Consider the following 72,089-nt stretch of genomic DNA (forward strand, 5'->3'; position numbering starts at 1 on the left):
GCTTGGTTGACCTTAGTGGTGACTCTGGCTGGGACGGTGCTAGCAGATGTAGAACTACGGTAGGATTGGATGAGCACCGGACAGTGGTCAGAGGAACTCTTCGGAAGACCATGTTTTGGTCATCTTATTCTCAAACACCCTGAAGTGCGAGAATGTAAAGAGAGGGATCGAATCTTGCGGGTAAAGTGTACAAACCTCTGCAGAGGGTTAAAACCTAATCGATTAGCCGTGTCCCCGGTTACGAACAATTTGAGCCTCTGGACTTGGATCTATCTCGGAACTCTCAACACCAGACTGATAAATTAATTGTGCGCAACTTATGATGATTTGGGCTATGAGACATCGGTTGGCGGAACCATGTCATGATAGAAAACTCTGTAGTACAGACCACGGGTAATTCCTTTGATGTAGGGAAAATAAAACCAGCTTCTATGCAAACAAAACTCAGATACAGAGCCAAAAATCCATATTGCATATAGTATAGTTTATCATCTGTTTTTCTTATAGTGATCTTGCCGGTACATTCAATATACTGACCTACACCGCTGCATCGTCTCATGTTGCAGATATGTTTCTTTCGACGAGTAAGAGTTGCGTCATAGGGTTACGGTCTACACTCAACCTGCTGATGGCGTTGATGGGACTCCACATCCGATTGTTTGTTTCCTCTGAGACTTATGAGGTATATATCAGTTTTACGTTATTTATACATGTGATTGCACTTTGATATATACATTGATGTACTGTGTGTGCCAGCATACCGATCCAGGGATGGCACAGATACACAGAGGCTTGACCGTCTGAGGTCGGGTCGCTACAAGTCATCACCCTCTTATTAAAAAACACTAGCTGGAGAGCACAGCCGTCATTTGCATTCATCACTGTTAATTTATATTGGGTATGACTATGATTGGATCTCTTTTACCATGAATTACAATGTCTAGTCAGTCCTTGATCTTTAAAGGTGCTCTACATTTATGTTTTGCGGTCTCAGAAAGGGCTAGCGAGATACCATCTTGTTATATCATATTATGATTGTTTTGAGAAAGTGTTGTCATCTGAGATTTATTATTATGACTTGCTAGTTGATCATGCTATTGATATGAGTAATTGTGAAACCTGAGAATTATTGCAAATGTGGTTAGTCATGATCTATGCTGAAAACTTGAATGCTGGCTTGACATAGTTACAACAACAAGAGCAAACATCGTTTGTAAAAGTTTTTCTTTCTTTCTTTCAGTTTGTCAACTGAATTGCTTGAGGACAAGCAAAGGTTTAAGCTTGGGGGAGTTGATATGTCTTCGTCGTATCTACTTTTCCAAACACTTTTTCCCTTGTTTTGGACTCTACCTTGTATGATTTGAATGGAACTAACCCGGACTGACGATGTTTTCAGCAGAATTACCATGGTGTTGTTTTATGTGCAGAAAACAAATATTCTCGGAATGACCTGAAACTCCATGGAACATCTTAGAAAAAACAATAAAAAATCCTCGCCAAAGATGAAGACCAGGGGGCCCACACCCTTCTCACGAGGGTGGGCCCCCCTAGGGCGCACCCCCTACCTCGTGGGCCCCCCGTTGCGTCTCCGACTCCAACTCCACCTCCATATATTGAGTTTCGATGAGAAAAAAATCAGAGAGAAGAAATCATCGCGTTTTACGATACGGAGCTGCCGCCAAGACCTAAAACCTCTCGGGAGGGCTGATCTGGACTCCGTTCGGGGCTCTAGAGAGGGGGATTCGTCGCCGTCGTCATCATCAACCATCCTCCATCACCAATTTCATGATGCTCACCGCCGTGCGTGAGTAATTCCATCATAGGCTTGCTGGACGGTGATGGGTTGGATGAGATTAATCATGTAATCGAGTTAGTTTTGTTAGGGTTTGATCCCTAGTACCCATTATGTTCTGAGATTGATGTTGCTATGACTTTGCTATGCTTAATGCTTGTCACTAGGTCCCGAGTGCCATGATTTCAGATCTGAACCTATTATGTTTTCATGAATATATGTGAGTTCTTGATCCTATCTTGCAAGTCTATAGTCACCTACTATGTGTTATGATCCGGCAACCCCGAAGTGACAATAATCGGGACCACTCCCGGTGATGACCATAGTTTGAGGAGTTCATGTATTCACTATGTGCTAATGCTTTGTTCCGGTTCTGTATTAAAAGGAGGCCTTAATATCCCTTAGTTTCCAATAGGACCCCGCTGCCACGGGAGGGTAGGACAAAAGATGTCATGCAAGTTCTTTTCCATAAGCACGTATGACTATATACGGAATACATGCCTACATTACATTGATGAATTGGAGCTAGTTCTATGTCACCCTATGTTATGAGTATTACATGATGAACCGCATCCGGCATATTTATCCATCACTGATCCGGTGCCTACGAGTTTTCCATATACTTGTTCTCGCTTATTTACTTTTCCGCTGCTATTGTTACAATCACTACAAAATACCAAAAACATTACTTTTGCTGTCTTTACTTTTGTTGCCGCTACCACCAGTATCATATTACTTTGCTACTAAACACTTTGCTGCAGATACTAAGCTTCCAGGTGTGGTTGAATTAACAACTCAGCTGCTAATACTTCAGAATATTCTTTGGCTCCCCTTGTGTCGAATCAATGAATTTGGGTTGAATACTCTACCCGCAAAAGCTGTTGCGATCCCCTATACTTGTGGGTTATCAAGAATAATTTCTGGCGCCATTGTCGGGGATCATAGCTCTATTCTTTGAGTCACTTGGGATTTATATCAGCTGGACACTATGAAGAACTTGAGAGATCCAAAAACTAAGATCTATCCCACAACTACGAGGGGAGGTAAGGAACTGCCATCTAGCTCTGCACTTGATTCACCTTCTGTTATGAGTAAGTTTGCGACACCTACATCTGCTTCGGCTATTCATTCTAATATGTTGCATGTTATTGATGATGCCACTTCTGCTATGCATGATACTTATGATGAAACTGCTCCTATGCCTGATACTACTGTGCCCCTTAGTGAATTTCTTGATGAACAAATTGCTAGGACTAGAGAAAAAGAAATTATTGAATCTGAATACGATGATGATAGTGATGATGAAAATATGCATGTTATTCCTGAGGGCTATCTTTTTGATACGGAATCTTCTGCCACTATTTTTGCTTGCAAAGATAGATATGAGCTTAAGAGATTATTAATTAAATGGAACAAAGAATCACTTAGAGATAAAATGAGACCTGACCCTGCTTTTGCTACTTCACCTATATGTGTTCCAGATAAATATTATGAATTCTCTGTTGATCCTGATATAATTACTTTGGTTGAATCTGATCCGTTTTATGGCTATGAATCTGAAACTGTTGTGGCACATCTTACTAAGTTAAATGATATAGCTGCCCTGTTCACTAATGATGAGAGATCGTGTTACTTTTATATACTCAAAATATTTCCGTTCTCATTAAAGGGTGATGCTAAGATATGGTTTAATTCTCTTGATCCTGGTTGTGTGCGTAGTCCCCAGGATATGATTTATTACTTCTCTGCTAAATATTTCCCTGCTCACAAGAAACAAGCTGCTTTGAGGGAAATATACAACTTTGTGCAAATTAAAGAAGAGAGTCTCCCACAAGCTTGGGGGAGGCTTCTCAAGTTACTTAATGCTTTGCCTGATCATGCTCTTAAGAAACCTGAAATACTTGATATCTTTTATAATGGACTAACCGATGCTTCCATAGATTACCTGGATAGTTGTGCTGGTTCTCTTTTTAGGGAAAGAACACCGGATGAAGCTGAAATTCTGTTGAATAATATGTTGACAAATGAAAGTAATTGGGCACCTCCTGAGCCAGCTCCTGAGCTATCTCCTGCTCCAATTACTGAGCCTATTCCTAAACCAACTCCGAAGAAGAGAGGTGTTTTATTTCTCAGTCCCGAAGAAATGCAAGAGGCAAATAAATCTATGAAAGGAAAAGGTATTAAAGCTAAAGATGTTAAGAATTTACCTCCTATTAAAGAAATACATGGTCTTAATATACCGCCTGTTGAAGAAACATATGATCTTAATTGTTTATTTACTGAAGAACCTCCTGATCCCGATATTCCGAGACAGGTAGTAAAGGTAAATTGTCTTTATAGATATGATAAAGCTGAAGTCCCTCCAACTAAAATTGCTAGTCAATGCTTGGATGAGTTTGATAACTTTATGTATAAGCAAGACGACTTCAATGCTTATTTTGGTAGAAAATTAAAAGAAAATGCTTATATGATTAGACGCTTGGGTGATTATATGGCTGATATTAAAGGTGAACTTAAAATTGTTAGCAAACATGCTTCTACGGTTACCACTCAAGTAGAACAAGTACTTAAGGCTCAAAAAGAAGTGCTTGATGAAATGAATAGTAAGAAAAATGATTATGCTGTTAGAGTGGCTACTAGAAATGGTAGAATGACTCAGGAACCTTTGTATCCTGAAGGCCACCCTAAGAGAATCGAGCAAGATTATCAAAGAAATAATATTGATGTTCCTAGTTCTTCTAAAAAGAAGAAGAAAAATGATTGAACTATGCAAACTTCTAGTGAACTATTGCTGAACCACCTGATAATCCAAATGATATATCTATGTATGATGCTGAAACACAATCTGGTAATGAACATGAACCTAGTAAAAATATTAATGATGATGTTCATGATGATGCTCAACCTAGTAATGATAATGATGTAGAAATTGAGCCTGTTGTTGATCTTGATAACCCACAATCAAAGAATCAACGTTATAATAAAAGAGACTTTGTTGCCAGGAAACATGGTAAAGAAAGGGAACCTTGGGTTCAAAAACCCATGCCTTTTCCTCCGAAACCATCCAAGAAAAAGGATGATGAGGATTTTGAGTGCTTTGCTGAAATGATTAGGCCTATGTTTTTGCGTATGAGATTAACTGATGTGCTCAAAACAAATCCTTATGCTAAATATATGAAGGATATCATTAATAATAAAATAAAGATACCGGAAGCTGAGATTTCCACCATGCTTGCTAATTACACTTTCAAGGGTGGAATACCAAAGAAACTTGGAGACCCCGGAGTACCTGCTATACCTTGCTCCATTAAAAGAATTTATATTAAAACTGCTTTATGTGATCTTGGAGCCGGTGTTAGTGTTATGCCTCTCTCTTTATATCGTAGACTTGACTTGAATAAGTTGACACCTACTGAAATATCTTTGCAAATGGCTGATAAATCAACTGCTATACCTGTCGGTATTTGTGAGGATGTGCCCGTTGTGGTTGCAAACGTTACTATTTTAATGGACTTTGTTATTCTTGATATTCCCGAGGATGATAGTATGTCTATTATTTTTGGAAGACCTTTTCTTAATACTGCAGGGGCTGTTATTGATTGCAACAAAGGCAATGTCACTTTTCATGTTAATGGTAATGAACATACGGTACACTTTTCGAGGAAACAACCTCAAGTTCATAGTATCAACTCTATTTGAAAAATTCCATCGATTATATTTGGAGGTTTTGAATTTCCTCTTCCTACAGTCAAGAAGAAATATGATATACTTATTATAGGGGATGTGCATATCCCCGTTGAGGTAACTTAGTGTTATTCGAAATTTCTCCGGTTTCATGATTATCGGAATGAGTTTGTTAACAAGACTTGATCAACCTTGTTAGTGGATTCTTTTTGATGAGCATGAGATGGATGAAACTAGAAGCACAACCTTCTGTACCCCACTTTTACTTTCTGGTATTTATATTAAATAAAGTAAAAATTGTATTTTTTGTCTGTTTCCTGACTTATCTGTGCAATATAAAAATATCCCGAAAATAAAAGTCCTCAGAATGCCATGCCAATTTAATATGATTTTTTCGGGAATATTTGAGGATTTACTGTGCAAAAATTACCAGGTGAGGAGCTTCCACCTGGCCACGAGGGTGGTGGGCACCCCCCTATAGGGCGCGCCCAATGCCTCGTGGGCCCACGGTGGCCCTCCTCCACTTATCCCAGCACCCATCTTCTTCCTCTATCTCACACAAACCCGAAAACCCAACTCAAGCACGAGTTCCAGCCACTTTTGCTGTGATTTTCGATCTCCTTGCTCAAAGCACCTCTCTCAAAACTGCTTGGGGAGATTGTTCCTTGGTATGTGACTCCTCCATTGGTCCAATTAGTTTTTGTTCTAGTGCTTTATTCTTTGCAAATTTGTGCTGCATAGGTGACCATGTTCTTGAGCTTGCATGTCAAATTTATATGGTTCCAAGTAGTTCTAATGATCAATATAGGCTCTAGGTACTTGTAGGAGTAGTTGCTATCAATATTATTGAGTTTGGTTTACTTTTATTTTGAAGTTACTAAAAATTTCAGAATTTTACAGAGAAAAACAATATGTTTAGGAAGATGTTCCAAGGTGGTTCCTCTAAGAAGCAAGGACCCAGGATTGCTATGCGCGATGCTGACGAGGATCCACCAAGAGACGCTCCAGTACGGCCTTGCGAATGGTCATCGGAAAATTTTATAGACCGTGCGGGAATTAAAGAAGAATTCAAAGCATATTTTCGCAATGCCGGTCTTGAAGATTTTGAGGCTAACAAATGCCCCCAGTATCATGATCTCACAAGTTCATTTGTGAGGAGGTTTGAGTATTCATCTTCGCGTAATTCTCCCTCAGTCATGTTTGATCTTTATGACAAATCTTATACCATGGACCTAGAGGATTTCACTTCTGCTTGCGAACTTCCATCATGGGGCAGTATTAGGGATCCCCCTAAATCTGAATTTAGAAACTTTCTTGCTAGTATAACTGTGGGGGAATCCAAAGACATAACGCAGGCTACCATAGGGAGCATTCACTTTCCTGCTATACATTATTTTGCTCTCTTCATCGGTAGATGCATAAATGCTAAGGATGAAGCATGTCACATGTGTGTCCCTGATCTTAGCATTCTTAGGAGTGCTGTGTTAGGAGACCAATCTTATCATATGGGAGCCATTGTAGCTCGTAGGTTGCATCATAATAGACATAATGGAGAATTCTTTGGAGGAATTTATGCAACTCGCTTAGCTTATTTTCTTGAAATAGACATTCATGAGGGTGATATGGAGTTGCCTCTTGCACATTTAGATTATAACTCTATGGCTTCGCACCAGTTTGTCGAGAGGCCTAAATCACCTCTCTTATATCGCTTAATTTTTGATAAATGACGTGCTTTCCGTATTACTCTCCCTGCTCCTGCCCTCTTTGATTCACAGACAAAAGGAAGATATGTTATTACCAGAGAGGAGGCAGAAGAGTACGAGAGGAGAGCGGAGGCAGCCAAACTCCATGCTGCAGCTCAGCAGGCGATAACCGCTGCAGATCAGTATGATCCCAACTATCCTTCCTCATCACAGTACGACCCCAACAATTATTATTATGGATATCCGCCAGGCCAGCCGTGGCCATAGACCAACTTAGGCCAAAAGCCTAAGCTTGGGGGAGTACGTATTTCTCACCGACATTACATTTATGCTCACACACACTCATTGCTAAATGTCAGTGCTCATACTTTTTCACTGTAATATCCATGCTAGTTTAATGCATGTTCATGACTGTTGTCGCTCTCTAGCTGGTCGCTCCCAGTCTTTTGCTAGCCTTCACCTGTACTAAGCGGGAATACTGCTTGTGCATCCAATCCCTTAAACCCCAAAGTTATTCCACATGAGTCCACTATACCTACCTATATACGGTATCTTCCTGCCGTTCCAAGTAAATTTATATGTGCCAAACTCTAAACCTTCAAATAATTATCCTGTTTTGTATGCTCGAATAGCTCATGTATCAACAAAGGCTGTCCTTATCTTCCGTGTTAGGCTGGTTATTCTCAAGAGGAGTGGACTCCGCTCCTCACTCACGAGAAAATGGCTGGTCACCGGGATGCCCAGTCCCATGCTTTATGCAAACTAAATCAAAATTAATTGCAAAAAAACTCCCCCTGGGACCTGATGTATGTTGGAGGCACTCGTTGTTTTGAGCAAGCCATGGATTGATGCTTGTTGGTGGAGGGGGAGTATAAACTTTACCATTCTGTTTGGGAACCGCCTATAATGTGTTTAGCATGAAAGATATCGCCATCTCTTAGTTGTTACGTTGACAATGAAAGTATACCGCTCAAAATACAATTTATCTCTATTTCAAAACTGAGCTCTGGCACCTCTACAAATACCTGCTTCCCTCTGCGAAGGGCCTATCCATTTACTTTTATGTTGAGTCATCACCCTCTTATTAAAAAGCACTAGCTGGAGAGCACATCCGTCATTTTTGCATTCATCACTATTAATTTATATTGGGTATGACTATGATTGGATCTCTTTTACCATGAATTACAATGTCTAGTCAGTCCTTGATATTTAAAGGTGCTCTGCATTTATGTTTTGCGGTCTCAGAAAGGGCTAGCGAGATACCATCTTGTTATATCATATTATGATTGTTTTGAGAAAGGGTTGTCATCCGAGATTTATTATTATGACTTGCTAGTTGATTATGCTATTGATATGAGTAATTGTGAGACCTGAGAATTATTGCAAATGTGGTTAGTCATGATCTATGCTGAAAACGTGAATGCTGGCTTGACATAGTTACAACAACAAGAGCAAACAGCGTTTGTAAAAGTTTTTCTTTCTTTCTTTCAGTTTGTGAACTGAATTGCTTGAGGACAAGCATGGGTTTAAGCTTGGGGGAGTTGGTACGTCTCCGTCATATCTACTTTTCCAAACACTTTTTCCCTTGTTTTGGACTCTAACTTGTATGATTTGAATGGAACTAACCTGGACTGGCGCTGTTTTCAGCAGAATTACCATGGTGTTGTTTTATGTGCAGAAAACAAATATTCTCAGAATGATCTGAAACTCCACGGAACATCTTAGAAAAAACAATAAAAAAACCTCACCAAAGATGAAGACCAGGGGGCCCACACCCTTCTCACGAGGGTGGGGGGCGCCCCCCTAGGGCGCGCCCCCTACCTCGTGGGCCCCCTGTTGCGTCACCGACTCCAACTCCACCTCCATATATTGAGTTTCGATGATAAAAAATCAGAGAGAAGAAATCATCGCATTTTATGGTACGGAGCCGCCGCCAAGCCCTAAAACCTCTCGGGAGGGCTGATCTGGCGTCCGTTCGGGGCTCCGGAGAGGGGATTCATCGTCGTCGTCATCATCAACCATTCTCCATCACCAATTTCATGATGCTCACCGCCGTGCGTGAGTAATTCCATCGTAGGCTTGCTGGACGGTGATGGGTTGGATGAGATTTATCATGTAATCGAGTTAGTTTTGTTAGGGTTTGATCCCTAGTATCCATTATGTTCTGAGATTGATGTTGCTATGACTTTGCTATGCTTAATGCTTGTCACTAGGGCCCGAGTGCCATGATTTCAGATCTGAACCTATTATGTTTTCATGAATATATGTGAGTTATTGATCCTATCTTGCAAGTCTATAGTCACCTACTATGTGTTATGATCCGGCAACCCCGAAGTGACAATAATCAGACCACTCCCAGTGATGACCATAGTTGAGGAGTTCATGTATTCACTATGTGCTAATGCTTTGTTCCGGTTCTCTATTAAAAGGAGGCCTTAATATACCTTAGTTTCCAATAGGACCCTGCTGCCACGGGAGGGTAGGACAAAAGATGTCATGCAAGATCTTTTCCATAAGATCGTATGACTATATACGGAATACATGCCTACATTACATTGATGAATTGGAGCTAGTTCTATGTCACCCTATGTTATGACTATTACATGATGAACCGCATCCGGCATAATTATCCATCACTGATCCGGTGCCTACGAGTTTTCCATATACTGGTTCTCGCTTATTTACTTTTTCGCTGCTACTATTACAATCACTACAAAATACCAAAAACGTTACTTTTGCTGTCTTTACTTTTGTTGCCGCTACCACCAGTATCATATTACTTTGCTACTAAACACTTTGCTGCAGATACTAAGTTTCCAGGTGTGGTTGAATTGACAACTCAGCTGCTAATACTTGAGAATATTCTTTGGCTCCCCTTGTGTCGAATCAATAAATTTGGGTTGAATACTCTACCCTCGAAAGCTGTTGCGATCCCCTATACTTGTGGGTTATCATGGTACGGTAATTCTGTTCTGGATGTCATGTTACTTGACCATGACGAACCTACGAACTATGAGGACGCGATGATGAGCCTAGATTCCGTGAAATGGCTTGAGGCCATGAAATCTGAGATGGATCCATGTATGAGAACAAAGTATGGACTTTGATTGACTTGCCCGATGATCGGTGAGTCATTAAGAATAAATGAATCTTCAAGAGGAAGACGGACGCTGATAGTAGTGTTACTATCTACAAAGCTCGAATTGTCGCAAAATGTTTTCGACAAGTTCAAGGTGTTAACTATGATGAGATTTTATCACTCGTATCGATGCTTAAAAGTCTGTCCGGATCATGTTAGCAGTTGCCGCACTTTATGCAATCTGACAAATGGATGTCAAAAATGTATTCCTTCATGGATTTCTTAAAAGAAGAGTTGTATATGATGCAACCAGAAGGTTTTGTCGATCCTAAAGGTCCTAACAAAGTGAGCAAGCTCCAGCGATCCATCTATGGACTGGTGCAAGCATCTTAGAAGTTGGAATATATGCTTTGATAAAGTGAGCAAAGCATATGGTTTTATACAGACTTGAGTGAAGCCTGTATTTACAAGAAAGTGAGTGGGAGCACTACAACATTTCTGATAAGTATATGTGAATGACATATTGTTGATCGGAAATAATGTAGAATTTTCTGGAAAGCATAAAGGAGTGTTTGAAAAGAGTTTTTCAAAGAATGACCTCGATGAAGCTGCTTACACATTGAGCATCAAGATCTATAGAGATAGATCAAGACGCTTGATAAGTTTTTTCAATGAGTACATACCTTGACAAGATTTTGAAGTAGTTCAAAATGGAACAGTCAAAGAAGGAGTTCTTTCCTGTGTTGCAAGGTGTGAAGTTGAGTAAAAACTCAAAACCCGACCACAGCAGAAAATAGAAAGAGAATGAAAAGTCATTCCCTATGCGTCAGTCATAGGTTCTATAAAGTATGTTATGCTGTTTACCTGTCCTATTGTATACCTTAGCATCTTTCTGGCAAGGGAGTACAATAGTGATCTAGGAGTTGATCACTGGACAACGGTCAAAATTATCCTTAGAGGACTAAGGAAATATTTCTCGGTTATGGAGGTGATAAAAGAGTTCGTCGTAAAGAGTTACATTGATGCAAGCTTTTTACATCGATCTAGATGACTCTAATTCTTGATATGGATACATATTGAAAGTGGGAGCAATTAGCTAGAGTAGCTCTGTGCAGAGCATTGTAGACATAGAAATTTGTGAAATACATACGGATCTGAATGTTGCATACCCGTAGGCTAAACTTCTCTCACAAGAAAAACATGATATCTGTTTGGGTGTTAATCACATAGTGGTGTGAACTAGATTATTGACTCTAGTAAACCCTTTGGGTATTAGTCACATGGAGATGTGAACTAATCACATAAAGACGTGAATTAGATTATTGACTCTAGTGCAAGTGGGAGACTGAAGGAAATATGCCCTAGAGGCAATAATAAAGTTATTATTTATTTCCTTATATCATGATAAATGTTTATTATTTCGTGTCTGGTATGCTATGATCAACTTTCTAATTTGACTAGGATCCGTGACCATGATCCAGTTTTTCTTCTTCATTTCTTTTAAATGCGAGAGGGACTAATTGTGGCGTTTTTGTTAAACCAAACTGTAGTTCATCATAGGGATTCAGCTTGTACTCAGACAACAAACTGATCCAATTTTTTTCCAGTAATATAAGTGATGGACAGTGCCTTCGTTACTGACACGACATAAGAAGTGAAACCTGCAAAAATAGCCATCATAGAGTGTCGTGGGTTTGTCACGACAGATGTCCTCGTGAAAGGACTTAGTTGTGGAACCATCGCGACGGGTTAGCTTAAAGGGGTTAAACCGGACAAGGGGACACGGGAGTTTATACTAGTTCGGCCCCTTCGATGAAGGTAAAAGCCTACGTCTAGTTGTGATTGGTATTGCTAGGGTTTCGAAGGCCAGGGAGCGAATCTGCTTTGTCTGGCTTTCGAGTTGTTGTTCTCCGTCCCTAAACTGCAGTCGGGTCTTCCCTTTATATACATAGGTTGACGCCCGACGTGCTACAGAGTCCCGAAGCCGGTTTATAAATGTAACTGGTTCGGTCTCTCTCTTTCTATCTTACTATACAAGTTACATGACTGGGCCGGTTTACATTTACATATTGTACTCACCTCTGGGCCCTTCGTAAAGCGCTAGCATCTTTACACCTTCATGGGCTTCTAATCTTCAAAGAGTCAACCCGGCTACCCAAGGACGGTTTACCTCCAGTAGTAATATCCCCAACATTAGACCCCATATTGGTTTGAACTTGTTCATGTCAATCTTCCACACTTTAGAAAAAATCTTCTCTCTTGTCTTCGTTTTTGATCTTGTAAACCGCCGTGACGTCATACTTCAAAATTACGATAAACCGTCCTGACATCATCCATCCGTTGATATCAGAGATTTCCTTCATTTAATATATATCCAGCTATTGAAGCGGCACCTTTATTAACTTATCCATTTTTTGGACTCCTCGATTCCCACACTTGCCATTTTTCACTTCACCTTATAAATAGGACCGAGGGGTCATTTTCACCGTTCCCCCCGTGCCTCTTCGCATCGTCTTCCTCGCGCCGCTCAACCTCTGGAACTTCGCCGCCACCGTCGACCATCGTTTCTGCTCCAACCTCGGCCGCTGCATCGCCCTGAACGCACCAGAGAATTGCGGCGCCCTTCCGCTTCTTCAATAGCTCCGGTAAGCTCTGCTTTTTTCACCATAGATCTGTTCTATGGTTTCGATATTCCTCGCAGTTCTTCCGAAGTTCATCAGTGTTGTTCTTCCATGTTCTTCCTTTAATAGATGGACACTTCATGCTTGATACATCTCTTACTGTAGCTTACCTACCATGATCAGCACAAATCTTTATGTGCAAACAACTGATCTGTCTATCAAAAATTGCTTCAGTTCTGTACCCCTTCAAGATCCAATTATTTTTGCTTTTCTTTCTTATCTCTAGATCCGAAAGTATTATACATCACTGTGAGATCTGTTTCTCCTCACGCCAATATAAGCGATTTGACATTGGATAAATAGTCTATGCCATTAGCCCTCTGATAAACCGAAAGAGCATGTTACCTTCACAAATATACTCCGGTTTAACAGTGTCGGATCAATCCTGCGGTAGTATTATCTTCTTTCTCATTATACTAGTCTCCGGGTTGTACCATTTATTATATCAGTACGTTTCTTATTCCCTTGTCTCTTGTGCATGATCATGCATAATTTATAAACTGGCCTTTTATTTTCAGTTTGTTCGCTTTGCAATGGCCAAACAATTCACTGCCTACAACTGGGCTTGTTCCTGGGTTACTGAAGCTCAACTGGATGAAATGGTTAGCATCGGCTCTTTGCCTAAGAAAACTGAGATCAAATGGCGAGCCCCAGGAACTGAGAATCCTCCAACCCCAAGAAAAGGTGAAGTGGTAATCTTTGTTGACCATATAAGCCGTGGTTTCAAACCGCCAGGGTCGAAATTTTATCGAGATGTGCTTGCCAGCTTCCAACTGCATCCACAAGAAATTGGTCCCAATTCTGTCTCCAACTTATGCAATTTCCAAGTCTTCTGTGAAGCCTATTTACAGGAAGAACCAACTGCCGAATTGTTCTGGGATTTCTTTCACTTAAACCGGCGCACAGAGTTTGTGAATGGCCCAAATATAGAGCTTGGTGGTGTTTCGATTCAAAAGCGGAAAGAAGTGGAATTTCCTCATGCCAAACACCATAGCCACCCAAAGGAATGGAACCAGACATGGTTCTATTGCAAAGACACTTCGCTTGAGGATGAGAATCCCCTCCCCGGCTTCCGAGATCATAGATTATCCAATACTCACCCAATGCCACAATGCCTGAGCTCCTCAGAAAGGGCAAAATATGCTCCTCAAATCGCCAAGCTCCGAACCTTTATGGCAAACGGTTTAACAGGTGTGGATTTTGTACGCTGTTGGATATCCTGGAGTATCTTGCTGCTAAGCCGGCGCCCCGGTTTAATGTGCGAATATACAGGTGAGGTTGACGATCCTCAACGCCACTGCAACATCCAATTATATGAGGAAGAAGTTACTGAAGGTGTAAATAAGATTCTGAATGAATCGGAACTGGTCTGTTGTCAAACCGGCCTGAGTCCCTTCTACACCAAGAACAAACCGCCTGCTGTAAGCATTACACTTCCTCTTCATCTCTAATATCTTTGACTTATACAAGTTGTAATCCTTCTTCTTTATATGTATAGGGTGATGACCCCTTCTGGAAACGGAAATCCATCGAGAAAGCGGCAAAGCCAACTGGAGACAAAGTGGCCAAGCCAACCTGCCCGAAGACCAAAGTCGTAAAACGGATATCAAAGCGGAAACCGGCTGACCGGATTAATATGGAGCTTGATGATGATACTGATGACCCAAAAGCTGAGGTAGAACTTGACTCACTTGGCTCTCTTTTTATGCATGTTGTTAACAATGATCTTCCTCGGGAGGAGGCCGAAGCTAGTCAGGCTGAGGACGTAGAGGTAATTACCCTTTCCTCCGGTTTAGACTCTATGCCAATAGAAAAACCTTGCCAAACAATCCGGAAAGTAAGCTTTTCTCATCCTCTTGCTCACTTGGATCCAACATTTATTTTGAAGACTCAACAGCATGAGGCTCGCCGGACAACTCGGCAAAGTGGCCAACAGGTCACCTCTACCGGTTTACCTGATACTCCGGTTCGGAAGCCTCAGTCTGAGGTCTCTCCTACTTCTGACCATTCTTACCCCAAGGCAGGTTATTTCAGACAGCCTCTTAATCCGTCCGATTCAAATTATCAGGTGACACCTCCTTCTTCTTCTGGTGAATCGACAGCAACTCAACTCCCCCCTTTGAAAACTGTGGCTGGGTGAGTTACAAAAAACCTTTCCTTTCGATGTGCCCTATATCTTTTGAACAGGATGTTAACCCTTTTTATTCTGTTTGTAGGGCCAAAGCTAGACCTAGCAAGAAAGCTCGGGTCACCAATCCGCCAGAAGACCCTGTTGCCGAAGAAGAAGAACCAATAGTTGAACTAGTGCAACCAGGTGAACCGGAAGGCCTCCATCCTGAAACAACTTTTGATGATCTGCCCCTTGACGGCCAGCATACTAACGGACCCACAGATGTTGAGCCTGCCACCCCTGATGCTGAACCGGCAGAGCCAAACCAAGCTAATCCAATGAAAGACACTGAAATTCCATCATCATCCACCCAAAATCTTGAAGGCCAAAGCGATGATGTTATTATTACCGGAGCCGGCCACAGTTCTCCTGGTCATCCCATCATTTTGGCTCAGCATAGTGCCAAAGAAGAGCAAATAGCCAGGGATAAAGGTAAATGGAGCAGCGACTTATCAAACTATGCTCATCTTAACGCTGATGAGCTTCATTCCGGCTTCTTGAACCGTCTGCACTCAAATCAGGATTATGAAGCCGGTTTGGTGAATTTGATGAAAGAACGATATGAGGTAAATTCTTCTCCCTTGCACATTGATTTATAGCTGAAATACTATTCCAAGTAGCACTTTAAGCATCCCATCATTAATCTTTGCCAAGGCGTGTCTTCAATCATAGATAAAACTCATGTTTGAAAAATGAGATAACATTGTGTAGCATAGCCCCCAAAGGCCGGTTTAACTTGTTAAGTTAATCCGGTTTTCAATCCATACCGCCAGTTAAGAACAAACGTACATTAGCCCCCAAGTGTCAAGGATAATGCTTGCATTGTTCTGGAGACTTGCATAGAAGGTAGTATCTGAGAGAAAATAAGCATTAGCCCCCAAGTATGAAGTGGATAACTTGTTATATGCTTTATACTTAGTGCATATATATGTTTTTTTGTTGAAGATACCTTCAATGTTGCAGGCTGAACTGAGAAGCAAAGATGCCAAAAACTATGACTTGCAAGAAAATGTGAAGTCACAACAAGCCGAAGCTGCAAAAGCCAAAGAGGAGCTGACCCAGGCCCTGGCCGGAATGGAAAAATCGAAAGAATACTTCAATCAAGAGCGTGTTGCATGGGAAACCGAAAAAGCCGGTTTGACCAAAAGAGCCGTAGATGCCAAGGAAGCCCTGAAACCGGTGGCTAAAGAACTAGCCGGTTTGAAGCGCCAAATCAACGCTATGACCTCTGCTATCTTTGGTAAGTATCTGCTTATGTATGTTGCATCGGGCAATGGATCTTAAAACTGACCACGATGTTGACAAAATCTTTGGCAGGAACTCGGATCACTCATCTTGGTGCAGATATGCGAATGAAGCTCAAAGCGGCATACACATTGGTTGAAGCAGCTATACTCTGGATCTCAGCGAGCCATTAGTATAGCAGCCTATAACAAACCGGCGCCAACGTTGATTAAGGAAACCCTTGAGAAGCTGGGCATGTTACCGGCGCGTATTGCCGAGTTGAAGAGAGCCGCTGCAAGAGCCGGAGCATTAACTGCCCTTATTTGAGCCAAGGCCTGGATTCCAGATCTTGAAGCGGAGGATATCATTAAAGGGTATCCAGGCGTTAAAGAAGACGGTTCAAACTTTGACAATGATGATCTTCGGTGGTTGACCAAACAAATGCGGCCAGCGGCCAGCAAATTAGCTGAAGACATCGATTTATCCCATTTTCAACCATTTTATGATGCAGAAGGGAAAAGACAGCCGGCCGAGATCCATGAAGTCGAAGAACTTGTGCCTCCGATTTGTAAGCACACTTATACCCCTGATATTAACCCTTCTGATCTTATCCATGAAGAAGTAGTATTCCGAGTTTTAACCGGAATCGATTGGTCAACGGCTGATTTCCAGCGGCTGGGGAGGGATGAAGAAGTGCGTGCACCAACTGATCCGCAACCGTCAAACTGTCATGAGGAAGATTCTTGATCCGGCCGCTGGTTTATATGGCTACTGTGAAAAACAATAACACTGTTGAGCCGCTTTAAAGCTTCATGTAATAGGATAGCTGAAACTTTGTTTATCTGCCATGCCATCGATCATGCTTCGTAGCCCTTTGTGACAATCTGTGCCGCCCTTCAGGATATATTTTATGCATAATCTATGATGACTTGCCTTCCTAGGTACAAAAAACTTAAAAGTGTCTAGCGGTTTACCGCTAAACATGTCATAATATCGAAGAAGTATATAGTACTTGAGCTGAATGATCAAGTGTTTGTACAAAAAATAATGTACAGAACATACCTCCTTGAGTGAGCGAACGTGCATACATCAAAGGTGTTTAACACCAACCCGATACATTTGATAATCTCATCTTTCGTAATGCCGGTCTATCTATTAAACCGTACCGGTATACCTACCGGATTTTTGTCATAATACTGGTGATCTAGGCAAACCATACCGGGTCAGTGACCACCGGTTTATAACTGATCATAATCCAACAGTTGGTGGTTGGAAAGCAAGCCGGATCAAGGATGCCGGTTTAACAAAAAATACTTATAATTGTCAACAAACAAAATTCAAATAGGAAAATATGCGAGGCTTTTTACGAGCTGCCATGCTCCAAGTCGAGGCTTTTCATGGGCTGCCAGGCCTCTAAGTTAAACCATTTAACAAAGCCTTTTAAGATGGGCCTCTAATTAACCAATCACTATTTTAACTATGACAAGTTCAAGGTCTGTAAAAGATTGACTTGTCAAGCGTTCGATGGGTCATGCCAGGATTACCTGGATAGGAGTGGCTTACTTGATGAAGGCAGGTTAACCCGGGGTTTTAGGTGAATACACCAGGCTTCCAAGCCGTGGCTTGATAGCCAATTACGAGGGTCCTTTCAAACTCTTTGTTGCTTTGCAAAAAAGAGCCCCCAAGTAACTTTGTGAGCGATGCTCAGCGTGTGCCTATGTTTGAGTTTGTACAGTGCACAATACTCTCTTTGGCTCCACAAATTTTTCCTTGCATGGCTGAAATGCCTATCAAGAGGTGTAGTTGTGGTTCAAACATGGCCAAGCCCCCTAGTGATTTTCTTTATCTTTATGCAGTTTCTAAATCCGGTTTAACAAAGACTCCGCTTTGACCGTTAACTTGTAAAAGCACACACATGAAGAAAGAACAGATACCCCGCTTATAACGGAGGCTCTGGTTTATTATATGGTATATACACTGTCATAAATATGTACAGGTGAAAAAGCCTATGGCTTCAAGTATAGTAAGGCCGAAGGAGAGCTATGTTCCATGGCCGCTTTGTCTCCTCCTCCGATTGACGTGAGTCTTCATGCTCTCGAACATCAATGAGGTAGTAGGATCCGTTGTGCAGATTTTTGCTGACCATAAAGGGTCCTTCCCAAGGGGGGGATAACTTATGCATATCAGTCTGATCCTGGATGAGCCGGAGCACCAAATCACCTTCTGGAAAGGTTCTAGTTTTAACTCGACGGCTGTGATAACGCAGAAGATCTTGTTGATAAAATCGCTGAACGCGCTGCTGCAAGATCCCGCTCTTCATCCAACAGGTCAAGAGAATCCTGACGTGCCTTCTCATTATCAGCTTCAACATAAGCTGCCACACGGGGCGAATCGTGACGGATGTCACTAGGAAGAACCGCCTCTGCTCCATAAACCATGAAGAAAGGCGTGTAACCTGTAGACCTATTTGGTGTGGTATTGATGCTCCATAACATAGAAGGTAACTCCTCGACCCAACAACCCGGCATTCGCTTTAAGGGAACCATAAGCCTTGGTTTGATACCCCGCAGAATTTCTTGATTTGCCCTTTCCGCTTGACCATTAGATTGGGGGTGAGCCACTGATGCTAGATCAAGCCGGATGTGCTTGCTCACGTTGACAGAATTCTTCCATCTCTCCTTTTGACAAGCTAGTGCCATTATCTGTTATAATGCTATGTGGAAAGCCAAACCAGAATATCACCTTTTTGATGAATTGGACCGTTGTGGCTACATCACACTTGCTGACTGGCTCTGCCTCTACCCATTTAGTGAATTTATCAACTACTACTAACAGATGGGTCTTCTTGTCCTTGGAGCGCTTGAAGGGTCCAACCATATCTAGCCCCCAAGTGGCAAACGGCCATGTAATTGGAATCATCCGCAACTCTTGAGCCGGAACGTGTGCACAGCGGGCAAACTTCTGACATCCATCACATCTTTTGACCAAATCCTCCGCATCAGCATGCGCCGTCAACCAGTAAAAACTGTGGCGAAAAGCTTTAGCAACCAACGACTTTTAACCGGCGTGATGACCGCAATCCCCTTCATGAATTTCTCGCAAAATATCACAACCTTCTTGAGGAGAAACGCATCGTTGAATCGCTCCTGAAACACTGTAACAATGTAACTCCCCATTGAGTATGGTCATGGACTTGGAACGCCGGATTATCTGTCGGGCCAATGTTTCCTCAGCTGGTAACTCGCCCCGGTTCATGTAATACAGATATGGGATCGTCCAATCCGGTATGGCATGCAAAGCAGCCACCAATTGAGCCTCCGGATCAGGAACAACCAAATCATCTTCAGTTGGTATTTTGACTGACGGATTGTGCAACACATTAACAAAGACATTGGGAGGAACCGGTTTACATTGGGAACCAAGACGACTTAAAGCGTCCGCCGCTTCATTCTTCCGCCGGTCTATATGGTCCACCTGATAACCTTTAAAGTGACCAGCCACTATGTCCACCTCTCGCCGATATGCAGCCATGAGCGGGTCCTTAGAATCCCAAGTGCCAGATACTTGCTGAGCCACTAGATCTGAATTGCCGAAGCACTTAACCCGGCTCAAATTCATCTCTTTAGCCATCCGAAGACCATGGAGTAAAGCCTCATATTCAGTTGCATTGTTAGTACAAGGGAACATTAAACGGAGGACATAACAAAACTTATCACCTCGTGGGGAGGTTAATACGACTCCAGCCCCCGAACCCTCTAGCTGTCTGGACCCATCAAAATGAATAGTCCAATATGTATTATCTGGTTTCTCCTCAGGTGCCTGTAGCTCCGTCCAATTGTTGATGAAATCTATGAGTGCCTGGGACTTGAACGCCGTGCGGGTATATATCTGAGCCCGTGGGGTCCAAGCTCAATGGCCCACTTGGCAATCCGGCCGGTTGCCTCTTTGGTTTGAATGATGTCACCCAGAGGAGCTGAACTGACTACTGTGATAGGATGGCCCTGAAAATAGTGTTTGAGCTTCCCGCTTGCCATAAACACCCCATACACCAGTTTCTGCCAATGCGGATACCTCTGCTTTGATTCAATGAGCACCTCACTGATAATAATAAACCGGCCGTTGAACCAGATACTCTTTGCCAGGCTCTTTGCTCTCTACCACAATGGCTATGCTGACAGCCCGGGCATTAGCAGCCACATATAATAATAAGGGCTCTTTATCAATCGGTGCTGCCAGTACGGGCGGTTCCACGAGCTGTTTCTTCAAATCGTTAAACGCCTTATCAGCTGCTTCACTCCAGACAAAGTTATCCGTTTTCTTGAGCATCTGATATAAGGGAATGGCCTTCTCTCCAAGGCGGCTGATAAACCGGCTCAAGGCTGTAATTCGGCCGGCCAGACGTTGCACATCGTTAATACACGCCAGTTTAGCCAAGGACGTAATTGCTGCAATCTTTTCCGGATTAGCCTCAATGCCTCTGTTTGAAACCAGAAAGCCTAAGAGCTTGCCTGCTGGGACACTGAAAACACACTTCTTCGGATTGAGCATCATCTTGTAGACCCGGAGATTGTCAAAAGTTTCCCGTAGATCATCTATCAATGTCTCCTCCTTTCTGGATTTGAGCACAATATCATCTACGTACGCATGGACATTGCGCCCAGTTTGTTTATGAAGGCAATTCGGAACACATCGCTGGTAAGTTGCCTGGGCACTCTTGAGTCCAAAGGGCGTGGAAACATAGTAGAAGGCTCCAAATGGAGTTATAAAGGCTGTCTTCTCCTGGTCCTTAACTGCCATTTTGATCTGATGATAACCAGAGTAAGCATCCAAAAAGCACAAACGGTCACAACCCGTCGTAGCATCAATTATCTGATCAATGCGAGGGAGAGCAAAGGGGTCTGCAGGGCAAGCCTTGTTTAAATCTGTGTACTCCACACACATGCGCCAAGTGCCGTTTTTCTTAAGAACCAGCACCGGATTAGCTAACCACTCTGGATGAAAAACTTCAACAATAAAACCTGCAGCCAACAAACGGGCGACCTCTTCACCTATAGCCTTGCGCCTTTCCTCGTTGAATTGGCGGAGGAACTGTCAGACCGGTTTGAATTTCATATCAATGTTGAGTGTGTGCTCAGCGAGTTCTCTCGGTACACCTGGCATGTCAGAAGGTTTCCATGCAAAGATGTCCCGATTCTCACTGATGAACTCGATGAGCACGCTTTCCTATTTGGAATCCAGGTTAGCGCTGATGCTGAACTGTTTGGATGAATCGCCAGGGACAAAGTCAACCATCTTGGTATTTGTAGCTGATTTGAACTTCAATGCTGGATCATCTTCCGTGGTTGGCTTTTTTAAGGAAGTCATGTCTGCCGAATCAACTTGCTCCTTATAGAATGTTAACTCCTCCGTGGCACAAACCGACTCAGCATAAGCCGCATCGCCTTCTTCACACTCCAAAGCAATCTTTCTACTTCCATGTACTGTGATAGTCCCCTTATGACCTGGCATTTTAAGCTGCAGATAAACATAACATGGCCTTGCCATAAACTTAGCATAAACCGGCCACCCAAACAGAGCGTGATACGGACTTTTGATCTTCACCACCTCAAATGTCACTGTTTCTGACCTTGAATCGTAGTCATCTCCAAAAGCTACCTCCAAAGCTATCTTACCAACAGGATATGCAGACTTACCAGGCACCACACCATGAAATACCGTGTTCGACGGTTTAAGATTCTTATCTGTCAACCCCATACGGCGGAATGTATCATAATACAAAATATTGATACTACTTCCCCCATCCATGAGCACTTTAGTGAACTTGTATCCCCCAACTTGAGGGGCTACCACCAAGGCCAAATGACCTGGATTATCAACCCGGGGCGGGTGGTCCTCTCTGCTCCACAAAATAGGTTGCTCTGACCAGCGTAAATACTGAGGTACTGCCGGCTCAACAGAGTTGACTACCCTTTTTGTGAAGCTTCTAATCACGTTTGCACAAACTAGTAGTGAAGACATGATATTGCCCGTTGTTCAGCTGTTTGGGATTGCTCTGATAACCTGACTGCTGCTGCTGCTGCTGATTCCCCTGATGGTTGTAACCTCCCTGGTTGCCTTGGTGTCCTTGATTGACGTGTCCGGTTTGATTGCCTGGAAACCCTGAACCGGAACCACCGCCTCCGTAACCCAGCCCGTGGAAACCTCCTCCTGAACTGCCGGGCGGGCCGTTGTCATATTGGAACATATTGGAATTCTTGAAATCTCGCATGATATAACAATCTTTCCAGAGATGTGATGCCAGTTTCTCCTTTGATCCATGCTTTGGACAGGGCTGATTTAACAAACGCTCCAAATTATTGCCTGGACCTCCACCCCTCTGGGGCTGCTTGCCTTTACGGCACTGGCCATTCTCCTGCATGTTGGTATTTGCGACAAAGTCCAAACCACGGTCGGCCTTGCGCTTACCAGCGTTTCCATGGCCTGCCGGATTGTGTTGTTGGCCTTTGGCATTGCCGGTCTTCTTATCCTTCTCTGGTTTGTCCTCCTCTGAATCCGGATCCTTGGTATTATCTGAATCGGCGTATTTAACCAAAGCAGCCATGAGTGTTGACATGTTGTTGCAGTGACGTTTGAGCCTTCCCAACTTCTCTTTCAACGGTTTGAAACCGCAATTACCCTCTAATGTTAACACCGCGGTGTCTGTGTTGATACGATCTGACGAATGCAAAATCATCGAGACCCGTTTGACCCAATGGGTCGTGGACTCCCCTTCCTCTTGGACACAAGCGGCCAGATCTACAATTGACATTGGCTGCTTACACGTATCCTTGAAGTTCTGGATAAACCGGTGCTTCCATTCGGTCCATGATCCAATAGAGTTGATCGGCAAGCTCTTCAACCAAGTGCGAGCTGTTCCTTCCAACATCATGGTGAAATATTTAGCACACACTGCCTCATCCACATCTAACATCTCCATTGCCATCTCATAGCTCTCCACCCACGCCTCTGGCTGCAAATCAGCGGTATAATTTGGTACCTTACAAGGTCCCTTGAAATCCTTGGGTAGTCGCACATTATGCAAAGCAAGAGATAAACACGGTACCCCTAAGGACTGAACATCGCCCCTGGCTCCATGGAGGCAGTGGGGTGAACCGGAGTATGCTGTCGTGCCTCGTGTCTAGATGTCAACTCGGCCTCTCGACGTGCGTGGCCATGATCCACAACATCTTGCGCATTAGCACCTCCCCCAGCCGGGTTGTTCCCTTGTGGCGAATTTAGGCGGCGTGCACTACTGGACATGGCCGGTTCGTCTTCCACGTGTCTGTTATAACTCCAGCTTGGGCGGGGAGTCGAGTGAATCCTCTCACGAGTGTGTGAATATGCTTGCTGTTGATTTAGTGCTGTCTGAAGGAGATCACTGGCCCGACGTGCTTCCACTGCCACTGGTGACTCGCCGTCAGTTGGGAGGGCCGCCAGGCGTGACGCAGCGGCCACAATGTTGTGCAATGGGTTGGAATAATGCCCGGGCGGCGTTGATGGTACAACGTTGTTCCGGCGAGGCAGGTCCGTCGTGCGCGGCTAAACTGGCGCTCCTGCTCCCGGCGCCCCCGCCTAGTTTAGTGTGGGTTGGTTGCCAGCTCCTGCACCTGGCGTGTTGAAAAGATTCTGTGGCTCATAAACCGACGGGAGACATGATCGATACCTTCTTCTCATGACTTCCTCCGAAGCATTCTGATCCAGTCTAATCCGGTAAGCCTGTGCTTCCAACTCGGCCCGCTCCGTAGCCATCCTGACGCTCTCTGCTGCCAGGTCTGCTTTGGCCTAGGCTATCTGATCTTTCACCTTTGCAATCTCCGCATCGTGCTAATCCCTGGCTGCTGCGTCTACCTCCACGGACATCAATGTTGCCAGAGCGTCGAACAAATCAGATAAGACTTGGGCCGGAGGTGGCGCCGAGCTTCCTGCCCCTGCTGGCATGGCCGTTGTTGAACCGGAGAGCAATGCTGCGGCGGTAGATGAATGAGGCGCCGATTGTGTGCCGGACATGAAGATGGCGGCCCGGTTTGGCAGACCAGGGGAATCCAGAATACTGTTGCCCTCGGATCCTCCCTCAATCCGGCCGTCCTGCAACTGTTAAAGTGATTCGGTTTCTCCAGAAGACTCGTCATCCGAGCAGACTGCGGTTTCTCCTTCGGACACAGGTCTGTCCTCGTGCCCTGATCCATGGATGACACCTACGAAAACATGCCTTGCCTCGGGCTGAACCAGCGAAGGACTTGCACGCCGAGCCGTTTCGATGATGTCGGTGCAGATGTCCGGCTCGGGGGCCGGTTCGCCTATCTTGCCGATGAAGGCTTGAATCCCACCAAAGGGAACCCGGTACCCGTATTCGACTGAATCGGCCTCAGCACCCCATCGTTGTCGATGTAGAGCTTGCCGCGGCGACTCTTCGTCATCCGGCCCATAGCATATCCCTTAAGTCCATGAAAGCTGCCCTTCAAGAACTCAAAACCATCATGCGATAGCCCCAAGGTGGGCGCCAACTGTCGTGGGTTTGTCACGGCAGATGTCCTCGTGAAAGGACTTAGTTGTGGAACCATCGCGATGGGTTAGCTTAAAGGGGTTAAACCGGACAAGGGGACACGGGAGTTTATACTAGTTCGGCCCCTTCGATGAAGGTAAAAGCCTACGTCTAGTTGTGATTGGTATTGCTAGGGTTTCGTAGGCCAGGGAGCGAATCCGCTTTGTCTGGCTTTCGAGTTGTTGTTCTCCATCCCTAAACCGCGGTCGGGTCGTCCCTTTATATACATAGGTTGACGCTCGTCGGGCTACAGAGTCCCGAAGCCGGTTTATAAACGTATCCGGTTCGGTCTCTCTCTTTCTACCTTACTATACGAGTTACATGACTGGGCCGGTTTACATTTACATATTGTACTCGCGTCTGGGTCCTTCGTAAAGCGCTAGCATCTTTACACCTTCATGGGCTTCTAATCTTCAAAGAGTCAACCCGGCTACCCAAGGCCGGTTTACCTCCAGTAGTAATATCCCCAACATAGAGCAAACCAAACGGTTTATTCTGTGATGAATGTCACATGGCAAAACCTGCATCGTAAAATTGGAGGAAAAGAAAGAAAACATGGCATTAAATGAATAAGATTTAGACAGTAAATCAATAAGATTTACTTGATGTGACATGAGTGAATCCTTACCAGGAAATCACTATGTTGAAGTACTAAACAGAAGATTCATCGTTCAACTACGCATGGCATGCAGGGGCGCCGCCTACTCCCACAAGCAGGACAGTCCAAAGGTCATGAAAAATCGTATGGACCGAACATCCATGGGGCTAGAAATCCTGGTGGGTGCGATAAACCCTGCAATGCATACAGATATTGGAGTGTAACCATAATTGATAGACCATCCTCACAAAAAATATGATATGGATACTTCAAAATATACAGACTGAATTGGGTGGACAGACATTAACATAGACCGTTCTCAGGACTGACCACACACCGAAAGCGGCAGTACTAATAAACAATACATGGTTCACAAACACAAATCAAGTCCTGAACAATAGTACTTACTACAGACAAGCAAAGTTGCACTAAGTAAACTCTGCAGACTATTTTTTGCCACCGACCTATGGGATGAACCCCGCATAACTGACTAGGCCATGGACTTCGTGTGAGATGTCTACATGCACCATCACCATCTTGTCAACCTTGGAGAACCTAACAGAGTGGTCTTTCCACTCATAAACATGATGATGAAGATAGGCCGCATCATATTTGTTGGGAAGCTTTACAAGAACCACACCCTTCATAATCGAAGGCATAGCCAGGAAATTGTTGTGGTCAAGTACTGCCTCGAGAACACGCCTGATAACAATGCTACAGGAAAACACTAGTTCAGGACATGTGGCGACAAGGACACAACAGCTGGATAGTTTAGGAGTTGAACTCATCCTCAGGTCTTCTAGTTCACACGGCATGACTTTGAGAACTTCATCTCCACCGTGGACCTGGTTCTAATTCAAACAGAAACCATATTTTATTACTACCTCTGTTCAGAAATATAAGATGATTTTCGATATTATACTCCATATATGACTACATATACGTATAGAAATGAGTGAACGAATACACTAGAACATGTCTTCAAAGGCATGAGAGCAGAGGGATTACATGCAATATCCATAACACAAGTTACTGAGGCAAATATACCCTCTTAAAAGGTAGCATTGATGTTCATAAAGTACTCCCTCCGTCCCAAAATTCTTGTCTTAGATTTTTCTAGATACGGATGTATCAAGTCACATTTTAGTATTAGATACATCTGTATCTAGACAAATCTAAGACAAGAAATTTGGGACAGAGGGAGTAGTTGAAAGTAATCTAAAAGAAATCAGTGTCAACCTCTCGCATGTTTTGGTCAAAAGAGGAATTTAGAACCGTCATTTGGAACACAAAAATCACATGCAAGATCACCCAGAAAGTTGTACTACTAGTACTAGTACTGCGTGTTAGATGAAAAAACATGATCAAGATCGAGAATAAGATCGTCAAGAAGAGATATTAACTGGACTTGCTTAAGGAGGGATCCCGGAGAGGGGGGCTTGGACAGGGCGATGGCTTTGAGCTTGTCTGCGGTAGTCTCGGCGGGGTGCTTGCGCTTCTTCGTACCATGAGCCTCGACGGTTTTGGTCGGAGCCATATACATCACTTCGGCCGGTGCTCCGACGTCCATCAAGAAACTGTCAAATAGAAATAAAAGAAAAGAAACCATAATCACAAACCCAAAAGAAGAAAAGAGAGGGAGTTATAGGATCAGAGTCTGGGTTTCAAGACCGGGCCTTGGCCAGAATCAACACCATTGATGCGCTCACCTTTCCTTCTTTGGGAGAGAAGAACGATGGCAGAAGCAGGTCGGGGTTTTCTTGAAGAAATGAGGAAAAAGATGAGGAAGAAGCGAGGGTTGGGTAGAGAGGAAGCTGATAGAGAAGAGTGAAATGATGGTTGCTTCGTCTGTCCAACTTACTACTGGAAAGGAGGGGGTTTTGTGATTTGACGGCTCATTGGGCATTACTGCGGCGCTTCGATCGGGGTAGTCTACTGTCACTCTACTATGGAGTAATTTAGTGCATGGCTGGTGGACCCCGATGCTGCTTGTCCCACACGTCCGTGAAAGTGAGTAATTTAGTGCATGGCTGGAGGAGGATCCGCATGGTAGAGCGTGTCCACTGTTTTTCAGAAGAAAAAAATGATTACAGCAAGTGTTTCCACTCTTACGATGGAGGAGTGCGAAACACGGCAGCCACTTGAACATACATAGTGCTCCTACTACTAGGCACGTGCAGTGGTTCATACGTCAGTACTACACAATCTTGTTGCTAGTGTAGTAAGATATGACGATAACAAATGATGTTGTGCGCATGTCAACTACTCCTATATGTAACATAGTACCGCTTTTTCGACTGTCCGGTCGAGAATGGATGGTAAGATCAATGTTAACAGAACTAGGTCCATAGCGCATGGAGAGTACGGTGCTACAGTACTCCACAAAACATGAACCACATGAAGCACGAATAGTGTTAGGAAGGGTGTATGAAGGGTGCACGGGATGGGAGCAAAAGTTCCCTTCTCGACCCACTTTTGGGTGTTTGGCAGAGTGCATGAAGGGTGCATGAGTCCACACTAGTAGGTTGACAAAAATACACAAAGAGGAAACAACTATATTGAGATGAGAATGCAACCAAACACACCCACACGCTTTGTGCTATAGTGACTGATCTGCACCGTCTGAGTTTGATCCAACGGTCATGTTGCGCCGAGACATGGACATGCCCATGCAGAGGGCGCCTAAACACCACCAAAGTCCCTCTGCTTCTCGAGGCGCATGACGTTTGTGATGCAGGGTGCAACCGCCCGCAGAGCCCGCTCCCAGTCGATGGGAGCCAGCTCGTCAAAGACGGCGTCCAATGGCACGAATGGATTCCGGTGACGGAGCCCTGAAAGGATTCGCCCGGCAACGGCGACGGCAGCCCGCAACCCCTCCTTGTCCAGCTCAGCCCCCACCATCGCGCGGAGACGGCTCAGCTCCTCGGAGATATAGGTGAAGAAGGAGACCAGGTTAGGAAGCCACAGCTCGTTGAAGTCGACCGGGTGGTCGAACAGGTTTAGCCTGACGGCTGGCATCGTCGCGCTGGCACAACGGTAGGCATCGCGCAGCTGCAACACGTGCGTGGAACTTGGTTCACCAAGTGGCTGAGGCGATCCTGGACCTCGTCACGACCGGCCCGCTCGCGCTCCAGCCGGCTCCCCTGATGGCCTATCGTATCTCCCACTTTCTGCAGCAACGCCGCCGATGCCTCGAGCATCTTTGTGGTGGATGCTTGCCGCTTTTGAAGCTTCATGAACTCCCGCACATAACGGAGGAGCATGGCACTCCTCTCCTCCTTGAGCTCACGGAGCTCCACGTCCTTGGCCCTGAGCTCCGCATCCTTGGCATGGAGCTCCTCTGTCAGGAGCCTCACCTCGGACTCCGTGATCTGCTGCGGCGCCATGGCACCAGGTAGAAGCAATGGGGAGAGGAAGCAAAGGGGGCGAAACGGCTGAAAGGCAATGCAATCTACGGGAAGGTGGAGGGAGCGGGGAATCTTTTGGTTTTCACCACGGTAAAACACCAGTCGACGACTTCTCACATCAGGGAGCGGTGGGTACAGGCGGAGTCATCGTGACTAATTGCTGCCGCGCCTGCTCCCGTCAATCAAAAAATTAAAAATCCTGTCGCGCCTACTCCCGTCAATCAAAAATTTAAAAATCCTGCCGCACCCAAACACCAGAGCAACGCCACGGTGGATATTTTAATTTACCTGCCGACAAGTAGATAAAAAAAGGGTTGGAAAAACAAATGTGGCGGCGGCCTAGCTAATCGGTCGAACTAGCCCAACTAGCTAGCCACCGTGCTTCACTGATGTACTCGGCGGGAAAGGTGGTCTTTCGTGATTTGATGACTCATTTACTTCCTTCGGTGCTACGACCGAGGAGGATCCAGAAAACGCGCGGTATGGTGTCCCACGTCAGGAATAACATATGCGTGCACCACCCGGGAGGACCCCGAAACCACGCGATAGGGTGTGCCACGTCTTGGCACGGAGGAAAAATGTGCGTGTAAAAATATATTGTATCAGACGTAGCAGAGTACCTATGGTTCGACCTTGGGACTCAGCCAGTCGGTTGAAAACACCCCACTAGCCACACAGCTTCATCATGCAAACGTGGCACGGAGGATAGATGTGGTTAGCTCCATCTCGACCAGCCACAACGTCTCTTTTTCTAGGCGATTCTTCTATTTTCCAAGTTTTTTTAGTTGTAATAACACCACAGCAAGCTAGCGCCGCTCTTCATGTGTGCCTGTGGAAAGGTTAGACGATGGACAGAAGAGAGATTGAGATCGCAGACCTGGGACCCACCAATAAGTGAGATAACGGTCATGCATGTGTTGACGGGGCACTCCCTCTACTCTACTCAATGCAAGTACTGTATAAAATCAAGTTATGGGACAAAGGCAACAACCGTTCATTTTTTCAGGCTATCGACTTATGCTTTGTAGTCCAGGTTGCCAGTTCGAATCTCATCTTTCAGATTTCTTGGTTTTAGGTCCACATTTGATTAATGACAAGTGGGACCCCCGTGTGTTGTTCCGATATTTCAGTGTAGGATGGTTTTTTTGAATAAACACTTTGCGCGGTTAGACAAGTAACAGCACGAGTTACACGTTTTTTGCAAGTTTACGAACAAAAATGATAGCGGCATAGAATATCACATCCACCCCGCAGCTTAGATACTATGGTGATACGAGTTTTTACACCATTGGAAGTGAGATCCAATGGCTTGGGAGTAGTCTTTGTAATTATGTGCAATTTCCAAACTCTCCAAAGGTTTTTTTGCAAATAAAACATTCAGGCCTCGTGTGTGCCGCTGCATCTTCGATCCAACGGCTCCCCGGTGCTCATATTAGGTGCTCCCCGTAGCTTAATTACCCACTACGGTGATTGGAGTAGTTCTGGGCCGAATGCTACGAAAATATAATCTAAACCGACCGGAATAAATGCCTACACAAATTAATCCAAGGTTGGAGTGCCCCTTGCAATGTAAATAGCTCCGGCATTGCAAGGGATGGAGAGGTAGTAGCTTCAACGCGTGGAAGATACGGTGTGAGAAAGCGAGGTCAATCGAGAGACATATAGATAGAGAGACAAAGTGAGTGTGGTCCAACATTCATTGAACAAATATATATGCTCTGGAGAGATATTGTCCGATTGAGCTTTTTGGCAAGGGTGAGGGCTGTAAGATAGAGCTTGAGAGATGATCCAGTCACAGACGTGTAGATATATTTTGTGCGCGAGAGGAAGCAAGGTCAACCGATCACATAGGGTCGCCGTGCGATCGAAAGAGCGAGACGGGTTGGAGAGAGTGACCTAGATAGACGATGTGCGTGAGAGAGTATACAATGTGAATAGGTCGAATTGGGCTCAACATGGTGATATATCGTTTTAGTCCGAGAAAGAGCGAGGTCAGTCGAGACATACGGAGAGAGAGAGAGAGAGAGAGAGAGGTTGAGTGAGCGTGGCCCACCATGAGGTCGAAAGAGTGGTGGCGGCTTGGATGGACTGACCTAGATAGACAATCTGCGTGAGAGAGTATAGAGTGTGTCGATCGAGGCCCGAACAGGGAGATATATCATTTGTGTGTGAAAGAAAACGAGGTTAAACGAGATTCAGATAAAGAGAGCGAGATTGAGCGAGTGTGGCCCGCCGTGTGGAAGAAAGAGTGAGACATTCTCGAGGGAGTAACCTAGATATACAACGTGCGTGCGTGTGCATGCACGAGAGGTTGGGGGCTAGATAGGCAATGCATGTATTTAGCGTGAGAGGGTGAGAGGGAGAGGGTGGAGAGAGAGAGAGAGAGAGCTCGGCATGGGGTGCAATGGCGGGTGTGTGAGGTAAATACATTTGGTAACTGTCGTGGTTTTGTCACGGCAGATGTCCTCGTGAAAGGAGTTAGTCGTGGAGCCATCACAACGGGTTAGCTTGAATGGTTTAAAGCGGACACAGGGACGCAAGAGAGTTTATACTAGTTTGGCCCCTTTGATGAAGGTAAAAGCCTACGTCTAGTTGTGATGGAATTGATGGGGTTTCGATGACTAGCGAGCAAACAAGCTTCGCCTAAGTCTCTAGTTGTTGTTCGTTGTTCTTGAACCGCCGCCGGGTCGTCCCCTTATATACATGGGTGATGCCCATCGGTTTACAGAGTCCCAACACCGGCTCATATACGTGTTCGGTTTGGTCTCTACTTATTCCTAACTTACAATACAAGTTTTCATACCGACGCCGGTTTACGGCTACAGGCCTTAAACCGATCATGGGCTTTAAGCCCTCATCTACCTTCATGGGCTTTAACATACTTAACTACTGATGAAGTTAACCCGGCCCAGATAGGCCGGTTTATGCCCAGTAGTAATATCCCCAACAATAACAGAGTGGAAAAAGGGGTTGTGTAGTTGAGAGACTAAGAGATCGAAACATGGAGAGAAAGAATGAACGTGTGTTGAAAACCATAGCTTCCTAAGGTGGTTAGGAGAGGAAGATTGACCGATACAAGAAGTATGTAGGGTTTTTTTGCGCGGGGGGGGGGGCCTAAAAACAACATTTGAATGTACATAGTATGAGACTTAATATGGTGTGGCCATCAAACCTGTACGAAATACATATAGTTGTGCCGGACTCGTCTAACCGTGTCTGTGGTCTTGACGACCTATCGAATACTTTAGTTGGTGAGGCCGTTTTAGTGTGCGGCTGCCCAGGCAGCCGCACCCTCCTCGGCGCGCAGGGATCGCTCAATGTTTCCATTTACTGTAATGATGCTACGTGGACCGGGCATCTTAAGCATGAGGGAAGCGTAATGCGGTATTGCATTAAAGCGAGCAAAAGCTTCGCGTCCAAGTAGTGCTTGATAGCCACTTTGGAACGGAGCAATGTTGAAGGTTAAATTTTCACTATGGAAGTTATCGGGGAAGTCGAATATAACTTCTAGTAGCAGGGAGCCCGTGCAATGAGCCCCTGGGCCTGGCGTTACTCCTTTAATGGTAGTATTGCTAAGGCAAATTTTCGTTGGGTCTATCCCCATTTTGCGGATTGTGTCCTGATATATCAGGTTTAGACTGCTGCCACCGTCCATCAGGACTCGTGTGAAGTGGTATCCATCAGTTATTGGGTCTAATACCAAGGCAGCCCATCCTGCACACCGGATACTTGCTGAGTAATCCCGATGGTCAAAACTGATCGGCTGAGACGACGAGTGGCAGGACTCCGCGGTGATAGGCCCTTGGGCATCTTTATCTGGGAGTGCCACTTTGTTTCTCCCCTTGATCACGTGTAACATGTTTACTATTTTGACTTCTAGTGGAAATTTCTTTTGTTCCCTAGTGTCTTGCTTGAGAGGCTCATCCTCGTCTTCGCTTGGTGTGTCCTCCCCCTTGTGTACGGCGTTGAGCTTGCCGGACTGCTTGAAGACCCAACATTCTTTGTGGGTATGATTAGCGGGTTTACCAGGGGTGCTATGGATTTGACATATTTGGTCCAAAATTTTGTTGAGGCTGGACAGTTCATCTCTGGCGCCTTTAGAGGGCGGCTTTTGCTGACCTGGCCGAGAGCTTCTGAATGCGGCGTTTACCGCCGTGCTCTTCGGGTTGTCTTCTTTATTCCGGCGCTTATTATTTTTGCTGCGTCGTGATTTCCCGTTTTCATCTCTAACTTCGGATGTACTTGGGTCGCTGGTGCTGCATCTGGCTAGCCAGCTGTCCTCACCCATGCAAAAGCGGGTCATGAGGCTTGTTAATGCTGCCATTGTTCTCAGCTTTTTTGGCCGAGGTGTCTGGCAAGCCATTCGTCGTGGAAGCTATGCTTAAAAGATGCCAAGGCCTCGGCGTCCGGATAGTCAACTATTTGGTTCTTTTTAGTAAGAAACCTGTTCCAAAGCTTTTGGGCTGACTCTCCGGGCTGTTGAGTTATATGACTCAAATCGTCCGCATCTAGAGGTCGGACATAAGTCCCTTGAAAATTTGCCTGAAAAGCGTCTTCGAGCTCTTCCCAGTTTCCAATGGAGTTTTCGGGGAGGCTTTTAAGCCAGTGCCGAGCTGGCCCTTTGAGCTTGAGGGGTAAGTACTTGATGGCGTGAAGATCATCTCCTCGAGCCATATGGATATGGAGGATATAGTCCTCAATCCAGACCCCAGGGTCTGTTGTTCCGTCGTATGCCTCTATGTTTACGGGTTTGAATCCCTCTGGAAATTCATGGTCCAGCACCTCATCGGTGAAACATAGGGGGTGTGCGGCACCCTTGTATCTGGGTGTACCACGTTGTTCGAATGTTTGTTGTGTTGCATCATATGCTGGAGCGCGCTTGCGTGGTCCATAGATGGATCTGTTTGCGCCGTCCTTTTGATGCGATCCCTCGCGTGGATCGCGTATTGGCTTATGTGTGGTGTGGTTTGCCGCTCTATGTTGGCCGTGAGTACATCTATCCGGCCAGATGGACGTTTTGATTTTTGGTTGCGGGGGATCTAAGGCCTCCTCATCGAATTCAGGTAGCAACTTCCGCTTCGGGTAGCTCTTGGTGGGGCGATTACCGCCGTACTTCGCTGCTACGTTGGGTACTTTGCTCCATCTGATTCCGAGTGTGTCTTGTGCAGCTTTGAGTCTTTGCTTCTGCTTGTTTAGACTCCTCACGCTGGCAACAAGCCTTTGACGGGCATTGTGTTGCTCTGGGTGTCTGTCTGGTGTGAGGTCGTCTAGACTATTATCTTTGACATAGTCAGGTTGTTCAGTTTGATTCTCCGTGTTGCCTTGGTCCGGCGATGGTTCACCATGCTCTAACGCTGGGTCTATATGATCGTTGTTTCTGTCGAGGCGGGATTTGGAGCGGCGCTTACGCCGCCGCTTTGACTGCTTCTCGAGGGGACAAACCTTCGTTGCGTCCTTCCGTTCCTCGTCGTCGTTTTCTTTTGGTGTGTTCACCATGTATACGTCATGTGATGAAGTGGGCGTCCAGTGCCCTATGGGCAGTGGTTCCTGTTCGTCTCCTGCATCGTCATCCATACCGTCAATGTCTTCGGAGTCGAGGTCAAGCATGTCGGATAAGTCATCGACAGTGGCTACTAAGTGGGTGGTGGGTGGGCGACGAATTTCTTCGTCATCCGTATCCCAATCCTGCCGGACATAGTTCGGCCAGGATCCTCCTAACAAGGAGAGAGACCTTAATGTGTTCAGTATGTCGCCAAGGGGCGAGCGCTGAAAAATATCCGTGGAGGTAAAATCCATGATCGGCGCCCAATCGGATTCAATAGGCTCGGGCGCAGGTGGTTCGGAGTCCGTGGCCGGAGAAGAATCCGGCAGTTTAGCAACACAGCTCTCATGGAGGGTAAGGTCGATGTTCGGCTCGATCGCCGCTGGGGGTAAGGCCTCTGTGGCGGGGTCCATCCACCCGTCCATGGAAGGCGCAATTGGCTCCGAATTGAGGGTCGGATCGGCTGCCGATGCGATCTCCTGAACGCTGTCTGATGGTAGAGCTAAATCGTACTCATCATGACCGCGTGATGCACAAGGCAGAGGCTCGAATCCGTCGAAGATCAAGTCTCCACGGATATCGGCAATGTAGTTTAAGCTTCCGAACCTGACCTGATGGCTAGGGGCATAGCTTTCAATCTGCTCCAGATGGCCAAGCGAATTGGCCCGCAGTGCAAAGCCGCCGAATACAAAAATTTGTCCGGGGAGAAAAATCTCACCCTGGACTGCATCGCTATCAATGATAGAAGGGGCCATCAAGCCTAACGGCGACGACACAGAGGAACTCTCAATGAAAGCACCAATGTTGGTGTCAAAACCGGCGGATCTCGGGTAGGGGGTCCCGAACTGTGCGTCTAGGCGGATGGTAATAGGAGGCATGGGACACGAAGTTTTACCCAGGTTCGGTCCCTCTTGATGGAGGTAAAACCCTACGTCCTGCTTGATTAATATTGATGATATGGGTAGTACAAGAGTAGATCTACCACGAGATCAGAGAGGCTAAACCCTAGAAGCTAGCCTATAGTATGATTGTATGTTGTCCTACGGACTAAAACCCTCCGGTTTATATTGACACCGGAGAGGGCTAGGGTTACACAAGGTCGGTTACAAAGGAGGAGATATGCATATCCGTATTGCCTAGCTTGCCTTCCACGCCAAGTAGAGTACCATCCGGACACGAGACGAAGTCTTCAATCTTGTATCTTCATAGTCTAACAATCCAGCCAAAGAATATAGTACGGCTATCCGGAGACCCCCTAATCCAGGACTCCCTCAGGGTGCCAGGCGAATATGTCCCAATTCTTGCACAGGAACTCTCGTAGTGCAGCGTCCACAGCGGGGTTTAACTGTGCCCCGATGGAGGCTGTTTCTGTAGGGTCCGTTGGGTGGACTTGGAATTTGACTATTTCATCTGCTGGTTTAAAAGAGGTGGACTTGGATCTCTTGTCAAGTATCACGTCGTCGTCCCTCTCCACTGTGGAGCGTAGCGCAGTTAATTCCTCGGCTGAAAGGGCTTCGGATAATGCCTCGAGGGCCAATGCAGCTGTTTTGTTTTCGGCACGGAGTGCTGTGTCCGGATCACTAGCGAGAGTGATGATTCTGTTTGGCCCGGGCATTTTGAGCTTCATGTACCCATAATGGGGTATGGCTTCGAAGATCGTGAACGCCTCCCGCCCTAAAAGGGTGTGGTATCCACTACTGAACGGGGCCACTTGGAATGTAATTTCTTCGGACCTATAGTTCTCGGCGTGCCGAATACCACATCTAGTGTGATTTTCCCAGCACAACGTGCTTCCCGACTAGGGATGATTCCTCTGAAGATTGTGCTGCTTTGCTCAATGCGGTTCCAGTCTATTTCCATTTTCCGAAGAGTTTCCTCATAAATGAGGTTTAATCCACTGCTGTCGTCCATGAGTACTGTGGTGAGTCGAAAGCCGTCCACAATTGGACTGAGGTCCAGTGCAGCTGGTGCTCGGGCTGTTCGGAATTTAGGTTCGTCACTGGCATTGAAGGTAATAGCCGTGTCACTCCATGGATTTATTGCTACCACATGGCAGATTTCGGCAATGCTGCGGAGTGTTCGCTTGCGCCTATTATTTGAAGCGAAGGTCTCAAAGACTGTTAATACCGTATTGTTATCCACGGGATGGTGCTCTATGGTGTTTGGGGGTGAGAAGATCCTCACCACTTTTGGCCACCTACCGGAGTATCCAACATGCTCTAAGGCTGTGTGTTGGTATGGTATCCACTGTACTATGAATTTTGCAGGGTCCGTTAAGCCATCCCTCCAATACGGTTCCATGCCCTGTAGACGGTTTTTGTTTCTTTGTAACTAGCTCGGGTGTCTTATGATAGTGCACCCTTTTTACTTCGGACTGGGTGTAAATTCCGAGCCGGATTATCCCAAAATTCCGTTTCGGTTTTCCTGGCGCTTTCCATCGCACAGTACTTTCATACTATGGACGCCAAGTCAGCGAAGCGTGATATGTCACGGCGACTCAAGGCGTTAAGGATTGCCATGTCCGTGCAATTGTTGCATAAAAATGAGACGACGTCTTCCTCGCGACAGTCCTTAACCTTGTTCATCACAAAGAGGAATCTGGCCCAATAATGATGTACTTTTTCATGGGGCTCTTGCCTGATGTGGGAAAGATCATTTATGTCTGGGTGGGTGGATGGATTTGAGTCCGAACCCCTACCCGATCTAAGACCCAGGGGCCGAGGAGTTTCCAATCTTGGAAGTTCGGGTTCCGGAGTGTTGCCCGATAAGTCTGGCCCGCTGCCTGATTCTAGGTTCAGGGCTTGGGTGATGGCCTCCCGTAAGCGGGTATCCAGCTCGGAGAGCTCAGGAATCCGGACAGAGTTAGTCCTCAAAATGGAGGAAGAATCGCCGCATTGTTCCTCCACTACCGCAATATGATGGGTGACCAGTGGAGAGTTAATCTCCCTTTGATTGGGTTTAAGCCCAATCCAACCATAGTCTGTAGCGACTCCCAAGGCGGTGATACGATCCAAGAGCTCATTTAGGGAAGAGAGCTCCATTGGATCCATCTGCTCGGCGAATTCCGAGCTGACGTGGAGGCTGTTTTTGATGACCCAAGAGGTCATCGTCGGTGCAGCGGCCGAACGGGCGGTCATGATGAAACTGCCAAGCCGGAGAGTTTGGCCGACAGCCAGGGCTCCCCCGGCGGTAATGTTGTTTTTAACAACAAGACGAGGCATCCTTCCTTACGGCGAAGACACAGTGGAACTCTCAATGAAAGCACCAATGTCGGTGTCAAAACCGGTGGATCTCGGGTAGGGGGTCCTGAACTGTGTGTCTAAGGCGGATGGTAACAGGAGGTAGGGGACACGATGTTTTACCCAGGTTCGGGCCCTCTTGATGGAGGTAAAACCCTACGTCCTGCTTGATTTATTGTTGATAATATGAGTAGTACAAGAGTTGATCTACCACGAGATCGGAGAGGCTAAACCCTAGAAGCTAGCCTATGGTATGATTGTCTGTTGTCCTACGGACTAAAACCCTCCGGTTTATATAGACACCAGAGGAGGCTAGTGAGGGAGTCCTGGATTAGGGGGTGTTCGGGTAGCTGGACTATACCTTCAGCCGGACTCCAGGACTATGAAGATACAAGATTGAAGACTTCGTCCCGTGTCCGGATGGGACTTTCCTTGGCGTGGAAGGCAAGCTTGGCGATACGGATATTCAAGATCTCCTACCATTGTAACCCACTTTGTGTAACCCTAACCCTCTCCGGTGTCTATATAAACCAGAGGGTTTCAGTCCATAGAACAACTTCATCATACAACAACCATACCATAGGCTAGCTTTTAGGGTTTAGCCTCCTTGATCTCGTGGTAGATCTACTCTTGTACTACCCATATCATCAATATCAATCAAGCAGGACGTAGGGTTTTACCTCCATCAAGAGGGCCCGAACCTGGGTAAAACATCGTGTTCCTTGCCTCCTGTTACCATTCGGCCTAGACGCACAGTTCGGGACCCCCAACCCGAGATCCGCCGGTTTTGACACCGACATTGGTGCTTTCATTGAGAGTTCCTCTGTGTTGTCGCTTTTAGGCCCGATGGCTCCTTCGATCATCAACAACGATGCAGTCCAGGGTGAGACTTTTCTCCCCGGACAGATCTTCGTCTTCGGCGGCTTCGCACTGCGGGCCATGTCGCTTGGCCACCTTGAGCAGATCAAAAGCTACGCCCCTGGCCATCAGGTCAGGTTTGGAAGCCTAAACTACACGGCTGACATCCGCGGGGACTTGATCTTCGACGGATTCGAGCCACAGCCAAGCGCGCCGCACTGTCTCGATGGGCATGATATAGCTCTGCCGCCGAACAGTGCCTTGGAGGCCGCACACGCATCGGTTCCGACCATTGATTCAGAGCCTACTGCGCCGATCGAGGATCAACGGTTGGACGCTGCCTCTGGGGTTGCGATCTCAGAGGCGATCGAGCCGAACTCCAGCCCCGCACTCCACATGGCCCGTGACTCCGAGGAGCCGGATTCCTTTCCGAACTCCGAGCCCCCCGCTCCCCTGCCGATGGAATCCGATTGGGCGCCGATAATGGAGTTCACCGCCGCAGACATATTTCAGCACTCGCCCTTCGGCGACATCCTGAATTCGCTAAAGTCTCTCTCTTTATCAGGAGAGACCTGGCCGGACTATGGTCAGCAAGGATGGGGTTCGGATGATGAATAAATTCAAAACCCACCCACCACCCACTTCGTAGCCACTGTCGATGACTTAACCGACATGCTCGACTTCGAATCTGAAGACATCGACGGTATGAACGACGATGCAGGAGACAACCAAGAACCAATGCCTATAGGGCATTGGACAACCACCTCATCTCACGATGTGTACATGGTGGACACCCCTAAAGGAAGCAACAACGAGGAAAACGGGGATGGAAAGAGGGATCAATCTCTCGAAAAACTATCAAAGCCGGCGTAAATGCCGACCCAAGCCCCGCCTCTATAAAGACCCAGCCATAGAGCAGGATGAGCCGGTAGATGACGAGCATGCCTTAGAGCAACCGTCCCAACAGGACAACCCGGATAGAGAAACCGAACATCCCTCCACCGGTGAAAATGGCATTCCGGACGACCCTACGCCGGACAAGCCCACGAAGCAGAAGAACCTCCACAAACGGCTCGTTGCAACCACACGCTGCCTGAAAAAGCAGAAGCGGAAGCTAAAAACTGCGGAAGATGCACTCAGGATTAGATGGAGTAAAGTAATCAATACCGCAGACAAATACGGCGACAGTCGCCGCACTAAAAGCTATCCGAAGAGAAAGCTACTGCCTGAATTCGACGAGGAGGCCTTAGAGCCCTCGCATTCCAAAAGTGAGAAAGCCACACGGTCCGATAGACGACCCCATGGCCAGCATAAAGCGGCAAGCCGCGCCGCACTTAAGACGGCATGCGACCCACTTAAGGATTCACATCATGGCCCAGCCAGGTCCATTTATGGGCCAAGAAAGCAAGCTCTCATAAGCAATGCAATAAAACCATTATCAGAATCCGGCACACCCAAATACAGGGGTGCTGCACACCCCCTATGTTTCACCAATGAGGTTCTGGATTATGAATTTCCAGCGGGATTCAAACCTGTAAACATAGAGGCATATGATTGAACAACAGACCCTGGAGTCTGGATCGAGGATTATATCCTCCACATACATATGGCTAGAGGAGATGATCCCCACGCCATAACATACTTACCCCTCAAGCTTAAAGGGCCAGCCCGGCATTGGCTCAAAAGCCTTCCTGAAAACACAATCGGAAGTTGGGAAGAGCTCGAGGACGCTTTCCGAGCAAATTTTCAAGGAACCTATGTCCGCCCTCCGGATACAGACGATCTTAGTCACATAACTCAACAGCCCGGAGAGTCAGCTCGGCAATTCTGGAATAGATTTCTTACTAAAAAGAATCAGATAGTCGACTATCCGGACGCTGAAGCCTTAGTGGTAATCAGGCATAATGTCCAAGACGAATGGCTCGCCAGACACCTCGGCCAAGAAAAGCCAAGAACAATGGCCGCACTAACAAGCCTCATGACCCGCTTTTGCGCAGGAGAGGATAGTTGGTTGGCAAGATGCAGCACCAGTGACCCAAGTACATCCGAAACTAGGGATGGAAACGGAAAACCGCGACGCAATAAGGACCGTCGCCGGACTAAGGAAAAAAGTCCGAAGAGCACGACAGTCAACGCCGGATTCAAAAGCTCACGACAGAATCAGAAAAAGCCGCCCCTCCAAGATAACAGGGACAATCTATCCAACCTAAACAAAATCTTGGATAGGATATGTCAAATACACAGCACTCTCGGAAAGCCTGCTAACCATACCCACAGAGATTTTTGGGTTTTCAAACAATCCAGTAGACTCAACGCTGAAAACAAGGGGCTCGACACACCAAGCGAAGACGAGGACGAACCCCAAAAGCAGAGTACCAGGAAACAAAAGAATTTCCCACAAGAAGTAAAAACAGTAAACTTACTCCACATAACAAAACATGCGGCGCCCATAAAGGTACGCGCCCCACGGCCTATCCCAAAGGAATCCCGCCACTGGTTGTCAAAACCAATCATCTTCGATCATCTGGATTATTCTAGAAGTGTCAGGAACCCAGGCTGGACTGCCCTGGTACTCGATCCAATAATTGGCGGACTCCAGTTTTCAAATGTCCTTATGGACCATGGCAGCGGACTCAACCTGATATATCAGGACTCAATCCGCCACACAGGGATCGACCCAAAAAGAATTCGCCACAGCAAAGCCTCCTTTCAAGGAGTAACGCCAGGTCTGGACACCCATTGCATCGGTTTTCCCCAGCTCGAGCTTATTTTCGGCTCTGCCGATAACTTCCGTCGCGAAAAGCTGACTTTCCACATCGTGCCATTCTCAAGCCGCTTTCAAGCACTACTGGGACATGAAGCTTTCGCCCGCTTTAACGCAATACCGCATTATGCATCTCTTACGCTTAAGATGACCGGTCCACGCGGCATCATCTCCTTAAAGGGGAAGCAGTGAGAACACCTCCCCCAAGCGGAGGATTGTGCGGCCGCTTTAACAGCCCCACAATACAATGCCTTCACCAGCCAGAACATCGGAACAGGTCATTAAGACCACGGACACGGATAGACGAGTCTGGCACAAAAGTATCGCTGATAAAGGCTTAGTGGCCATATACCCCTGCACTAGGGGCTTCACACGTATAAAATAAGAGACAATAAAGCTCAATTTTTCATCTTTTACTTTACACTTTGTTTATTTCATATAACTTTTGTTCGGCACGCCCCTTTTTCAACTTAGTTGCTCTCTTTTTACAGATGAACGTTGTGCTGCGCCCATCCAGGATACGGCACAACGGAGACACAGGCGCAGACGTGCAGTAGGGACCCGTTCCAAAGATTCTTTTCAGATTAAGACCCTGCGTAAACCTTTTTTACTGTCTCTTCTTGATACACATCCACTGGTTCTATGACCAAGGAGGAGGCTGGCATCTTGGCATGTGGCCACGTTAGAATTCTTGCGCGTACCTGGAGACTAGGGGCTTATACCTCAGAGTGTTACCTCGCCCTCTCTCATATAGACCGAATACCTTAGGGAGTGTTCGGCGTCGCAGTTTGGCCTTATATGCATCAACTCCGAGTCATGATTTTGGTCAAATGTTGGGTTGCCCGGCTCCTGTGTTCGGTCGCCTTACGTTCCGCTCTATCGGCTAAGGCGGCACCAGGAGAACTACTGCGATTGTGCCCTGGTTCGACCAGGCGAGCACCTCAGTAGAGAAAGCCGAAAACCGACTGTCATGATATGGCGTGAGACTGGTCAACCACTCGATGACTCTCCAGAATCTGTAGGATTCCTCCGCATTAAGGAAGGGCCATTTCTTGGCCAGGCACGTACGCGCACCAAATTCGGGCGAGCGCAGTCGCCACCAGGGGCTACCTAAATAGTCCCATTGTCAAGCTCCTATGGCTAAGTGAAAGTGTTAAAGCATTATAGTCCGGTTGCCTAGCTCGCTGCACTATCACATCCTTTGTAGGACCAAGACGTTGGATTAAGTGTGAAAATGCGCCTTCTGCGAGCACCCCCGCACATGTGCGTGGGGGCTGAAGCCAACGACTGCAATCTTTCAGATTTTGTATATATATCTTAAAACGGCAACACAGGAGGTGTTCCAAATACTTGAAGGCACAAGTATAAAAGGCTACTACAATTCATCAAAATATTGCTTTATAATTACATATGCTATCAGAACATAGCATCCTTCAAGAACTACGTCTCTATTACACGAGCGCCTTCAAGGACCTCATGAAAATAGTGCTCGGAGGGTACTCGGCTTTTGTCTGAATCTCGGGATGCAACAACGGTGGTCTCCATCTCTGCCCAGTATGTCTCGACACGGGCAAGAGCCATCCGTGCGCACTCTATGCATGCTGACCTCTTCATTGCATTGATATGTGGCACCGCGTCAAGGAATTTCTGCACCAAGCTGAAATAACTCTTCGGCTCCGATCTCCCCGGCCAGAGATGACCCACGACGTACTTCATGGCGAGTCCGGACAATCTATTCAGTTCGGCCCATTGAGCCAGATGATCGTCCACTGCCAGTGGACGCTCTGGATTCTGGAACTGCGACCAGAAAAGCCTTTCCACTTCGCGATCTTCTTGCTCTCGAAAGTATTCGGTCACATCAGCAGCACTCGCTGCCAAATCTAGATAGGTGTCCTCCGCACTCCACATCCGGTCCAATGGAGCAAACTTCGGATCGCAGAACTTCCTCTGCAGCATAAAGGGCTTTCCAACCGCAATCTGTCCGGCCTGGCGCAGCTCCTCCTTTGCAGCTCTCATCGTAGAGCGAGCGTCCTTGGCATCAGCGACGGCCTTCTCTAAGTCCGTTTGTCTCGCCCGGTCTTCTTTCTCAAGAAACTTGCAACGGTCAGCAGCACTTTTTAACTTCACGGCCATCACGGCCATCTCCTTCTTGCTTCGGCAGTGAGCAGCATGTTCGGCTCTCAGCTCTTCAAGGGCCTTCTCGGCAGCCGCATCACTTTTCCTGGCTTGTTCATTAGCTCGGGCAAGTTCCGCCCGAAGACTCTCCACGGTGGCCGCACCATCTGCGTCAAGCACACACATTGTAAGATACTAGCATAAAGCTCCTCTTACCAGATGCCGCTCGAGGAATTGCATACCTTGAGCCTCATCAAGCCGCTCGTTGACGAGCGCGATGTCGGCATCTGCCACGTCAAGTTGCCGCTTTAATTCGGCAAAATCATCAGTTCGGCTCAATTCCGGACACTTCGCCACCTGTATACAAAGGCGACATTTTAGACGTGGGATTATGATCCTCTGCGCGCCGTCAATTTTGACAACGCACAGAGTCTCAGGGGCTACCATCTACACAGGGCGCATCTTGTTTATGCGCAACTGACAAAGAAGTACATTATCAAATGTACCTCAAAACCCATCAGCAAACTTCTGACGGCCTCATGCAATCCGCTTTCCGCGGACGAAATCCTTACAATCACCGTACCCATCAATGCACGGTGCTCCTCTGAGATAGAAGCTCGCCCCAGCAGAATGATCAGCTCCTCCGACCACGCATCGGACGGTGCCGGACTCGTCCTATGACCTCCATCGAAGGCCAGACGCGGAGAACCTTGGGGGGACATATGACCACCTTCCACCCCTGCCGGATTCGGAGAAGCCCTCCGCGACGACACCTCAGGGTCGCCCGCCTCGCTAGGCGGTACGGCAGGGGGAGGCGTTCCACTCTCCATCATCTCCGAAAGAAGATCCCCCGAAGACGAGCTCTGCTGAGAAGGGCTGAGGTCCGAGCTACAAAGTAAAATTTCGGTATATCTTATTAGATAAAAAGCAAGGATTTCTCTCATCCCTCTAAAGGAAAATCTTTCTCTACTTACGGCTCGCTGGAGGGCTGATCCCTTTGAGGGTGTAGTTCGGCCGAGGATCTCCCCAGCGTCGGACCCTCTGACGAGGACTTTCCCCCCCGCTTTGAGGCCATGGTCTCCGGGTCGTCAGAGGCGGCCCTCTTCTTCCCCTTAGGAGAGGAATTGTCGGTTCTTCCCTTCGGAGCAGCCTCCTTCGAGGAGGCCATAGTTTCCTTGTCCTCCCCCTCACTTCCCTCCAAAGGCACGATCTTCAACATCCTGACTAGCACGGGATCCGCCCTAGTTTCAGGAAGGGGAGCCGGACACCTTATCAGCTTTGCCTTCGCTATCCACTCCTGTTTAAAAGAACAACTCTTTTAGGGGCGAATTTATGACAATTTTACGGATAGCGAGTCCAGGCACAAGGTTACTTACTTGAGTATCCGGGCGATTGCAGCTTAAACCTGCATCCTCAGTCAAATCCGGACACATTGCTTGTGATCCGAAGAACATTTTATACATCTCCACGGGTGTTGCGCCCATAAAATGCTGGAGAGCTCGTGGTCCCTCCGGATTAAACTCCCACAGACAAAGGGAGCGACGTTTGCCGGGCAGTGTTCGGCGAATCAGCATGACCTGCGTCACCTTGACCAGGTTGAGGTCTCTTTCTAAGAGATCCCTAATGCGGCCCTGCAACAGGGGCACGTCTTTGGATAACCCCCAATCTAATCCTTTGTTGACCCATGACGCTAGCCGTGGTGGGGGGCCCGAGCGAAAGGCAGGAGGCGCCACCCACTTGGCGGTCCTGGGAGCAGTGATATAGAACCACTCTCATTGCCACAAGCCGAGCTCCTCTTGAAAGGAGCCCTCGTGCCATGGACATTCTTACTTATGACAGCGCCTCCGCACTCTGCGTGCCGTCCCTCGATCATCTTCGGCTCCACTCCAAAAGTCTTGAGCCATAATCCGAAGTGAGGAGTAACACGGAGGAACGCTTCGCACACAACAATGAATGAGGAAATGTGGAGGATGGACTCCGGAGCTAAGTCATGAAATTCCAGCCCATAATAGAACATCAGCCCCCTCACGAAGGGATCCATCGGGAAGCCTAACCCCTGAAGGAAGTGAGACATGAACACTACGCTCTCACCGGGCTGGGGACTGGGAATAGCCTGCCTTTGAGCAGGCAACCTATGCAAAATTTCGGCGGTCAAGAACTTAGCCTCTCTCAACTTTAGCACGTCCTCCTCCGCCATCGGCCTTGAAGGTCGGAACCGGACATTGTCGAAGGTCCGAAGCGCCTGGAATCTGGAGCCTAGGGTGTTGGAACTCGAGGCGACGGGCGAACTTGTTTTGAGATTGGAGAAAAGGAGTAAGGCCTTGGTCTCTTTATAAAAGGTTGAATACCAGGAGCCCTCCCCGTGACCGTTTGAGACTCACCTTTAATCGAGAGGACATGCTAACGGGAACGATTGGGTTACCCACATCCGTATTGATGAGAATCCCGTAAATAAAGGGGACACGATCTCTGCTTTGACAAGACGTGCCAAGGAACCCGCCTCGCAAAACACGCTGAGGTGGAAAAGTGAAAACGATCCGAATAAAGGCTTGGCCGTAGTGTGATGTCACGCTGCGGAATACGTTAGCAGATTAAATTTGTGTTAATATTATTCTCTCTGTGGCAATACGTGGAAAATTATTTTGCAGAGCCGGACACTACTCTTGGTGTTTACAAACTTTTATGAAGAATTTGGAGGAGGAACCCGCCTTGCAATGCCGAAGACAATCTACGCGCCGGACTCGTCGTCATTGAAGCCTGGTTCAGGGGCTACTGAGGGAGTCCTGGATTAGGGGGTGTTCCGGTAGCCGGACTATACCTTCAGCCGGATTCCAGGACTATGAAGATACAAGATTGAAGACTTCGTCCCGTGTCCGGATGGGACTTTCCTTGGCATGGAAGGCAAGCTTGGCGATACGGATATTCAAGATCTCCTACCATTGTAACCGACTTTGTGTAACCCTAACCCTCTCCGGTGTCTATATAAACCGGAGGGTTTCAGTCTGTAGGACAACTTCATCATACAACAACCATACAATAGGCTAGCTTTTAGGGTTTAGTCTCCTTGATCTCGTGGTAGATATACTCTTGTACTACCCATATCATCAATATCAATCAAGCAGGACGTAGGGTTTTACCTCCATCAAGATGGCCCGAACCTGGGTAAAACATCATGTTCCTTGCCTCCTGTTACCATCCGGCTTAGACGCACAGTTCGGGACCCCCTACCCGAGATCCGCCGGTTTTGACACCGACAGCTAGGGTTACATAAGGTCGGTTACAAAGGAGGAGATATACATATCCATATTGCCTAGCTTGCCTTCCACGCCAAGTAGAGTCCCATCCGGACACGGGACGAAGTCTTCAATCTTGTATCTTCATAGTCCAACAGTCCGGCCAAAGGATATAATCCGGATGTCCGGATACCCCCTAATCCAGGACTCCCTCAAAGAGAAAGGCCATAAAAAAGAGAAGACCCAAAAAAATAAGAGAAAAAGAGAGAAGGGACAATGCTACTATCATTTGCCACACTTGTGCTTCAAAGTAGCACCATAATCCTCATGATAGAGAGTCCCTTGTTTTGTCACTTTCATATACTAGCTAGTGGGAATTTTTCATTATAGAACTTGGCTTGTATATTCCAACAATGGCCTCCTCAAGTGCCCTAGGTCTTCTTGAGCAAGCAAGTTGGATGCACACCCACTTAGTTTCTTTTTGAGCTTTCATACATTTATAGCTCTAGTGCATCCGTTGCATGGCAATCCCTACTCCTTGCATTGACATCAATTGATGGGCATCCCAACCCATTGATTAGCCGCGTTGATGTGAGACTTTCTCCTTTTTGTCTTCTCCACATAACCCCCTCATTATATTCTATTCCACCCATAGTGCTATGTCCACGGCTCGCGCTCATTGCGTGAAAGTTTATATGTTTGATATTACTAAAGTATGAAACAATTGCTTGGCTTGTCATCGGGGTTGTGCATGATGAGAGCATTCTTGTGTGACAAAAATGGAGCATGACTAAACTATATGATTTTGTAGGGATGAACTTTCTTTGGCCATGTTATTTTGAGAAGACATGATTGCTTAGTAGTATGCTTGAAGTATTATTATTTTCATGTCAATATTAAACTTTTTTCTTGAATCTTATGGATCTGAATATTCTTGCTACAATAAAGAGAAATACATGATGAATACGTTAGGTAGCATTCCGCATCAAAAAATTTGTTTTTATCATTTACCTACTCGAGGACGAGCATGAATTAAGCTTGGGGATGCTGATATGTATCCAACATATCTATAATTTTTGATTGTTCCATGCTATTATATATCAACCTTGGATGTTTTATATGCTATTTTATATGATTTTTGGGACTAACCTATTAACCCAGATCCCAGTGCCAATTTCTGTTTTTTCCTTGTTTTAGTATCACAGAAAAGGAAAATCAAACGGAGTCCAATTGACCTAAAACTTCACGGAACTTACTTTTGGAAGGAAATCAACCCGGGAGACTTGGAGTCCACGTAAGGGAAGCAACAAGGAAGCCACGAGGCAGGGGGGCACGCCCTCCACCCTCGTGGCTCCCCTGGCGTACTTCTTCCGCCTATATATCTCCATATACCCTAAAAACAATCGGGGAGCACAATAGATCAGGAGTTCCGCCGCAAGAAGCCTCCGTAACCACCAAAAACCAATCTAGACCCGTTCCATCATCCTGTCAGAGGGGGAATCCTTCTCCGGTGGCCATCTTCATCATCCCGGTGCTCTCCATGACGAGGAGGGAGTAGTTCTCCCTCGGGGCTGAGGGTATGTACCAGTAGCTATGTGTTTGATCTCTCTCTCTCTCGTGTTCTTGAGGTGATACGATCTTGATGTATCGCGAGCTTTGCTATTATAGTTGGATCTTATGATGTTTTCTCCCCCTCTACTCTCTTGTAATGGATTGAGTTTTCCCTTTGAAGTTATCTTATCGGATTGCATCTTTAAAATTTGAGAAGACTTGATGTATGTCTTGCCGAGCGTATCTGTGGTGACAATGGGATACCACGTGATTCACTTGATGTATGTTTTGGTTATCAACTTGCGGGTTCCACCCATGAACCTATGCATAGGGGTTGCCACACGTTTTCGTCGTGATTCTACGGTAGAAACTTTGGGGCACTCTTTGAGGTTCTATGTGTTGGTTGAATACATGAATATGAGATTGTGTGATGCATATCGTATAATCATACCCACGGATACTTGAGGTGACATTGGAGTATCTAGGTGACATTAGGGTTTTGGTTGATTTGTGTCTTAAGGTGTTATTCTAGTACGAACTCTAGGGATGTTTGTGACACTTATAGGAATAGCCCAACAGATTGATTGGAAAGAATAACTTTGAGGTGGTTTCGTACCCTACCATAATCTCTTCGTTTGTTCTCCGCTATTAGTGACTTTGGAGTGACTCTTTTTTGCATGTTGAGGGATAGTTATGTTATCCAATTATGTTATTATTGTTGAGAGGACTTGCACTAGTGAAAGTATGAACCCCAGGCCTTGTTTCCTAGCATTGCAATACCGTTTAATGTCACTTTTATCATTAGTTACTTTGTTGTTTTTATAATTTCAGATTACAAAAACCTTTATCTACTATCCATATTGCACTTGTATCACCATCTCTTCGCCGAACTAGTGCACCTATACAACTTACCGTTGTATTGGGTGTGTTGGGGACACAAGAGACTCTTTTTTGTTTGGTTGCAGGGTTGCTTGAGAGAGACCATCTTCATCCTACGCCTCCCACGGATTGATAAACCTTAGGTCATCCACTTGAGGGAAATTTGCTATTGTCCGACAAACCTCTGCACTTGGAGGCCCAACAACGTCTACAAGAAGAAGGTTGTGTAGTAGACATCAGGGGCACCCCATAGACACACAAGTTGATCATTGATCTCTTAGCCGTGTGCGGTGCCCCCTCCACCATAATCCACCTCGGTCATATCGTCGTAGTGCTTAGGCGAAGCCTTGCGCTGGTAGCTTCATCATCACCGTCATCACGCCGTCGTGCCGACGAAGCTCTCCCTCGACACTCAGCTGGATCGAGAGTTAGTGGGACGTCACCGAGCCGAACGTGTGCAGATCGCGGAGGTGCTGTACTTTCGGTACTAGGATCGGTCGGATCATGAAGACATACGACTACATAAATCGCGTTGTCATAACGCTTCTGCTTACGGTCTATGAGGGTACGTGGACAACACTCCTCCCTCTCATTTCTATGCATCACCATGATAGATCTTGCGTGTGCGTAGGATTTTTTTTTTTTGAAATTACTACGTTTCCCAACAATAGCGCCATGCGGAGCCCTCCTGCTAGGGCGCCTGATGCGAGGCGAATCTCGCTGGATCCCGTGCCCATCTCGGATCACACTACAAAAAAAGACACATCTGTGGCATTTTGGGCCGAGCGAATTTTTTTGTCATACTTATGACACTTCTATGACGATAATTGTGACAAAACCCGGTATCATCATAGATGTGTTGGGCTCCTACTTCTATGACAAAAAATCATGACAAAAAATGGGTTTTTCATCCTAGGCGGGCCGGAGACAACTGCATGACATTCTTTGGGCCGTCCATGATGGAAAAAAATGGGGTAGAAGCGAGGGCTAGGAAAATATCAGGGTGTTCCTGGTTACTACAGTGGGTGGTCGGGCCGAGCGATGCGCGTTTCCCTCGTACACGCATGCGCGTGTGTGCGAGGTGTTGGGCTCTAACTAAACCCGAGCGAGGCATTCGCCTACTGAATCCGAGCTATTGCACTGCAGGCTACGCGTTACTGAACCCGTGCGACCGATCGATGGCTATTCACTGAACCTGATCGAGCGATTCCTTCGCTACTGCTGCTAACTGAAGTCGATCGATGCTGCCTCTGGATGAACAGTGAGCGTTGTTGGGGGGGGTTTGGATGAATAGTTCCCGGTGGGGGTGGATGAACCGGACCCCGTGGTGTTGCCTCTGGATGAACAGGACCCCGATCGATCGAGCCGGTTGGGGCTGGATGAATAGAACCCCGTGGAGGGCTGGTTGAACAGGATGACCCCATGGAGGGCTGAATGAATAGTAGACGGTGGAGGGATGGATGAACAGTAGCACATGGAGGGGTGGTTGAACAGGAGCCCATGTGGAGAGGGCTGGTTGTACAGTAGCCGGTGGAGTAGCGCGTGGTGGAGGCTAGATGAACAGAATCCCGTGGATGAATAGTCGCAGGTGGAGGCTGGAGGAGGTCGATGGTGGATGAACAGTAGCCCGTGGAGGCTGGAGGGGGTCGACGATGGAGATGAACAGTATCTCGTGGAGTCCCATTTTTCGGTATGCCACACTCCTCCCGATGAACAGGACCCCCGTTTCGACCGTAGCGCTCCAACACAAGTCCATTTCCTCCGTTTTGTGGTACGCCACACCCCTCCCGATGAACAGGACCCCCATTTTGATCGTAGGAGGTCCGTTTCCTCCGTTTTGCGGTACGCCAGACCCATCCCGATGAACATGATCCCGTTTCAACCGTGGCCGGTCGAACACAAGGTCGTTTCCTTCGCTCTGCGGTACGCCAGGCCTCGTTTCCATCGGCTGTTCCGTCCAAGCCCTCCCGATGAACACAACGACGCATTACATTCTGACCTAGCCGGTTGGCTCCCCATGAACATGATGGCGACGCTGTTTCTCCGTTCCGACCAAGCCATGCACACGTGCCCTGGCTGTACGTATGCGCAAGTAGGCGTTCGAGACCCTGCTCGTATGTACATACGTGGCCGTATTTTCTTTCTTGCACACTGGCCACTGTACGTACATGTACATGCTACGTGCGCGCCTCTACTACGACATGTGCGCGCCTCTACATGGACCAGTATGTACGTACACGTTCACGACCAGAATGACAATGCTATGTACGCTTTCAACAGGTGGGTCCCGACTGTCAGGCACTTCCTTGCGTGCGAAGATGTAGCTGGTGGGTCCCAGCAGTCAGGGGGGTGAATCGTTTTTTTGGCCCGGACGCACTTCCTTGCGTGCGAAGATGTCGCTGGTAGGTCCCAGCAGTCAGGAGGAAACGTTTTTTCGTGAAATACGGTTGCCCGTCTGGTGGGTCCCTGCTCTCAAGCGGAGGAATCATTATGTTCCGCGTAATAAGGAGGCACTTCCATGCTGTGGCCGTGGACCCAATTGTCAGCGTCTCCACGTACAGTCCATGTCCGATGGAAGCTGTTCCTTGACCACGTTGACCATGCCGCGCCGAGAGCACCAGGGCGGTGGACGACGGCGAGGCCTAGGAAGGGGACGACGCGCAGCCGGGGAAGACGTGACAGTGAATGCCAACGCGTAGAGGAGTATGAGGGTTCACTGGTTCGCTGCGGTGTGAGGCTGCCATCACCGCAGAATAACAGGGGTTGTGGGTGAGTAGAGGGATGGCCTGGCCAGCGGTGGGAGTAGTAGGGGTGGTGAGGCCTCCATGGCATCACAGCCGGCCACTGGAGGCAGGAGCACGAGGCACGACCGGCGCTGGTTTGGGCGGCTGGAGCAAGAAGACCAGAGGGTGAAGAAGCACTACGGCCATTGGATGGACATCGTACGGTCATTGGAGCTAGAATCGTGCATATTGACTAAGTTGACAAGGCCCTCCATCCCCGTAAACTTAGTAGGCCGACAAGTCAGCCTCCCACTATATTGGGTCCCAGCTAGCAGGGGGAGTATTCATTTTTTTGTGCGTAATAAGGATGCACTTCCTTGCGTGCGAAGATATAGCTGGTGGGTCCGAGCTGTCAGCGGCGGTAACGTTTTTTCACGAAATACAAAGGCCCTTTCGGTGGGTCCCAGATGTCCGGTGGAGGAATCATTATTTTGTGCGTAATAACAAGGCATTTACTTGCATGCGGCCGTGGACCCAACTGTCAGCCTCTCCACATACAGTCCACTTCAGATGCATGTCGGTCGTTAACCACGTTGACCAGGCCGCGCCGAGAGTACTAGGGCGGTGGACGACGGCGATGCTTAGGAAGGGAACGACACGAAGCCAGGGAAGACTCGGTAGTTGTTTCCCACACAGAGGGGAGTACGACTGTACGAGGGTTTACTGGTTCGTCTGCCGTTACCGGAGAATAACAGCAGGTGCGGGTGAGTAGAGGGATGGCTAGGCCAGTGATGGGAGTAAGGTGAGGCGGTGAGGCCTGCGCGGCAGCACAGCCGGCCACGGGAGGCAGGAGCAGGCGGTCCCGCCGGCGCTGGATTTGGTGGCTGGAGCAAGAAGATCAGAGATTGAAGAAACACGACGGCCGTTGGATTGACATCCAATAGTTACGTCTGCTAGAATCATTTGTTGACATATATAATAACTAAAAAAATCTTGCATACTGTCAACTAATAGGCCCACAAGTCAGACCATTCCCTCTTTTTTAATATTTTATATATAGCTCATTGCGACTTCTTATGTAATTTATTGCAGTCCTTGTTTTGGTTGGCCAGGGCCAATTTCGCATATTTTTTTGGGTTCCAAACTATTTTTAATACCGAAATGTCGAGCCAGATTTAAAGTACTTTGAAGATATATTTAAATTTGGTTAATGCCCAGTGAAATAGGAATCTGAAAATGTGAAAAAATTCAGAAATTATAAAGTAATTGCCAATTTGTCATCTGTTTTTATATTTACAACCCAATTCATATCACTTTCAAGATTTGCAAGCGTCTTGAAAGAGTTGCAGCCCATCAGGGTGTAGAAAAATAAGTAGGCCTGGATTGGTTATTCTTCAGAAAAAATAAACTGGGTTCATTTTCACAAAGAAAAAATAGCTGGATTGGTCACATGGTGAACATAAAATATAAGCCTGGGCTAGACGTGCCACAACCCAGTTCAAACCCTGCTCCGTCTCAACAAGAAAAAAAAATACTGCTCGAGCAGCTACGTCCCAGGTGTCAGCCGATCTTGTGTTGTTCTCTTGTCTATTGACTATATACGCTCACAATGTCGTGGGTCCCAGATGTCAGGAAAACACTAGGAGGAAGCTTTTTATTTTTCCATACGCTGACATGGTGGGCCCCTACTGTCATCCTCTCTACGTACTTCTGCCGATTCCTGTTGTTTGTTGACCATGTTGACAACGCGAGAGGGCGGCACCGCGGTGAGCGCACCAAAGCGTGCGGAGGACGACGGCGAGGCCTTGGACATCAGCGTTAACGATTTAGGAGACGGTGGGGCGGCGATGCGTGCGCTGAGGCGCAACCAGCCGTGGGAGGCGGAAGCGGGCGGCCCCGCTGGCGCTGGTTTGGTTTTGGCGGCTGGAGGAAGACAGGACTGAAGAAACACGACAGACTGTAAAAGCAGCAGGAGTACTTAACAACCTTAACTAAAACTAGCAGGGGCACTTAACAACCATAGCTGAAAGCAGTATGAGTACTTATACAGGTTCAACCGTACAAAGCACACCTCGAATAGTGCTACTTTGCCTACAGTTAACCAAGGGTGAGGCCTCCAAGCCCCAGGACAAGGCCCGGGCGCCACCCCGTGCATCCACAACCTTTTGAAAGCGAGTCCATCTCGCAATGTGGTCAATAAACAGGATATTCGCTTCCTATTCTCCAAGATGGACGGGCCTTCATTATTTGAGATCACCCATGAATAAGTATCTTTTCACCTCCAAAGGGAATGGAGTAGGTCGACATAAACACCATGTTGTGACGAAGCGCAAGTCTGACCCGACCATGGTCAGGCATCTGTATAGGAATAGTAGAACTGGGTAGTTTCTTTTTCTAGAAGATCATAGTTGTAAAACTGTGCATAAGCAATAGTTTATGAACAACATATATAACAGAAAGGAGCTCGTACCATAAGTTTCTCAACACAGTTGGACCTATTCAACGAGTGCAGCAGTTGCACACATATCCCACGTGGCCTCCACCATTGAAACGCCCCACGAGGACCTCAAGACGATCAATAAAGTATAGGAACTTGTGGATGTCGTCCCAGTAAACTTTAGTGCCATCAGTAATAGGCGAGTTGTTACAGAATAACAAACGAGCAGCCTGCTTAACTCTGAAAAAACCTACATGTGCCACCAATTATAAGAAAATATTAGTTAGAAGTAGCATCTTCGTGAGAGATTCGTTGCTACTTCTAAAATTAAATTGTGATTAGTTAGACAGAATAGGTGGATTAAGAAGTAATCGAGGCAACAAGCAAGAATCAGATACAAAACTAACATGGATGAACAATTGGAATGACGTCGGGGTGGAAGATCGCAGTGAAGATGAGACCAGGTTCTGCTATTTCCATCAACATTCACTACAAAAAATACACTTCCGTGATGATACGTGTTTGTCAGAGTTGTTCACTTTTTTTGTCATGCATGTACATCCATGACAAATTTATGACAGAATCAATATAGTCATACCTGTTCTATCGTAGAAGTGTTCCATGACATTACCAAAATTATCATCACGGAAGTGTCCACTTCCATGACGATAAATCGCGCATCACAGAAGTGCTTTCGTCAAGGGTGGCCGACACGTGGCATCCACCATAATGGAACGCCGTTAAGCTATCGGGTCGGGTTTTGGATCCGATAACCCGTTAACAGCCCCGACCAATGGGGATTTTCCACGTGTAAAATCATCATTGGCTAGAGGGAACACGTGTGGGCTCATCGTCGGGACAGATGTCATCCACTCACTGGACAGAAGGCGCCTATGATATGTCGACACGTGGCACGACCTAACAAGTTTAAATGGGCCGGCCCAACTAGAGGCCCACAAGATTTTGCGGACCATAATGGGCCGGCCCAGCTAAAGGCCCACGAGATTTTGCGGACCATAATGCGCTGGCCCAGCTAAAGGCCCACGAGATTTTGCGGGCCATAATGGGCCGGCCCAGGTAAAGGCCCACAAGATTTTTTGTGCCATAAGGGGCCGACCCAGGTAAAGGCCCACAAGATTCTTGCGGGTCATAATGGGCCGGCCCAGCTAAAGGCCCACGAGATTTTGCTGACATTAATGGGCCGGCCCAGCTGTAGGCCGACAAGATTTTGAGGACCCTAGTAGGCCGGCCCATTAACGGGCTGCCATGTTTTGGGCCAAATGCCGGCCCATATTTGATCCGGTTCATTAATGGCCTGCCACGCTCTGGGCCTAATAGTGGCCCATATGAGATCCGGCCCGTTAAAAGCCTACCACGTTCTGGGCCAAATTACGGCCCAAATCAGGTCCGGCCCTTTAAGAGGCTTTAGGCTCAATTATGGCCCATATCAGATTCGGCCCATCAACTGGACACTATGCTTTTGGGCCCACTTGCTAAAGGCCCACTTAGTAATTTGGCCTGATATTAGTTTTGGCCTGTTAAGGGCCTGTTTAACATTTCGGCCCTATATTAATTTCGGCTTGTTAAAACCGGAGAAATGATATTTAGCATCCATTGTTTGCTTCGAACTAAGAACTAAATTCTAAGAGCTGAAAAGAAAGTAGAGTAACCAAGTTAAGATCTATTTTCTGGTTGAGATCAAAAAGTTGAGGAGATATGAAGTACCACCTCTCTTGCGGCGCCGTGAAGGCATCGGGGGTGCGATGGCTGTCGGTGGCGCTGAAGCAGATCTGCGACGGTAGACGAGTGCATCAGGGGATAAGTCCCGTTGCGGTGGAAGAGAAGGTCATGTGAGCGGCCCCGGCAAAGAGGACGACGACGCCGATGAAGCGAGAGGATGCGATGCAAGGCTATTGGTCCGTCACCGTGGATGAGAAACGTCCATCTCTAGCAGTGGACGAAGAGGTCTTGGTAGGCGCTCCGGCATGGTGGAGGACGGTGGCGATGGATGTGGTGGAGAACGGCGGCGATGGATGGGGTGGCGGACGGAGGCTGGTTTGGGAATGGGGTGTTCTAGCATGGACGGTATATGAATGGGAAAATGGAGGGAGAGGTACGGGGAACCATGTTTTTGGGACGCGCCTGTCTGAAATATGGGAAAGTTACGAACTTATCCCCCGTTTCAAATTTGGATGTCTCGTCGGTTGGGGATAGGACGGTAATCTCGCATCTCCCAAATATTTGCCGGTAACTATTTCGGGTGAGGAGAGGGTGTTTTTCCACCCACGGTTGGCGCCCACGGTATATGAACCGGGCTGACAGGTAGGGCGGTTGTGTCACGTCCAATGTTGGCGATATCGCTTATCGGGAACTTATCGGTCGACCCATGATAAGGGGTAAATCGGCCAGTTTATCGGCATATCGGCCGATTTATCGCCATATCGGCTGATTTATCGGCCGATTTATCTTATTGGTCTGACAGCGGTAAGCGATAAATCGGCCGATTTATCGGCATATCGGAAGATATCTTGAACAGTGGTCACGTCTGATGGAAGTTACACATCTGCCCCTATTTAAAATATTAACCTACATCTATTTCGGACGAGGAGAGGGTGTTTTGGCGCCCAGTGTGTATGAATGGGGAATGGAGGGAGAACCAGAGGTCTTTCGGACGAGCTTGAATCAAATGAGTTTTGCCGCCCATGTTTGACGCCCACTGTGTCGGAATGGGCTCAGAGGCGGTCGTGTCACGTCTAATTGAAGTTACTAACCTACCCTTATTTAGAGCAGTGGAAATTGGGCCGATGGATTGTCCGTGTAATGGGTAGACAGTAATTTCCATCTCCCAAACACTTGGCTTCGGGCAACCGATGTGGGAGTGGACATTTTGTTGTTTCTTTCGAATTTTGGGACAATAAGCATCCATGTTTACCCTGACAACTAAATTCGAATCCATTTTGTATTCCTATACGAATCTTTATAAATCATTCTATGTGTTTTTATATATCTTCAAAAGGACGACAAAGATGTATTCCACTGTCATATATGAATATGGTTTACAAATGCCGATACTCAAATTCAGAAACTAGAATCCAGTTTAAGGTGAATTCGAATATTTGGAACAATTCATGTCCAACTCCAATGTCACACGCAGCATAATGTGTACTCCCATTTAGATATGTACACAAGCGATGTATCAAGATTCAAATACCGAGTCAATCAACCAAGAATGTATGGAACTAACAGACATATAAACACTTATAGAGTATATGGATCAATAATATCAACTAACATACATAAGCCAGGCCGCTGTACTTTTTTTTGGCTACAACAACATCCTTTTTTTAGCCAGCATCTTGGCCCTTTCCGATGCATGCCAGTTATGGTCCATCTATACTACTATTGCTGAATGCACATTCAGCCCAATTGGCATATTTGTTGGTCTGGCACATCAATCCAAATGAAATGTCTCCGAGTCTTATCAATTAATACAGACTTGTGCTCAAATAAAATTACAAACAAAAAAACAAAAAAACAATTATTACATGATCTCTAAAACAAATGGTTTGATTGATTACATGAACAGACAACACAAAGGTTATTCAACTATGGAAAGAACATTTCACCTATGATTTACCAAGTAGGAATTTAATTTCCTTTTTCCTTCAGGACCTTAACAATCTGGCCAGTCTCAGCTTGCCTCGTTTTGAAATCGACCAAATATTTAATGGTTGTCTTGATTACTGCTTGTGATTGTGCTGTTTGCTTCCTCAACATGTCAACTTCATCTCTAAGTGCAGAAGCAGAATCTCTTTCTACCACTAGTTTAGCCTCTAAAGCATCAGCAGTTGGCAATTCATAATGCACGATTGGGCCGGTGCCACTGCTGTTGGATGATGCAACGTCCATGGGGACCTCGCTCTTTCATCTTGGGCCAGCCTGTTTTGCCATTAAAGTTCTGATTGGATTCAGAAAAGTTGAAGTTAGCAAAACATCTCAACTAGGAGCTATAACAGTAAACCAGTTAAACAAACAAGGAATTAGAGAGTTCAATTGGATGCTGAAAAGTAGTTATTAACATCATTGTAACCCGCTATTGCAGCAGCAAAGCAGTTAAACAAACAAGTAGATATTTAAGTTAAGGAAAACAGGTAATTCTTAACAGTAAGTATCAAACACATAGATAGGCGCAGTCTACAATATGATTAACAGGTTGTGCCATTATGTAATCAGTAGCAAACTAAATTAAGCCAAGCAACGTAATTGAACAATTTTGCAATAAGTGGCTAACTAAAATTCTGAGAAGTAGGTAACTGAACTTACGCTAGTTCTTTGTACAGGCACACTGCAACTTCTTTTTCGCTTACAAGGTTGTACGAAGGAGTTCATGGCATCAATTGCTTGGATACGCAGTCCCAATACTTCTTTCTTCCCACACTGCATGGGTAAGTCGAATGGTTAATCTGGTAAGATGGTGCGTCCTTGATATGTTATATGAGGACGTGTAGTCAGACTAGTTGTAGCCAAACACATCGCACTGACTTTTACTGTATATTTCATGCGATTACTTTTGGCATATCGAGATGTAAGCAATCTACAATAGGATGAAAAGACTGGCATCCTTCACATTATTGGCGAACTCAGTTCATAGAAACAAGCAATTCAACCATTCTGTGGGTAAATCAAAAGCGCCACTGAAATATTTTTCACTATCCAATCATACACGCAAAAAGGGGCGACGCCACCATAGGGGCTGGTATGGGCGGCCGCCTTAGGTGGCTGGAAAGTGTGCACCTAGTTTGAGTCGTCCAGGTTGGCCCATGCTAGTTTTGTTCGTCCCAACGCACGAGCAAGAAATATAAAAAATGAAGAAAAATGTTTCAATTTGGATGGGCCAATAACATAAGTGCAAGGCAGGCCCTATAGCAGGCTCGTGGCCCAAACGAGCGCCTCCCATATCGATCGACAGCAGGAAAAATCCTAATTCATTCGCTCCAGCCTCCAGTCTGGTTCGCTCCTAACCTAGCCGCCGCTGGACAGACCGACACAGCACTTCCTCGCGCCCTCGTTGGAGGGCGGTCGTCGGGCTTCAAGCGAACGGAAGGACAAGAAGATGAAGGTCCAACCCTGGGTGTAGCCTACGTGGGAGGCAGCGGCGGCAGCATGGGCATGGCATCGAGCTTGCACAAACGGACAGTCGCAGCTTGCAAGAGTAGCATGCGCAACGAGCAGATACATCACATCCCTGATTATATCTAATTCATCTCTTCAATTTCTGTCCAATAGTTAAACCTGACGGTGTTGTAAAACTGCTTGTATGTAGGGAATCTATGAGAAAATGAAACCAATTTCTACTTATTTTATAACTCCCCCAATCAATACTGAACTGACTGAATCTGATGTATCTAATCAAGTTTCCGGTGCAAACATACAAGCTCATGTTGTTCTTGAGCCTGAAGTGTCTAATGAACAGACTTCTAATGAAGGATTTGATGCAAACATTTTACATGCTCCTGGTGATGAACATATAGTGTCTAATGAGGGATCTAATGCAAGCATTTTGCAAGCTCATTGAAGGATTTAGTGTCTAATGATGATCTACTATGTTGAGAGAGACAGAGATTTGCAGGCATTGATGATAAGCAAATTATAGTGCATTTTCATAGCTTGAGGAAACGTTGAGGCCATCTACCAGAAAGTCCCCGTATCATGACAACATAACATAAATACTTTTCTAATCTGTTGTTTGAAACTATTGGCATACTTGTGCAGGATAGATATATTGATATGCAGTTTGCGCACAGGTTATACGTGCAATTACACTTCGATATTTTCAACCAGAGAACAAATAATTCAAGCAGGTACAGACCATATTTGTAGTCCTTGTACACCATGTTGCATTTTGTGTTTTTTGGTGCTTGCATCATTTAGTGTTTATAATCTGAACTACTTAGGATCATTAGCTGGTTTTCAAAGTGCATGTAGCTTCACATTTCTCAAGTTATGTTGATTTCCGGAGTGCAAGTGCCTTCATATTTTTTAAGTTAAATGTTCGCCCCTAGTAACTTGAATTCATGGATCAGCCACTGCACACAAATCATACACGAATGCCAGTACGAATTAAATGAAATGCAGGGACTTACGCTAGCTCGTTGTACAGGCTCACTGCAGCTCTGCTTGTGCTTGGGATGTTCCATGTACAAGTCCATGTTACCACTTGCTTGGATGTGCAGGCCTTGTGCTCCTTGCATCCTCCTCTGCATTTTTGACATGGCGAATGGTTGATCAAATAAGAGGAATCGACCTTGATGTTGTACCGGAGGACAGATACTTACAAGGTTATACGGGTGTGCAGGATGTGTACCAGATCCCGTAGCGCCGTCATGCTTCGCTAAAATATGGATTTGCTTGTTTCAGATGATATCTCTAGAAGAAGTAAGAGTTAAGGTTAGAGTTGCATAGGCGTGTAAGCTAAGAGAGCAGTGAAAGGATATCCAAACATCGTCGGAACAGTGCACAAGGGAGTGATGTGTGGATACCTAGTTCGGGCCGGCGTTTGGGCATGCTCGCCTAGCTAGAGTGCAGGTCACTCCAGGGCCGTTGAGGGTGATGCGCTGGCGTTGGATGGCCGTGCACGGATGCGGATCTTGAGTGGCAGCAGAGCGCTACGATGCGGTGGACGAGACCGTTGGTGAAGCCCCAACGGCCTCGGGGGCGGAGGTGCGACGATGTGCTCGGTGAAGTAGCCTTGGTGAGCTGGGAGACGGCGTTGGTGAAGCGCACCTGATGCAGTGGAACTCGGTGTCTGTGATGCACGTCGGTTGCGGTGGCCGACGTTGTCTGTGGACCACCCGGTGCAATGGACGAGGGCATAGATGAGGTAGCTCCGGTGCGGTGGTGAAGCGCGACCTTCGTCTTCGTCGTTGTTGTCCGGCACAGAGGTGGGAACGTTGGCGAAAGAGACGAGACGAGGGGCGATTCGAGGGTTGGCGGAGAATTAGGGATTTGAGCAATCTGGGCACGGAAGGGGACGGTGGAGAAGAGAGATTTTGCAGGGCTGGAATTGGGGCCGCCAGATATTTCAATCTGAAACATGGAAGCGCGAACTTATATTGTCGTCGTCCTTTTTTGGGGGGGAGGGGGTGGGTGGCTGGGTGCTACACGTCCGTCCGACACACGCGACCACCCCGATAGGACTATGCTTCGGTGCCTTAAGGAACCTGCCTTTGTGTGCATGACATATGGGACCAACAGGAGGCTGGCCCACATGTCAGTGACCCAAAGGCAGTTGCCTTTAAGGCACCGAAGCAGCGTGCACCCCGACACGACCCTGGTTTGCCTGGTGTGCCTACATTTGAGAATGCAAACGAATCTTCTTTCATTTGCAAACGAATCTGTATGTATTACCATGCCCGTGTTTTCCTTGCAATAACTAGTCATTCGAAACGAGATACTCCATCCATTCACTTTTGTAAGTCGTTTCAGACAACTTAAAATGAACTATTTTGCACATTGTCTGAAATGTCTTCAAGGTCTTATAAAAGTGAACAGAGGGAGTACTATAAATTAATTAATGAGGAGTTATTTGAAAAAAAATCGAAACGGTACCCACGCTAACGTGGATTAGAGTGTGTGTCACATAATTAGTTATTTGAATTAGAGTGTGTGTCACGTAGTTAGTTATTTAAATTAGAGTGTGTGTCATGTAGAGATCTCCAATTCTAACGTGGATTTCGCATTTCACTGTATCCATGCTACTTTTTTAATACAAATTCATATGTATATGATGAACACCATGGTAGTGAGAAAACTTTTGGATGGATTCAAACATATGACCTACAAAATAGCACAGCAAACTGAGTCAATGTCAACTTTTCGAAACTTAGTATGGCACAAATTCGAAATAATTACCTGTATGCCTAGTCCTTGGTTCAAATCTTACAATGTACACCGAATTGAAACATCGCTATCACAAACACAAGGGGCTCAACGCGCGTAGACAAGTGGCAATTTTTACTCATCTTGAAATTTACATGGTTTCTTTAAAACCTACCTTTTTGCACGACAACTTTTTCACCTAAGTTCCTCTCTTTTACAGATGACCACCGTGCTACACCCGTCCAGGATATGGCACAACAGAGATACAGGCGCAGACGTGCAGCAGGGACACGTCCCAAGGATTCTTTTTAGATTAAGACCCTGTGTCAACCTTTTTTACTGTCTCTTGTTGATACACATCCCTCGGATTCTCAGTACAATTGAGAAGGATGCTGGCGTCTTGGCATGTGGCCACGTCAGAATAATGCACGTACCTGGACACCAGGGGCTTCTTACAAAGGGCACTATTTAGGCCCGGTTTATACCATAAAGACCGAATACCTTAGGGAGTGTTCGGCGTCGCGAGTTTGGCCTTATATGCATCAGCTGCGAATCATATCTTTGGTCAAATGTTGGGTTTGCCCGGCTCCTATGTTTTGGTACCTTACGTTCCGCTCTATCGGCTAAGGTAGCACTAGGAGAACTACTGGGATTGTGCCCCGGGTCATCCGGACGAGCACCTCAGTAGACAAAGCCGAAAACTGACTGTCATGATATAGTGTGAGACTGGTCAACCACTCGATGACCTATCGGAATGTTAGAATTCCTCCGCCTTAACGAAGGGCCATTTCCCGGCTAGGCATGTACGCGCCCCGAATTCGGGAGAGTGCGGAGCCACCAGGGGCTATATAGTAGCCCCACCGTCAAACTCCTATGGCTAAGTGAAAGTGTTAAACCATTATAGTCCGGTTGCCTCGTTTGCTGCGCTATCACCTCCTTAATAGGGCCAAGACGTTGGGTTAAGTGTGAACGTGCATCTTCTGTGAACACCTCCGCATTATATGCGTGGGGGCTGAAGCCGGCGACTGCAATCTTTCAGGTTATACACATGTATACATAAACGGCCGCACAGGAGGCATCATATTACTTTCAGGCAAAAGTATCAACACAGCATTAATAAATTTCATAAAGACATTGTGTTTACAATGGGAATACATGTCACTCAAACATAATGTTCTTCGAGCACTAGGCCTCTATCAAACGAGCACCCTCGAGAACCTCTTCGAAATAGTGCTCGGCAGACACTCGGCCTATGGCCGAACCCTACGCCGCAACGGTGGTAGCATCCATCTCCGCCCAGTATGCTTTAACACGGGCAAGGGCCATCCGCAAGCCTTCTATGCATGCCGACCTCTTCATTGCATTGATGCGCGGCACCGCACCAAGGAACTGCTGCACTAAGCTGAAATAGTTGTTCGGCTTCGGCTTGTCCGGCCACAGCTGATCTACGACAGACCTCATGGCGAGTCCGGACAACCTATTGAGTTCGGCCCATTCGGCTAGCTGATCAGTCAATGGAAGCGGACGCTCTGGAACGTTAAATTGCGACCAGATCAGCTTGTCCACTTCACGATCTGTTTGATCTTGGAAGTATTTGGCCGCATCGACAGCACTCGCCGCTAAGTCCATATATGTGTCTGCCGAACACCACAGCCGATCCAGAGGGGCATACCGTGGATCTCCAAACTTCCTCTGCAGCATGAAGGGATTCCCAGCCACAATATCCCCGGCTTCATGCAGCTCCTCCTTCTTCGCTCTCATAGCAGAGCGGGTGTCTTTGGTCATCATCGTGGCCTTTTCAATGTCCGTCGCCTTCACTCGGTTTTCTTCTTCAAGGAACTAGCAACGGTCGGTAGTGTCTTTTAACTTTGCAGCCATCTCAGCCATTTTCTCTTTGCTCTCGCAATGCACGGCCTTCTCGGCCCTCAACTCTTCGGCCGCTTTCAAAGCAGCCGCATTACTCCTCCTTGCTTGTTCTTTGGCTCGGGCAAGTTCCGCCGAAGGGTCTCCACGGTGGCAGTTCCATCTGCAGTCACAACATATTAAAGATATTGGCATCATGCTGCTCTTACTACGTGATATTCACTAGAAAGAATTACTTAACCTGTGTGTCGTCAAGCCGCTTGTTAACAAGCTTGATGTCGGCATCTGCCGCATCCAGTTACCGCTTTAGTTCGGCAAACTCGTTAGTCCGGCTAGCCACCGGAGCTTCCACAACCTGCACATAAAGGCAGTTTGGTTACTACCTGGGACTACGATCCTCTGTTCACCGCTGTTCTCGACGACAACCAGAGTCTCAGGGGCTACTATCTACACAAGGCACACCTAAAAATGTGTGGTACTATCAAAAAGTATCACTTACCTCAAAGCCTGTTAGTAGACTCATAAAGGCTTCATGCAATCCGCTTTCGGCGGACGAAATTCTTTCCATCACCGTACCCATTAACACACGGTGTCCTTCTGAGATGGCTACTCGCTCCAACAGCTCCCTCAGTACGTCCGACCGCATACCAGACGGTGCCGGACTCTTTTGTTTGCTCTCTTCAAGAGCCGGACGCTGAGGACTTCGGGTGACTATAGGATCATCTTCTGGCCTCACCGGATCTGGAGAGGCCCTCCGTGACAACAGTTCAAGGTCGCCCGCTTCTTGAGCGGGGGAGTCCGGGGAGGCGTTTTTCTCTCCATCATCTCTGGAAGAAGATCCCCCGAAGACGAGCTCTGCTGAGAAGGGCTAAGATCCGAACTGCAAGATAAATGCTTCGGTTATTTTCCTCAGAAGTAAAGTAGTACATCTTCACTATTAAAGTACTTTTTGATTACTTACAGCTCGTTAGAGGGCAGACCCCCGCATGGACTTTGTGCTGCAAGAGCGCCCTCCAAGGCAAGACCCTCTGGTGGAGACTTCTTCTCCCGTTTGGAAACCTTGGTTTCCGGACCTTCAGGGGTAGTCCTCTTCCTTCCCCGGGGTAAGAGAATGTCAGATTCCTCCCCTTGGTTATCCTCCCTCACAGAGGCGCCCGTTCCCTCGGTCGGAATGGGTAGCGATGGAGGCCCGCTTTATCCTCCTTTATCATCCCCTTTATCTTCCTGCGAGGGCTCCGGGCAAGGTGCTAGCTCGAGCATCTTATCCAGTACCGGATTCTCCAAGCCTTCCGGAAGGGGGGCTGAAAACCGGATCATCTTCGCCTATGTTATCCAGTCCTGGACAAAAAGTGATTTCTCAGAATAACGTCATGATAAATGAAAGACGGTGTGTTCGGCTAGAGGATAACTTGCTTGTTCAGCGGTGCGGTTGCTGCTCAGGCCCACGTCCAAGGTAGTATCCGGACACTCTATCTGGGGTCCGAAGAATGATCTATACATCTCCTCGTACGTCAAGCCGAGGAATTTCTGAATAGCGCGTGGTCCTTCCGGGTTGAACTCCCACATACGAAGGGGCCGGCGTTTGCATGGCTAGATTCGTGGAACCAACATGACATGCATTACCATAATCAAACTAAAATCTCCTTCGAAGAGATCTCGAATGCGGCTCTGCAGTACAGGCACGTCCTTGGCTGGACCCCAGCTCAGCCCTCTGCTAATCCATGACATCAGTTGTGGTGGAGGGCCTGAGCGGAAAGGAGGGGCAGCCACCCACTTGGCACTTCTGGGAGCTGTGATGTAAAACCACTCCTGTTGCCATAATCCGGACACCTCTAGAATGGAACCTTTTGGCCATGGAGCTCCAGTGATCTTCCTTATTAATGCGCCTCCGCATGCTACATGCTGCCCCTCGACCATCTTCGGCTTCACATCAAAGGTCTTGAGCCACAGGCCGAAGTGAGGGGTAATGCGGAGGAAGGCCTCACATACGACAATAAATGCCGAGATATGGATAAAGGAGTCCAGGGCTAGATCGTGGAAATCTAGCCCATAATAAAACATCAACCCCCTAACGAAGGGATCCAGAGTGAGGCCTAGACCTCGGAGGAAGTGGGAAATGAACACGACGTCTTCATTGGGTTCAGGAGTAGGGACGACCTACCCTCGGGCAGGCAGCTGATGCGAAACCTCGGTGGTCAGGTATCTGGCCTCCCTCAACTTCTTGATGTCTTCTTCCGTAATGAAGGAGGGCATCCACCGGCCTTGAAGGCTAGATCCGGACATGATTGAAGGTCCGGAGCACCTGACCTGGGCTTTGGGTAATAGAACTCGAGGCGGGGGAAGGATTCAATTGAGCACGGGAGAGAAAGAAGTAAAACCCTTGTCCCTTTATAAAGAGGGTGAATATCAAGTGTCCTCTCCATAGCCGTTTGGGACTTGCCTATAATCTAGGAGTCCTAGACATGGTTGGGTTACCCACGACCGTATTGATGAGGATCCCGTAATTAGGGGAACACGACCTCTGCTTTGACAAGACGTGTCAAAAAACTGCCTCGCGTTATGTGCGGGGCTAGTTAAAGGAAACGGTTCGAATAATTACCAGGCCATGGCACAATGTCGTGTTGCCAAAACGTGTCAGCAGATTAGATTTGTGGAAATATTATTCTCTCTATGGTGGTATGTGGAACTTATTTTGCAGGGTCGGACACTATCCTTGTATTCAAATTCTTCTGTGATGTGTTCGGAGGAGGAACCTGCCTTGCAATGCCGAAGACAACACTGCGCGCCGGACTCATCATCATTGAAGCCTGGTTCAGGGGCTACTGAGGGAGTCCTGGATTAGGGGGTCTCCGGACAGCTGGACTATATTCTTTGGCCGGACTGTTAGACTATGAAGATACAAGATTGAAGACTTCGTCTCGTGTCCGGATGGGACTCTACTTGGAGTGGAAGGCAAGCTAGGCAATATGGATATGCATATCTCCTCCTTTGTAACCAACCTTGTGTAACCCTAGCCCTCTCCAGTGTCTATATAAACCGGAGGGTTTTAGTCCCTGGGACAACATACAATCATACCATAGGCTAGCTTCTAGAGTTTAGCCTCTCTGATCTCGTGGTAGATCTACTCTTGTACTACCCATATCATCAATATTAATCAAGCAGGACGTAGGGTTTTACCTCCATCAAGAGGGCCCGAACCTGGGTAAAACTTCGTGTCCCCTGCCTCATGTTACCATCCGCCTAGACGCACAGTTCGGGACCCCCTACCCGAGATCCGCCAGTTTTGACACCGACACACCCCTCAGACATGCCAGGAATCCCACGCAGGCTGGCCGAGCACAGCCTCAATATGCTAAAGGGATTCAAGCCAGTCAAGCAGGCTCTTCGGCGTTTCTCTGAACCTAAGAGACAAGCTATGTGGGAGGAACTAGCCAAGTTATTGGAGGCCGGATTCATTAGAGAAATAAAACACCCAGACTGTCTAGCAAACCTGGTGATGGTACCAAAGAAGGACAAATCTTGGCGCCTATGTGTCGATTTCAAGGACCTCAACAAAGCTTGCCCAAAGGATCCCTTCCCCCTCCCCCGCATCGATCAAATTATCGATGCTACAGCAGGACATGAGTCATTGTGTTTCCTCGACGCATACTCCGGCTACCACCAAATCAAGATGGCGGAGTCCGACCAAGCCACAGCGGCATTTATCACACCAAATGGCCCATTCTGTTTCAACATAATGCCTTTTGGGCTCAAAAACACCGGTGCAACATATCAGCGCATGATTCAGACATGTCTGGAGAAATAGATCGGCAAAACAGTAGAGGCATACGTAGATGATGTGGTCGTCAAAACCAAACACATCGACTCTCTAATAGACGACTTGAGGCTCACATTCGACAACCTCCAAACATACGACATCAAGCTCAATCCGAAAAAATGCGTTTTCGGCATACCAGCCGGAAAGCTCCTGGGATTCATTGTCTCTAGTAGAGGAATTGAAGATAATCCGGCCAAAATCCGAGCTTTGTCACAGTTGGCTACCCCAACAGACCTAAAAAAATCCAGAAATTAACTGGATGTGTGGCAGCTCTAAGCCGCTTTATCTCCCGCTTAGGAGAAAAGGCATTACCCCTTTATCGCCTCCTTCGACGCACCGAACACTTCGAGTGGACGGACGCTGCCACAGCCGGATTGGAAGAAATAAAAGTCATACTGGCAACCAACCCAATCCTGGCCGCACCAAACATTGGCGAACCAATGTTGTTATACATTGCCGCAACTCATCAGGTTGTAAGCGCAGTGCTCGTCATCGAACGAGAAGCGGACGGACATAAATTCCCTCTTCAAAAGCTAGTATATTATGTATCCACCGTCCTCACTCCATGCAAATCACGGTACCCACATTATCAAAAGATAGCCTATGCGGTATTCATGGCATCCCGGAAGCTGCGACACTACTTTCAAGAGTGTTTGATTACAGTAGCCTCGGAAGTGCCACTTAATATTATTATAAACAACCGCGATGCCATGGGCCGGATTGCCGAATGGGCCATTGAGCTCCTCCCGTTCGACATAACATACAAACCTCGGCGAGCCATTAAATCGCAAGTATTGGCCGACTTTGTCACCGAATGGACGGAAGCCGAACTCCCTAAAGAGTACGGCGCATACTCCAATTGGACCATGCACTTCGAAGACTCCAAAATGCTAGCTGGTCTGGGGGCTAGCGTCGTCCTGACGTCCCCAACCGGAGATACAGTGGAATGCGTACTGCAGATACTGTATACAGACTCCAACAACGCAGCCGAATACGAAGCCATGTTACATGGTCTTCGGATGGCAGTTTCCATGGGCATTCAACGCCTGGAGGTGCATGGGGATTCGAACCTTGCAATATCCCAAATAAATGGAGACTTCGATGCCAAGGATCCGAAGATGGCGGCCTATCGAAACGCCGTCCTAAAGATGTCAGCTCGGTTCGAGGGGCTCGAATTTCACCATGTGGCTTGGGAAAACAATCAGGCGGCGGATATCCTTGCCCGCATTGGCGCAAAATGTGATGCGGTCCCCCCAACATCTTTTTGGAGAGGTTGTTTAAACCATCCGTGGTATGGGAAGGGGACACCGGTAACAATAGTCCGGACCCGGCCACAATCCCCGATACCGAACACTCTAACATAATCGGAGGCTCTGCCACCGAAATAACACCTTCAGCCCACGTCATAATGGCCATCATTGCCCTGTGGACAGAACCATTCTTGGCCTACCTAACTAGGCAGGAACTTCCCAGGGACCAAAATGAGGCATGCTGCATAGTGTGGCGATCTAAAGCCTACAGGGTCCACGAGGGAGAGCTGTATAAAAAAAGCACTACCGGAGTCCTTCAAAGGTGCATCTCCGAAGAGGAAGGGCGGAAGCTTTTGGCAGAAATTCACGCCGAACTTGGCGGCCACCACGCCGCAGCCCGAGCCCTTGTAAGCAAGGCCTTCCGTACACGGTTTTATTGGCCGGCGGCCCAGGCTGACACACAGGACTTGGTCCAACGCTGCGCCGGTTGCCAGCTTTTTGCAAACCAAAGCCACATGCCACCCACCGCCCTCCAAACAATCCCCATTACCTGGTCCTTCACGGTCTGGGGGATTGACATGGTTGGACCCCTTAAAGGGGGAACCCATAAGAAAAAATACTTACTGGTCATGGTGGATAAATTCACCAAATGGATAGAAGCCAAACCTATTAAAACAGCTGAATCCGGACCGGTGATAGACTTCATATCCGGGGTTGTACACCGTTATGGCATCCCCCATAGCATCATCACTAACAACGGCACGAACTTCACGGTCGACGAGGTAAAACTCTGGTGCAGCAACATGGGCTTCAAGCTCGCTTATGCTTCTGTCTATCACCCACAAACCAACGGTCAAGTTGAGCGAGCAAATGATCTTATCATGAGCGGCATTAAACCCAGATTAGTGCGGTCCTTAAAGGAGTCTAACACGCACTGGGTAGAGGAGCTCGACTCCGTACTCTGGGGGCTGCGGACCATGCCGAATCATACTACCGGATATACACCCATCTTTATGGTGTACGGTGCAGAGGCAGTTCTGCCCTGTGACATAATTCATGACTCACCTCAAGTGCGCATGTACGAAGAAAGAGAAGCCGAGCTCGATCGGCAGGACAGTCTGGACACCCTGGAGGAGGAGCGCGACGTGGCAAAAGCCTGTTCCGCATTCTATCAGCAACAGGCTTGCAAATACCAAAGCAGAGAAGTACGGGCCAAAACTTATAACGTTGACGAGTTAGTTCTACGCCTGCCGGAGAAGAAAAAGTCCAAGCTCAAGCCCAAATGGGAAGGTCCCTTCATTATTGACCAAGTTCTGACCGGTGGAGCGTACCGTCTGCGGGATGCATCGAATAATCGACTTGAGCCGAACCCATGGAACGCAGCCAGGCTCCGAAGATTCTACGCCTAGCGCCGGACTCTATGTTCGTCTCCTTCCTCTGTCCATTTTTTGCATATACATTATCTGTCTTTTTTCTCTTTCTTTCTTTTATTCTTTTCTAGGCCTTCAAGGGCCAACTTGTGCCTCGCTTGCACATTATAGATGCGCTAACCGCGCTCATCATACCTGGGGGCTTCTTACACAGAAGCCTAATTATCTATCTGGGCTTCACGCTGTGACACTCCAAAATTTTTATTTGGCTTTTATCAAAAACTTTGTGGTTTTGAGGAGAGATTTTTTTTTAAGTGAAGCTCTATGAAAATTTGGGATTTTCATATCTTGGAACCACCATGACTTGGCATTTTTTTGCCCATGTGGTAAAACCCCTCCAAAACCTCCCCTACAACTTGTGATCAACCTAAATTCTCTGTCCCAACTAATCCAAACTGGTTTTCGATTTTTATTCTAATTATTTTTTCCCTCAATTCAATTCTGAAAATTATTTGGAGCCTGAGAGATTTTCAAAGCAAGTGCCCTATTGCATTTGAGTTTTGACCTCAAACCAATTCTCCTGGATTGTCCTTAGCATCCATAACCCAGAACCATCTTGATCCACTCCTCCTCTTTTCAAAATTTTCAAAATCCAGTCTCTGCAAGTTTGGACCAGATTTGCCAAATTTGGTGAAATTCATATCTACACTCCTCCAAAAATTCCACCAAAATTCAGGCAGCCTATTTGAGCAATGAGAAGCCACTCCACCAAAAATCAGCTCAAGGAAAAATCCCTACATGCCTGGATCATTCTGTCGAACACCTTGCATGCACTGTTTTCCTTGCACATTCAGAAATTCAGTTTTCAGTTTCGACAGTTTCAGTCACGCGGCCACAGTGCACTTGGCACGTTGCTCGCGGCCTCACTTGCTTGTCCGAAGCTTCACACGCGCACTTGGCGCGACCCTGGCGTCGGTGGCGCCCTGGCCCGCCTGCGCCGGCGTGTCTTGCGGCGGCCGGCTCCCCGTAACGGCCGACAGGGAGGAGAACGGCGGCGCAACGCCATTCGGCACCTCCCAAATCCTCTGGTGGCTCCGCGTGGCCTTCTCCGTGCCAGCGCACGCATGCGGCACCGTCGCCGTGGCACAGCACGCACGGAGCGCGCTCTCTGCCGCCGACGGGCCCGCACCACCCCGTTCCGTCGAGCTCGACCCAAACACCCAAACCCCGGCCAGTTTAGCACTAAAACGGACCCATTGAACCTCCGTGATGACGCTCGACTCCCTAACCACCCCGACCGAGCACTGCGCCACCGTAATCGCTCGCCGGAAATCTCCGTTCACGGCAACCGCCTCGGGCCGCCTATAAAAAGGGCCCCGAGCTCACCCTCGTGCACGCAGCATCACCACTCCTGACCAAAGCCCCGCCAGGCCACTAGGGGGACCTCGAGGGGGTCTCCTTCCCCAGCTCCGGCCGCCCCGATCCGCCTCGGCCTCCAGCTCGATTCACTTCGGTGAGGTCACCTCCGGCGCCCAAACCTCGTCCGTAGCCCTCTCTTGCACCCAGTAGTCTAACCCCCACCTCAATTTAATCTTTGCAGCCCTCTCCGACGAGCTCCATCCACGCCCGAACCACCGTCCGCCGGAGTTGA

The sequence above is a fragment of the Triticum aestivum genome, chromosome 5A, assembly GCF_018294505.1.
Source record: "Triticum aestivum cultivar Chinese Spring chromosome 5A, IWGSC CS RefSeq v2.1, whole genome shotgun sequence".
NCBI classification, from domain to species: Eukaryota; Viridiplantae; Streptophyta; class Magnoliopsida; order Poales; family Poaceae; genus Triticum; species Triticum aestivum.